Source organism: Schistocerca nitens, chromosome 2 (assembly GCF_023898315.1).
Source record: "Schistocerca nitens isolate TAMUIC-IGC-003100 chromosome 2, iqSchNite1.1, whole genome shotgun sequence".
Lineage (NCBI taxonomy): Eukaryota > Metazoa > Arthropoda > Insecta > Orthoptera > Acrididae > Schistocerca > Schistocerca nitens.
In genome coordinates this window covers 20374595-20446683 of record NC_064615.1, presented here as the reverse complement: position 1 = coordinate 20446683, position 72089 = coordinate 20374595, and positions in this window count along the sequence as shown.

The following is a 72089-nucleotide window of genomic DNA, read 5'->3' as shown; positions in this document are numbered from 1 at the left end:
GTGATAAAAACCCAGCTAGTGAGCAACCCAAAGATGCTGGGGCTGTTGATTTAAATGTTATATTACAAGCAATAGCTGCCAGTAATGCAAAAATGTCAGCCAGTAATGCAAAAATGGCAGCTGAATTAAAGTCTGAAATTGTGGCCAGCCAAACCAATTTTAATAAACGGTTTGAAGCAATGGACAATAAATTAGAATCCAATAAAGCTGAATTAGAAAATTCCTTCGAGGCTAGTTGCAATAAGTTGAAAGAGGATCTAGACAGTTTGAATTATAAAATTGATTACAACCATGAGGATATTAAGAAAAAGGTTGCTCAACAGTTTTCTGAAATGTATAAAACAGTAAAATCCGAAGTTGCTGAGGTTCGCAAAGACTTCCAAATGGAAGATGCGAAGCTGGAGCACAAGTTAACAGAAAAGATCGAGGCGGAATCTGAACTGTGCTCAGATAGGTTTAAAGATGTTAATATAAAAGTAAACATATGTCAAGCAGAAGTAGATGCAATCAAAACCGATACTACTCATATTGTACAAAGAGTAATGCAGGCAAGGAATCTATTAAAGAGTTTGCTAGGTCATGGATTTCACGTTTGTCACATTTGGACGAAAAGCTAAAACCTGAAATGATTATACTAGGTCTTGAAGCCAAACTGCCATGGTATTGGCAAACTAGAATTATATCTGCCCCTAGAGACAATCTGGATCGTTTCATTGCGTATTTGGAACGGGTAGAACGTGTTGCTGCCAATGAGGAGCAAGCACGTAATAACAGAAATGCTAATAACCATAGTAGTAATTTTAGGAACGAGCAAAATGGCAATGTAAACATCAGAACAGTAGGTGTTCGCCATCCTAAGAGAGGTAGGAATTGGGGAAATAATTATCAGAACCAACAATGGCATCCAAATGACAGTAATGTTGTTCCAAACAAAATTATGCAGGTAAACAACGGCGCGGAAAGCAATGCTATGCCAGTTAACTATAATGAAAATAAAGGAAACAGTAGTAGGCCGAGGCAGGAAAACTAGTTCCCGTCTATGAGGACACTGGCGCTCACCAGGCGGTTACTTTTCCTAAGCCAGTAATTACAATAATTGGTAAGACAGATCAGAATACTCAAACTGAACATGTAGATGAAGAGTCGTTAGCACCTAAGGATACAACAGAAATATTAGAGCACTCACAGTATATGATAGATACCGTGTTAGAGACGCTTTCTAAGTGGGAAGAGAAAGAGAAGGCGCAGCAATGTAATGGTAGGGAAGAGCTATAAAATACTGAATTGTCAGGTGAAGAAGCAGAAGAAATTCATGCTTATATTTACGATGAAGATGATGTGCTCTTATCTAAAGTGCCTGTGCAGGATTTTGATAATGTACTAATAGATTTAGGACGGGAGATAAGTGAGAATGTAGAGGGTAGGGGTGGGGGGTCGATGAACCCAGCAGCTGTGACCAGTTGTCACTTGAGAAGGAAACCGACGATAATGGTGAAAGTGGTTTAGCTGTAACTAGTGTTATGCCCGGTCTGGAGGCGCAGAATCGCTCAGACTACAGTAATTTGGGTTACGTTCAGCAAACTAAATGTAATGAAGTCGTGCGGTGTTTCGATTTGAAATTAATAGACCGACTGGAAAAGGCAGCTGAAAATGTAATTCAGGAAACCCCTACACATTGTGACCTAAATGTAATGAAGACAGATGTCGATCACTTTAGTTGGAGACAAATCCAAAAGGAACTATTGGATGAGTTTGAGGAACCACCTGTACAACCTAGAATAAGCCACCCTATAATAATAGTGAATATGTTGGGTATCAATGTACGTTGTCTCTTAGACAGTGGAAATGAGGTGAGTGCAATATCTCAGTCCTTCTATGATGCATTACCTGGTAAAGACAAGCTTACAGTAATGAAGGTATCAGGACTAAGAATAATTGGTGCTACTGGCAAGGTGTCAAAAACGGTAAAGCAAGAAGCTTTACTGCCCTTTAACATTAATGGTAATTTAATTGATCATCCATGTTTAATTGTAAACAATCTCAGTATTGAGGTTTTAATTGGCATAGATTTCTTGTCAAAATATCAGAGTGTTGTTGACTTTGAAAGCAGCCAGTTAAAAATGGTCTTGCCAATAACCGCAGTAATTATAGTGCCTTTTAGTGATAAACAGGTAGTAGCTAATGATGACACTTGGGAGCTGCCTATACGAGTTCTGAAAAATAGGAGCTATTGGGACGAAGATGTTAATCTTAGTACAAGTAAGCTAAACACAGAAGAAGAAGAAGCAATTATTTTGGACAAAATAGAAGCTAAATTGCAGGAAATCGATAAAATTTCCGCCAATCAGAAGGAAGAACTGAGACAGTTTCTAAAAATGCATCATAAAGTATTTTCAGATCGACGTGGCGTGGTCAAAGGTTATGAATGAATGCTGTAGGGAGGAGGTTGTTCTGCAACCTCTACACAGTGTGGCAGCTGTGCAGTCCCAGCTGTGTGAGATCTTCTTTCCTTTTCAGGTCTCACTCTTTCTTCATCTTTCCTATCCACAAAAATTTCGACCTCTTCTTTCCAACATTCAATTTTTCGTTATGACTATTAAGCCAACATTAAATTTTCCGAAAGCTAATGTATGCTGTAGGGAGGAGGTTGTTCTGTAACCTCTACACAGTGTGGCAGCTGTGCAGTCCCAGCTGTGTGAGATCTTCTTTCCATTTCAGGTCTCACTCATTCTTCATCTTTCCTATCCACCAAAATTTCGACCTCTTCTTTCCAACATAAAATTTTCCGAAAGCTAATGTATGCTGTAGGGAGGAGGTTGTTCTGCAACCTCTACACAGTGTGGCAGCTGTGCAGTCCCAGCTGTGTGAGATCTTCTTTCCTTTTCAGGTCTCACTCTTTCTTCATCTTTCCTATCCACAAAAATTTCGACCTCTTCTTTCCAACATTCAATTTTTCGTTATGACTATTAAGCCAACATTAAATTTTCCGAAAGCTAATGAATGCTGTAGGGAGGAGGTTGTTCTGTAACCTCTACACAGTGTGGCAGCTGTGCAGTCCCAGCTGTGTGAGATCTTCTTTCCTTTTCAGGTCTCACTCTTTCTTCATCTTTCCTATCCACAAAAATTTCGACCTCTTCTTTCCAACATTCAATTTTTCGTTATGACTATTAAGCCAACATTAAATTTTCCGAAAGCTAATGTATGCTGTAGGGAGGAGGTTGTTCTGTAACCTCTACACAGTGTGGCAGCTGTGCAGTCCCAGCTGTGTGAGATCTTCTTTCCATTTCAGGTCTCACTCATTCTTCATCTTTCCTATCCACCAAAATTTCGACCTCTTCTTTCCAACATAAAATTTTCCGAAAGCTAATGTATGCTGTAGGGAGGAGGTTGTTCTGCAACCTCTACACAGTGTGGCAGCTGTGCAGTCCCAGCTGTGTGAGATCTTCTTTCCATTTCAGGTCTCACTCATTCTTCATCTTTCCTATCCACCAAAATTTCGACCTCTTCTTTCCAACATAAAATTTTCCGAAAGCTAATGTATGCTGTAGGGAGGAGGTTGTTCTGCAACCTCTACACAGTGTGGCAGCTGTGCAGTCCCAGCTGTGTGAGATCTTCTTTCCTTTTCAGGTCTCACTCTTTCTTCATCTTTCCTATCCACAAAAATTTCGACCTCTTCTTTCCAACATTCAATTTTTCGTTATGACTATTAAGCCAACATTAAATTTTCCGAAAGCTAATGTATGCTGTAGGGAGGAGGTTGTTCTGTAACCTCTACACAGTGTGGCAGCTGTGCAGTCCCAGCTGTGTGAGATCTTCTTTCCATTTCAGGTCTCACTCATTCTTCATCTTTCCTATCCACCAAAATTTCGACCTCTTCTTTCCAACATAAAATTTTCCGAAAGCTAATGTATGCTGTAGGGAGGAGGTTGTTCTGCAACCTCTACACAGTGTGGCAGCTGTGCAGTCCCAGCTGTGTGAGATCTTCTTTCCTTTTCAGGTCTCACTCTTTCTTCATCTTTCCTATCCACAAAAATTTCGACCTCTTCTTTCCAACATTCAATTTTTCGTTATGACTATTAAGCCAACATTAAATTTTCCGAAAGCTAATGTATGCTGTAGGGAGGAGGTTGTTCTGTAACCTCTACACAGTGTGGCAGCTGTGCAGTCCCAGCTGTGTGAGATCTTCTTTCCTTTTCAGGTCTCACTCATTCTTCATCTTTCCTATCTACAAAAAAATTTCGACCCCTTCTTTCAATTACAAAAATTTTCTGAAACTAATGAATGCTGTAGGGAGGAGGTTGTTCTGTAACCTCTACACAGTGTGGCAGCTGTGCAGTCCCAGCTGTGTGAGATCTTCTTTCCTTTTCAGGTCTCACTCATTCTTCATCTTTCCTGTCCCCAAAAATTTTGACCTCTTCTTTCCAACACAAAATTTTCCGTCATGGCTATCAAGCCATGAGTTCTGTAACTATTCTATCCACCGATTAGTGGAGAGAAATACCTAATGTGACAAACCTAACAGTGACGTGAACAATAGAGAAGTATGACGTAATTAAGATATAAATGTATTTGAGTAACAAGTATGTATAGAACCCTGGTAATATTATAAGTACAAAGTGTTGTTTTATTGGAAATGGTCCCACAATAATATTTTAAAAAGATGTACAAATTCGAGTTCAAGCAGGATCTGAAGTGGCAGTGAAACCTAGTGTACGCATTAGAGCTAACTAATTAATAGTAAAAGAGATTGCTTAGTGTTATGAAAAAAATAGGCAGATAAATTGTGAGAATAAACTCACCTTGTGTAGCAAGGAATGGCAGTGTAATAGAATTGAGCAGTGTTTGTGGTTGAGACGTGAAGGACACGTCCCTGAAATATTTATAAGGTTGGAGCTGGCCGTTATTTGGTGTAGTGTGTGACAGGACACACCTATACGTATTGAGGTTATGAGTTGGAGGCGTGAATGCGACCATAGGTACCATTATGTTAGATGAGACAGAGCAGCTCATGGAGTCCTATAGGTTTAAGGAATTTAGCATTACGCTCGTCCATAATTACTTAATGCATTTTAGTGGTAGGTCGAGAGAGACTACCTGTGGTTTCAGCGTCCGATCGAGTGGAAATGGATTGCCACGTGAGCAAACTGATCAGCTGCAATACACTATGGATATGAAATAAATGTGCTATCCTATGCTTTAAATGTTAATAGAGTGAGTGTTAAATAAGTACATACACTAGCAACGTACTTGAATAACATAATGACAGACGTGAAACATTATTGATAGCTCAGCATAAATACACTTCAAAGTAAGTAAGTACCTAATTGCAAATGTGGAACTGACACAGCAGCAGTGGACCAATAAGTGGATTTAGTAGTCAACTAAACGTAGTGTGTTTTGAACACTCAGAACTGTACTATTACCAAAAGTTACTCACATGTACAAAGATGCTGAGAAAACAACTACTAATCAAATATACTCATACTATCTCTAAGATTAAGGTAATCAAAGATGAGTCAGCTAAATAAATAAAATACAAATTTATCAGGAATGTACCGAGCATTGGTTCAGTATTCCGGCCCAGAAATGATAAATTGAAATTAAATAGGATTCATGATTATATGCCTTGAGCATAAATTTTCTCTAGTACGTGATTAACGGCGTTTTTAGCCATTTGTTTACCGATTTTATGACAGTTAAGTAACCGTAAGAGTAAAACTGAAAAAGTTCTGTTAACTTTGTTCCAGAAAAATATTGAAGGATTAAATGTATATATCCCCATTTCATTGTGACCCACCCTTAGATATTAAGTGAACAGAGTCTGAGGCACTCTTTTTGTTTGTTCTACAGGACAAACCAGATAATGGCAGCCTGGTAGCTGCGTGAAAGCGTGGAGTGACTTGGACACAACTCACAGTGACCCCTCCCCTTTCCCCATGTAATTTAGAGTGAACGTGAAGGACGCACACCATAGCAACTTCCCCTCCTCTACCCTTGTGAATGGAAGTGTAGGACGCCAGCCAAAGCGGCTACAACCACGTGTGTAAAAATTATTTGTGAACTTTAGAAAAGACTGCTAAGAGATAATCATCTGTTTATGTATCTTGAATAACTTATCTTCTATGAATTTGTGTATGTAAAAATGTATTTAATGGATTTAAGATTTTCATAATTTTTCATATTTTATGTGTTTGTTTGTCTAAGGCAATATGTATGCCAAAGTGTTTCATGGACTTTGCTTAAATTTTGAGTAATAATGTTGCTTAAGAGGCAGTGAACATGCCCGCAATTTAAATAATTAATGTAGGTAATCAGTTTTCTTTTAATGTTTCTGCATGTTTACATTTCAATTTTAATTTTTCATAGTAAGTTACGCTGTACTCTTGCTTCCCTTTTTGTAATTAATTTTTTTTTCTTTCATTAACATTCATAAACAAAAAAATTTAAGTAGAGGGTGATGTAGGGAAGCAGGCTACTCACGCTGTAGTAAATTCACATCAGTCTTTCCATTGTGTGCCAGCCAGTCTGCTGTAACTAGCTCTGACGTCATAAATGTTGCGCAATAGTTTAAAAATTAAGCAAATAACCTAAAACTTTTCTAGCATGTCAAGAGTAATACTAAATTAATGTGTGTTGAATATCAGTTCGATAACTTAAACCATTTTCGAAATTTGGACGTTTTTATGTAAAAATCATTGGCGCAACAGAAAAGAGCTAGAGACTTCAAAATTTATATTTAGATTCATCTTTCATAATAATTTAATAACAACAGTACTTTGGATTTCACAAATTAAGATTTTAGTGGAAATTCATGATTTTCTGGTTTTCGTCTCAAAACTTAAGGAAGCAAGATAGATTAAGTAGGCTAATAAATAAGGCTAGGATGTTTAGATTTAAATTGGTTGGAGATCCGCTATAACTATGAAGATGTGAAAAGTTTCATTTGAATACCTATAAAATTATAGCGTTAGCGTATCTCCAAAGGGCCAGTTCAGAGCTCGTCTACTGCGTGCAGTGTAATTAAATTAATTCTCTCGCCCAAAATATTTAACTTAGCCACGTCAAAATTTTATTATCAATACTTACCTGCGTGCTGAATGCACGTTTAAATTAAGAGCTTCATCGGCCATCAGCAAGAGAAGCTATAATTGTATTATCAGATGAAGTGGGCAATAGGAATTCTAATTACAGGCTTCACGTTTTGCTAATCACTTTCTGGTTGCTAAAGGGTAATTAGAGAGCCAGTGTTTAGAACGGCGAAAGACAGCATAAATAACATTCTAAATAATAGGAACTGATTCAACATTCAAACATTTATACAGCAAACATATATTTTCCTAATAACCGCCGCCCCACAATGTCTACATATTTAACTCTAAACATAGGCACACTGGCGACGAACACTTTCCCCACAACGAGACACCAGTTTGTTGACACCGTCACTGCAGAATGTCTGACTTTGTCTGTGGAGCCAAAACCTCGCTTCTGCTTGTATTGCCTCATCACTGTCGAAGTCAAGTCCTCGGAGGTGTTCTTAAAGTTTTGGAAACAATCGAAAATCGAACTGGAACAAAGTCGGGACTGTGTGGAGGATGATCGATGACAATGAACCCAAGGTGTCGGATTGTTGCAGATGTCGCAGCGTTCGTGTGTGGTCCAGCATTGTCAAGCTGAAGCAGAGGGTGCTCCATGTGGTGAACGAACTCTTCTAATTCGAAACTCGATAACAGCACGCCGTTTTTCACGCACCGGTATAGTTACGTTACACGTCTGCATGTTATGTTCTATAATTTGGAGCTTCTTAGCGGTAGAGTGTTGAAAATATACATGGTGTTACAAAAAGGTACGGCCACACTTTCAGAAAACATTCGTCACACACAAATAAAGAAAAGATGTTATGTGGACATGTGTCCGGAAACGCTTAATTTCCATGTTAGAGCTCATTTTAGTTCGTCAATATGTACTGTACTTCCTCTATTCTGATGATCAAATTGAAAATTTTCACAATCAACATGTGTGGGCTGACGAGAATCCGCACGCAATTGTGCAATCACGTCATCAACACAGATTTTTTGTGAACGTTTGGGCAGGCATTGTTGGTGATGTCTTGATTGGGCCCCATGTTCTTCCACCTATGCTGAATGGAGCACGTTATCATGATTTCATACGGGATGCTCTACCTGTGCTGCTAGAACATGTGCCTTTACAAGTACGACACAACATGTGGTTCATGCACGATGGAGTTCCTGCACATTTCAGTCGAACTGTTCGTACGCTTCTCAACAACAGAGTCGGTGACCGATGGATTGGTAGAGGCGGACCAAGTCCATGGCCTCCACGCTCTCCTGACCTCAACCCTCTTGACTTTTATTTATGGGGGCATTTGAAAGCTCTTGTCTACGCAACCCCGGTACCAAATGTAGAGACTCTTCGTGCTCGTATTGTGGACGGCTGTGATACAATACGCCATTCTCCAGGGCTGCATCAGCGCATCAGGGATTCCATGCGACGGAGGGTGGATGCATGTATCCTCGCTAACGGAGTACATTTTGAACATTTCCTGTACCAAAGTGTTTGAAGTCACGCTGGTACGTTCTGTTACTGTGTGTTTCCATTCCATGATTAATGTGATTTGAAGAGAAGTAATAAAATGAGCTCCAACATGGAAAGTAAGCGTTTCCGGACACATGTCCACATAACATATTTTCTTTTTTTGTGTGTGAGGAATGTTTCCTGAAAGTTTGGCTGTACCTTTTTGTAACACCCTGTATAGACATGAAGAATAAAGACGTGGAATGTTAGTAACGTTTGTTTTATTTAAAACGTTTTAAGAGTATTGACATAAGAATTCACAGGTATTATCTTTCAGCATACCATCGTATTGGTTTTACGGGCACTTTTGATTAATGTGCTCGTCATGCGAAAAGAGACTGAATTGTCTGGCAGAAGGTAAGTTGACAAAAATGTTGTCAGGTGACACTGACAAGAATTTAAGCGCATTATACGTAGTATAGCACATGACAAGTAATGCTGTAACAAGGGTAACAAAAAAAATGATTCACCATGAAAATTGCAACAATGTAATTATAAAACCGGCAAACAAACTAAGTGACAGTCCCAAAACGCAGAAAGAAATGAAATAATGTCTATTGTCATTAATAGCCATGAGAAGTCATCATTATAAAATATGCCATTCCAGTCGGTTATTTATTTAGCCTAAGCCAACGAACTTGTCACGGGTGCACGATGTTAGAGGATTACCGCTCATACGCGTAATATTACTTTCTGTGTCAAAGCGCATATTATTTGCGTTCACTGAAATTAATTACAAAATCGGAATGTAATCAATTAGAGGCGAGAAAAAGGATTATATTAATTATCGCATCCATATTCAAATCATATTCGCTTAGAAGTGGCATATATTAATGTATACCCACTCTTCAGACGATTTTTTTTTCATTGTCAACAATTAAGAGTTCAATCTTTTGCGGATAATGGGTTTTACATCAACTGGTACATTTCGGTAGTCATGTGCAAACGTTTCTCCTCCATTCGCATTTTTTAAGCTCTGTGATTAATGTCACGTCCCAGTGCTCATTCAAAAAGTAGAAAAAATTGTTCCACATGGACATATATTCGTTTTTATTTTCCATTCCCTCATTTATGGAGCGAAAAAGACCAAATGTGTTGTTGAAATCTTTATTTAAATTTCTAAGCTATTGACAGCAGGAAAATAATTAACCTATCTCTTTTGTAATTTCTTAGACTTTCCTGGCGATTTTGTGACATCTCGTTGAATCGGGTGTACTTCTGGTGGTCTGCGTTTTTCTAACACAATATTTTGACGACGTACCTCGGCATCTTCATCAGATGCTTCCTGTGACTGAACGACGGGCTGACCTTGTCCCGTATTTATGTCTGGACGGTGTCTGGCGTTCCCTACGCCGTCCGCTCCCGCTGCGACCGTGTCGGTTGGTCGCCACATGTTCCGTCTTCCGTCCGCGCCCTCTTCCGCTGTTTTCCCCGGTGGCGGCCGTTTCATGGCGTTCCCTACTGGGTCGGCGACCAACCGACACGGTCGCAGCGGGAGCGGACGGTGTAGGGAACGCCAGACACCGTCCAGACATAAATACGGGACACAGTCAGCCTGTCGTTCAGTCACAGGAAGCACCTGATGAAGACGCCGAGGTACGACGTCGAAATATTGTGTTAGAAAAACGCAGACCACCGGCAGTACACCCGATTTAACGAGAAACCTATCACGGTTTCTTGAAGACTAGCAGTGACAAATAAAACAAATAATTGCCTTCTTCATTTATCGAGTAATTAATGAATAACTAAAATCGACATTTGCATACAGTTTTACATTGCTCTATGGTTAGTCCGAGATGTTCCCATACCTTTATGTCAAAATCATATATTTTACCTTGGGCTACCTATATACAAAAACTATGTGTGCAGCGGAGATTCATTCGTCCCTATGTCCACCTTGACATCTAGCGGAGCGTACCAGGAGTTTTGATCCACATGAGTTCCTCAGTACTTTTGTACAATTCTTCGTTAGCCTCATACCGACATTAAACCACGTGGGTTTTGATTATTCCCCATCCCGCTTTATCTTTCTTGGTAGCGTCTGGCCTTCGTACTGGCCATTTCGATGGCGTTGAAGATGTTGCTGAGCCACGTCCAGTCCAGAAGTATCGAAATTGATCAGCAGGAAAACCACGCACCTGAATATAGAAGTGTGCTGGAGCTCCGTCCGGCTGTAACCGCACATCATCCATGATTCCCTTGTCTTCGAGCTAAGGTATTAAACATACTTGAACAATGTCCATTTTCATCACTGTAATAATTATCATGCACGTACTCTCGTAAAACGTATGGTTCGAACAGGTATCGCGTTGAAATCCTGGTCCATGTCATAACATGAGGCGAGTATCTTCCCAACTTAATCATAAGTCTTCATTGAAAAATTGGAAATTATGGTAACAAAGCACTAGAGGCTACAACTCGCTGTTCCATGTCACTGGAGCGCATGTCCACCACATGGACTATAATGCTCATGTCATTCATTCGCAAAAATCGATCGCCCTTCAATTCCATATCTTTTTCAATGTGATGCATTGTTCAAGATACTTGAAGTTCAGCTGCTCTTTTGTGAATGGACTTCATTGAACGCTAAATTAATTGAGCTTGCCCACGGATTACATTTTATTAAAAATCCATACTCACAGACACATCACCCGAGGCGCTCATTCACAGAACACTGAATATTCAAGTAGCACAAATGTTTCAGAACGTTGATTCTTGAATATAAGTGCACTCCTTGGTATTGCAGCTGTTATATATCTTAACTGTGGTCGGGTAGTTGCCAACATACACTACGTTTTAATCTAGTAACACAAGAGGCACTGAACGTTGTAGATATTTCTGAGAAATTGTGACGTAATGCTTGACATTCGTACTGTGAAAGCTCTACATTCATACCATTTAGTTTACTCATTCTGAGCCGCAAGAGGTGACTGTGATAATACATTATAGAAGATAAGCTTCTTTGCAAACATCGCTAGTAATAACCTTTATTCTCGATAACTGGTTTCGGTAACCAATGTTGCCATTTGCATATTTCTTAAAATAGAAGCAAAAATACCCTTTCCCATGAACTGGCAGGTACGCAACAGACTAGAAGACTGATGCATTGGAATGTAAAAATTAAAACTATATATACAGATATATGTGGCAAAAAACTGTGTATGTCGTCGTTTTAATTTTGACATGCCAGTGCATCATCAGTCTTGTAGTCTGTTACATACGTGTCAATACATGAGAAACAGTACTTTTGCTGCTATTTTAAGAAATATACCACAACCTGTCTGTCAAGATTAGAAGATGGTAACATTGATTACCGAAACCGGTTATCGAAAATAAAGGTTGTTATTAGCTGTCTTGGCCAAAAGTTCTTCACTGTACTTTCACACCACTATGTTGGGAATTTAATGTTTACTATAATTCACGTTTCGATCGTACGTTACAGAGATTAAAAAATGCGAAATACTCACCCTAATTTCCTTGAAGAAGAATGGAAAGACTAGTAGAAGAAGATCTCGTGGAAGATCAACTTGGTTCCCGGAGAAATGCAGGGGCACTAGCTGATATACTGACTCTAAGACTTATCTTAAAAGATGGGTTCAGAAAAGGCAAATCTATGTTTATAGTATTTGAGGACGAAGATAAATTTTTGACAGTATTGACTGCAATGTTCTCCTTAAAATTCTGAAAGTACCGAGGATAAAATGTAAGGAGCAAAAGGGTATTTAACTTATAGAAATCAGACACAGTTTCAAGACTCGAGGGGGTATGAAAGAGAAGCAATAGTTGAGCAGGGAGTAGGGCAGTATTGTAGCCTATCCCAGATATTATTCAATCTGTATATTGACCAAGTAGTAAAGGAATGTGGAGAAAAATTTCGAGAAGTAATTCAAGTTCATGGAGAAAAAATAAAGACTTTCAGGTTTGCCGATTATATTGTAATTCTGTCAGAGACAACAAAGGACTTGGAACAGCAGTTGAACGGAATGGACAGTGCCTTGAAAGGAGCATATAAGATGAACTTCAGCAAAAGCAAAATAATGATAATGGAATGTAGTCGAATAAAATCAGATGATGCTGAGGTAATTACATTAGAAAACGAGGCACTTAGTAGTTGAGTTTTGCTATTTGGGCAGCAAACAACTGATGGTGGTCGAAGTAGAGAAGACATAAAATGCAGACTGGAAATGGCAAGAAAAGCGTTTCTGATGAATAGGAATTTGTAAACATCGAATATAGAATTAAAAATCTTCTCTGACAATGTTTGTATTTAGTGGTTCAAAAAATGGCTCTGAGCACTATGGGACTCAACTGCTGAGGTCATAAGTCCCCTAGAACTCAGAACTACTTAAACCTAACTAACCTAAGGACATCACACACATCCATGCCCGAGGCAGGATTCGAACCTGCGACCGTAGCAGTCGCGCGGCTCCGGACTGAGCGCCTAGAACCGCTAGACCACCGCGGCCGGCCTTTGTATTTAGTGTAGCCACGTATGAAGTGAAATATGGACAGTAAAGAGTTTAGACAAGAAGAGAATAGAAGCTTTTGAAATTGTGATGCTACAGAAGAATGCTGAAGATCAGGCGTGTAGATTACGTAACTGTCGAGGAGGTACTGAATAGAACCGTAGAGAAAAGAAATTTGTGGCACAACATTACTAGAAGAAAGAAATGATTGACAGTACATATTGTGTGACATAAAGGGATCATCAGATGAGTATTGGAGGGAGACCAATAGACGAAAACAGTAAGTAGATTCAGATGGATGTAGGTTGCAATAGTTATTCGGAGATGAAGAGGCCTGCACATAATAGAGTAGCATGGAGAGCTGCATCAAACACGTCTTCGGACTGGAGACATAACAACAACAGGTTAGCGTAACATAACTATAGTAGGCGAGGTATGCCATGGTAGCACACTGACGAGCGGTACTGATGGTAGTGATACCAGGAACTCGGTGTCCAGGAAAAAGAAGGAAATGAGTTTCCAAAAACGTATGGAATTTTAATAAGCAGTCATTTGTGTGAAAATTAAAAAAAAGTTAAAACATCCAGAAACTCATTAATAATGAGAAATGTATGGATTAATACTTAGTTTCGAATTTGACAGTCTCCTTTTTCGTTTTGGTCTGGCCGGATGCGGCATCTGACGTCTGCTGCTGTTGGCGCTTCATAAACTTCTCACTACGGTGTACACATCTCAACCCGCGTAACTGAAATAACAATAAAATGGGGAGGGGATCAATGTGTTCCTATTGGTTTAGAGAGCAACGGCAGGGGGCGGACAGGATTTTCCCGGCTTTCAAAGGCATCCTATTGTCCTGTATCAGTGGGGGAAGGGTGACCTCGTCTCAGATCATTATCAAGCTAGAATACACACTGTGGATGGATGACCTTCAGTTTCCCGCTATTTTAAGTCATGCGAGTGCCCGATAGACGTGGGCAGAAGGGTGCTGGAGACTTCTTAGGAAGCCTGGGCATGACCTTGAGATACGTTCGTTATTTGTCGTGAAACCCACAATTGACGGCTAGCGCCACTTTTTATGGAGTACAACGGACCTGTGTAATCCTCTGGTGGAACCGAGCTTGTAACCTCCCCATCACTTATCGACCTTAATGACAGTGAAAAATTAAACCGCGTGCACCTAATGGAAATTTGGGAAAAGCAATCGTCACCGAAGTTAATTTGTCGGTAAAGAGGGAGGAAAGGGTTACATCTAAATGATAGGAAAAATACAAATGAAATTGGTGGAAATTAATTTTGAGAAAAGGGTAAAATTAATAAAGAAAGCAAATGTGCGATCGTTACGTTAACAATTAATTGGCGTTAATTAGATATTTGAGATTTGGGGAAAATTACGGTCGCCAGTCCTATGGACAACTACTAAAATAACTGAAAATGAAAGATTAATGCACATATAATTAGCACTAAAAGCGTGGCAACTGAAGGTTGATACGTGTTGTGTGAAAACTGAATGTTTGTCAGAAGTAATAAATTTCGCTACACTCTGACTTAATTTAGCAAAAGAATTAATGAAACCGGAAAATTGAAAGTTAATTTAGTGACTGAAATTAATAGTGAACTTTGTTTCTGAAGCACTACGAAATTCAATAATAAGGTTAGTCTTGGGCTACCTCAACAATCATTTCAAAAGCTACTTGAATCTACGCAATTTAGAAATAAAAGATTTAACTTTGAACTTGAATTAAATGATTCTGAACAATTAATAATAGTAAAATTTAGTACGTACCAAGCTGAGCTGCAGTGACAGGTAAGCTAAAATATGGCAACAAAACTCGCACTCTTAATTTCTGCTTGTGTAATCTAAATACTGTAGCCAGCTATGAATACTTTAACTGAACTTTGAAATTAAAGCAGTGAAATGGAATGATATTACTTTAATGCTGGCGTATGAATTTCAACGACGCTCGGGTTCATTTCAGAAAAGGAAGGGACTCTGCTTGGTAATGCAATTGGGGCAATGAGCAACAAAGGTTCATGCTAAATTGCTGTATTTTTGTGATGCAACAGTTTGAAAATCTGAGGTCAGCCATACAGTTCTAAAACTTTACGTGCTTCCAGTCTTCCTTGTTGGTTTATTGAAGGTTTGAACTCGTCGATCGGGGAGGTGGCGACAGTCACTCATTGTCGGCCGTCGCTGTTGGAGAAACTGGATGTTGGCGCGCCTTCTTCTCGACACGGTCACCAGGCGAAACGGGCTCTTGATGTGCGCCAGCTAATGCTTCCCGTCCGCGACACCGTGTCAGAAACTATCATAGCAAGTCGAGCGCAATTACATGCTGCCAAACCCCGAAAGCGCGGCAACTCGCGGGAGCGTCACTCAACACACCTGCTCCACCGCCCTACCCCGGCCAGACTCCCTCTGCCCGCGCTCCATGCGGCAGAGTTAACACTACCAAAGATCCTCAGCACGTTGGTTCTCCACACGACCTATCGATGTAATCGTTCGATAGCATAGTTTTCCCTAGGCAAGACCCAGCGTAAAAATACAAATAATATTTACAAAACAAACCAATTATACATCGACATAAATGCATAAATATATATTTAAATAGTAAAAAAATTACAATATATAAAGAAACAGAAATGTCATATCCTTAGGTAACAAAATAATGAAAAAAATTATAGTACAATAGATGGGAATAGGAGGATATGCATTTCCGGCGTTACAAACTCTTGAGTTCAGAATCAGTGGACCCTTCTGCCGCCAACACTGTTTACGACAGGTGTAACTGCTGCTCCACGAGGACTGTTGACAGTGTACTCTTCGAAATGTGAATATTAGGGATAAGTTGAAGAGTACTTATTGATTAAACTCTCGCACGAGGACCAATACCAACTCGACAAATTCTATTTTATTTTGCTAATAATGCTTTGCCGAAAACCTTGGCAGCTGTCTGTCGCAATTTACGTACGTTTCTATAGAAAACGATAGTTTTCTTTAATTACGGATGTGGTATGCATGCGGAACTCTTCTCTGTCTGTTAATTTGACTTTCTGGGTATTACATCCTGCTGCATCGTACATGAAATGTACGTCTGCAATGTAGACAAAAAGCTATGAACTATAAGCGGTGTCACACAACAGCGTATAACATACACATCAGAGGCGATTATGCGTTGCTTTTCAAAGTAACGTCACAAGTGCCGTTATGGGAAGCAGCTGTTAGTTGTGAAACATAACTAGTTAACACACAAGGACGTCACACAATTCAAGATCTCATATCACCAGAATTATCTCCGAGCAACAGTTTCTTATCCCAGAATTGTGTAGGATTTTCTACCAGACGGATGATTTTGTCACTAAGGATTTGGGATATACTGTCTACGTCAATAGCAAGAGAAAAATGAGTGGGGTGTGAAGGCCCTGAAGTGACCTTCGCGGATCCTAGTAAAGGAAAACGCATCGTGTGCTTCTGCAATAACCTTTACACTCAGCCTAAAGGCTTATACCACTGCATAGATCTCAAAAACGTGTTCACGCAGTGTAACTCTTAATTCATCCCCGCCTTCCCACACCTCCCGATTCAAGATATCCTCCTCCGCAGATGGGGAGAGGAAACATTGGGTATCTCCAAGAAATTCATTCGACCATGGTTTAACACCCTGGAATATTTCAATAGGCTTGACATTTCTAGCCTTAAAATCTTACATTTTATACTTCACGCATTGTGCTAGAAATAGATCTGTTTGGTAGTCCGTTATTACATAACCCGCTTTGGGAAAATTCCCTGGATCAAATAAATCGGGAGATGTACAACGGGACATTTCGTTGCCAATGGAAAGTCAAACGACGTACTGATAATGAAAGAAATCGAAAATTTACAAACCAATTCTCAAGCCAACCTACAATTTATGCTCCGCTTCTTTCTGTAGCTCACGAAATACGAATGAGAACAAGATATAATAGCGCTAGCTGGTCACTATGAAAAATTTCGACTATCGAGAGAGTAGCGAAAACTGTGCTTTGGTCCCAAGTGCTAGTGTCAATTAGACACACGTCTTATCTGGCTGGAATTAGGAATGGAAAAGATTTCCTTTATTGGAGGATTTAATTTGAACAGTCTGAACGATTGTATTTGACACATGTAGCAGGTTCGCACATCGTCATAATGAAAATTGTTTCAGTAGCTACTATGAAATTCTGTCCTTCCAGATTTTTTTTTTTTTTTTTTTTTTGCTCATCAGTCTACTGACTGGTTTGATGCGACCCGCCACGAATTCCTTTCCTGTGCTAACCTCTTCATCTCAGAGTAGCACTTGCAACCTACGTCCTCAATTATTTGCTTGACGTATTCCAATCTCTGTCTTCCTCTACAGTTTTTGCTCTCTACAGCTCCCTCTAGTACCATGGAAGTCATTCCCTCATGTCTTAGCAGATGTCCTATCATCCTGTCCCTTCTCCTTATCAGTGTTTTCCACATATTCCTTTCCTCTCCGATTCTGCGTAGAACCTCCTCATTCCTTTCCTTATCAGTCCACCTAATTTTCAACATTCGTCTATAGCACCACACCTCAAATGCTTCGATTCTCTTCTGTTCCGGTTTTACCACAGTCCATGTTTCACTACCATACAATGCTGTACTCCAGACGTACATCCTCAGAAATTTTTTCTTCAAATTAAGGCCGGTATTTGATATTAGTTGACTTCTCTTGGCCAGAAATGCCTTTTTTGCCATAGCGAGTCTGCTTTTGATGTACTCCTGGCTCCGTCCGTCATTGGTTATTTTACTGCCTAGGTAGCAGAATTCCTTAACTTCAGTGACTTCGTGACCATCAATCCTGATGTTAAGTTTCTCGCTGTTCTCATTTCTACTACTTCTCATTATCTTCGTCTTTCTCCGATTTACTCTCAAACCATACTGTGCACTCATTAGACTGTTCATTCCGTTCAGCAGATCATTTAATTCTTCTTCACTTTCACTCAGCATAGCAATGTCATCAGCGAATCGTATCATTGATATCCTTTCACCTTGTACTTTAATTCCACTCCTGAACCTTTCTTTTATTTCCATCATTGCTTCCTCGATGTACAGATTGAAGAGTATGGCCGAAAGGCTACAGCCTTGTCTTACACCCTTATTAATACGAACACTTCGTTCTTCATCGTCTACTCTTATTATTCCCTCTTGGTTGTTGTACATATTATATATGACCCGTCTCTCCCTATAGCTTACCCCTACTTTTTTCAGAATCTCGAACAGCTTGCACCATTTTATATTGTCGAACGCTTTTTCCAGGTCGACAAATCCTATGAAAGTGTCTTGATTTTTCTTTAGCCTTGCTTCCATTATTAGCCGTAACGTCAGAATTGCCTCTCTCGTCCCTTTACTTTTCCTAAAGCCAAACTGATCGTCACCTAGCGTATTCTCAATTTTCTTTTCCATTCTTCTGTATATTATTCTTGTAAGCAGCTTCCATTCATGAGCTGTTAAGCTGATTGTGCGATAATTCTCGCACTTGTCAGCTCTTGCCGTCTTCGGAATTGTGTGGATGATGCTTTTCCGAAAGTCAGATGGTATATCGCCAGACTCATATATTCTACACACCAACGTGAATAGTCGTTTTGTTGCCACTCCCCCAATGACTTTAGAAATTCTGATGGAATGTTATCTATCCCTTCTGCCTTATTTGACCGTAAGTCCTCCAAAGCTCTTTTAAATTCCGATTCTAATACTGGATCCCATATCTCTTCTAAATCGACTCCTGTTTCTTCTTCTATCACATCAGACAAATCTTCACCCTCATGGAGGCTTTCAATGTATTCTTTCCGCCTATCTGCTCTCTCCTCTGCATTTAACAGTGGAATTCCCGTTGCACTCTTAATGTTACCACCGTTGCTTTTAATGTCACCAAAGGTTGTTTTGACTTTCCTGTATGCTGAGTCTGTCCTTCCGACAATAATATCTTTTTCGATGTCTTCACATTTTTCCTGCAGCCATTTCGTCTTAGCTTCCCTGCACTTCCTATTTATTTCATTCCTCAGCGACTTGTATTTCTGTATTCCTGATTTTCCCGGAACATGTTTGTACTTCCTCCTTTCATCAATCAGCTGAAGTATTTCTTCTGTTACCCATGGTTTCTTCGCAGCTACCTTCTTTGTACCTATGTTTTCCTTCCCAACTTCTGTGATGGCCCTTTTTAGAGATGTCCATTCCTCTTCAACTGTACTGCCTATTGCGCTATTCCTTAGTGCTGTATCTATAGCGTTAGAGAACTTCAAACGTATCTCGTCATTCCTTAGTACTTCCGTATCCCACTTCTTTGCGTATTGATTCTTCCTGACTAATGTCTTGAACTTCAGCCTACTCTTCATCACTACTATATTGTAATCTGAGTCTATATCTGCTCCTGCGTACGACTTGCAATCCAGTATCTGCTTTCGGAATCTCTGTCTGACCATGATGTAATCTAATTGAAATCTTCCCGTATCTCCCGGCCTTTTCCAAGTATACCTCCTCCTCTTGTGATTCTTGAACAGGGTATTCGATATTACTAGCTGAAACTTGTTACAGAACTCAATTAGGCTTTCTCCTCTTTCATTCCTTGTCCCAAGCCCATATTCTCCTGTAACCTTTTCTTCTACTCCTTCCCCTACAACTGCATTCCAGTCGTCCATGACTATTAGATTTTCGTCCCCCTTTACATACTGCATTACCCTTTCAATATCCTCATACACTTTCTCTATCTGTTCATCTTCAGCTTGCGACGTCGGCATGTATACCTGAACTATCGTTGTCGGTGTTGGTCTGCTGTCGATTCTGATTAGAACAACCAGGTCACTGAACTGTTCACAGTAACACACCCTCTGCCCTACCTTCCTATTCATAACGAATCATACACCTGTTATACCATTTTCTGCTGCTGTTGATATTACCCGATACTCATCTGACCAGAAATCCTTGTCTTCCTTCCACTTCACTGATCCCTACTATATCTAGATTGAGCCTTTGCATTTCCCTTTTCAGATTTTCTAGTTTCCCTACCACGTTCAAGCTTCTGACATTCCACGCCCCGACTCGTAGAACGTTATCCTTTCGTTGGTTATTCAATCTTTTTCTCATGGTAACCTCCCCCTTGGCAGTCCCCTCCCGGAGATCCGAATGGGGGACTATTCCGGAATCTGTTGCCAATGGAGAGATCATCATGACACTTCTTCAATTACAGGCCACATGTCCTGTGGATACACGTTACGTGTCTTTAATGCAGTGGTTTCCATTGCCTTCTGCATCCTCATGTCGTTGATCATTGCTGATTCTTCCGCCTTTAGGGGCAATTTCCCACCCCTAGGACAGGAGAGAGCCCTGAACCTCTAACCGCTCCTTCGCCCTCTTTGACAAGGCCGTTGGCAGAATGAGGCTGACTTCTTATGCCGGAAGTCTTCGGCCACCAATGCTGATTATTTATCAAAATTTAGGCAGTGGCGGGGATCGAACCCGTGACCGAAGGCGTTTTGATTATGAATAAAAGACGCAACTCCTAGACCACGGGTACAACCTTCTAGATAAGATCACGAAACTGCACATGAAATTAAAGTTGGAAACCCAACTCCGACTGTCCTTTTCTCTCTTAAGTGATTCACTGATGAAGATATATAAATAAGTCACACGTATGCTTAATAACAAATATCTGTCACTTTATGCACAGCACGTCATCTTAGAATGGGTTTCGCATAGCTACATTACAAAGATAAATCAAACTTTTGACTTGAAATAATTCTCAGGATATATGTTATGTGATCGATTCGATAACCTCTACAGCTGAAGAAAGGCCTAAGCAAAATCTATCTTGAAAATGAACTTTCACAGAAGTGAACTCTAAAGCAGAAGAGTGGCTTATAAAATTGCGGCTACCCGTTTTATATTTTCAAATAGTCATCGAGTAGAACGAAAATTACTGTAATGACGTTTGAATCATGCATGGAAACATCTCTGGAATGTAACTGACCAGCAGTCAAAGATATGAAAGAAACGAACTACTTCATACGTAAAATTCACATATAGGAGATTTAATGGAGTTGCTTGACTGAAAGGAAGACGTTGGTCGAAAACTACACAAAAATTTCAGTAATGGACCAAACAAAAGAGGGATGTAACGTCTGGTAACCGTACTTCTTGTGAGCTTGACCAGTAGAGGTACTTGACGTAGGTCTTCAAGCTAATATAAGATACGCTTGCTTGTACGTATCTGTCACCTATTGCCAACATGGCCCAACAAATCTCTAGGGCGGCTGCTTGTTCCTACTACAGGTAGGTCGTTCTGTGAACTGGTTTCCACCTCCGCTCTCTAAATTAGTGCCGATGTTGAGTAACAATCCACATTGTATTTTCACAGATTGTTGTTAGGAGTGGCGCAACTAAAGACGTGGGCCGATGGAGTATCTGAAACGTAAACTGCGTATCACAATGTGGTAATCGCTCAATGCCGTGTAATTAGTTAAAATTCTCGGATCTATTCTTCAATTGACTACAGGTTTGGGTTGTACAGTAAGCGAAAAAGAAATACTGAAAATTTGTAACAAATTCACGCCAAAGGCGAATCGGTGCCACGTAGAAATGCTACAGCTCTTCCACAAAAGGCTGAAAAATGAAAATGATAATACAATGGTAGTTAACATAAGTATGTGGACTACTATGGCTGCAGGCCATGACTTGCTTTGATCATAAATATTTGTTTCAGTGATGCTAAAGAAAAGTGTTATCTTCTCAATAACCTTCAAATCATGAGCTACACTCATAATTTTTACATTTCATATTAGTGAATTTACTCATGGCCCTTTTGTTGTCTATGCCTGCGGTCACTTTCAGAACTCAAATTGATAACCAAATTAATCAATGTAATGGGATTGAACCTTAAATTGCTGGTGTAACCATGTGGTTCAAATGGTTCTGAGCACTATGGGACTTAACATCTGAGGCCATCAGTCCCCTAGAACTTAGAACTACTTAAACCTAACTAACCTAAGGAAATCACACACATCCATGCCCGATGCAGGATTCGAACTTGCGACCGTAGCGGTCACGCGGTTCCAGACTGAAGCGCACAGAACCGCTCGGCTACAACGGCCAGCTGTAACCACGTGCCACCACAATAAAATAATAACCGTAAATATTTGAGAGAGTATGAATGAGAACAGTGGAATATTTAAATTTATAAAATAATGACAAGTTTTTATTAATCCTTTTATAACTACAACGAGCTGACAAACCTTACACAAAAAATTACAAACACAAATCAGAAAAGGAATGGCGTTTGATTGGCAGAGCATACATTGGGGTGGAAACTATACAAATTCTCCCATGAATTAATCCCTTTTACATCACAATCTGAAGTTGTTTACACGAATCTGCTGTGAGGCCCAACTCTTTTCAAATGGAACCAACTACAAGTATACCACAAACTATGACCCACCTGAGAACAGGGAGCTGAGAATTTCATTTAGCGAACCTACGCCGCTGCAGCAGAACTTTACCCTTTCACCTTCATTCAGGCAGCAGCAGAAAACGGTGAAATTTGGGGGGGGGGGGGGGGGCAGAGCACTATTGGAGCTGTAATGTTCTGACGCATCCACGAAAATTTGCAATGTACGAGGTCTGGCGTTCTGATTATCAGAACGTGGGAACTTCCCTATCAGGGCCCTGAACTACCACCAGATTTCAGTATGCGGTTCACCCCTTCACTGGTTTCACTGGTCTGGCCAAACCAGTTTGACTCACGGGCACGATGGTGCATGCTGGAGTTGTCAAACGTCAGACGGCCGACTCATGACGAATAAGTTTATCCTTGTGATGCACAATATGACGCAGATAATGTGTAGTGTCACAGTAGGTACAGATGGAAAGTCCCACCCACTAGAGAAAAACCTGAAGTACGCCACCAAGGGAGTACCAGAAGACGAAGCAAAGCAAAGAATCAGAATGAATTTCAACCAAGCCTCGGTGCAGGAGCTGAATTAGCAAAAACGAAACCGCCCCCACATTGTACAAACCGGTCGAACTATCCTCTACGTATTGAATCTCCCCTCTTGTTCTGTTGGTCTAGTAGCCAATCCAGACGCAGCAGTAGGGTTCCCAGACTGGGGGAGCAAGCCTTCACTTTGCGTATCCACGACCAAAAATCTCTCTTGGCTGAGAAAAGAAGATTTTAGACTAGGGAAGCGTCGTTCTCACGGTAAGTGTGGCACGTTTTTGGCCAAAGAAAAAAAAAAAAAAGGAATCTGCCATATGGGACCACAGTCCCTCATTTACAGAGAGATCTAATCTTTCCAGGCTGCCCATTCCCAATTTCTGAAAGACGGCTGTTACGCTGCTCAGACAGTTGTGCCTGTGAAATATATATGTTTTTGCTTGTCCTAAAAGAACCTGGCGACTTCCTGATGTCATGGGAGTTACAGGCTTACCTTCACTGAACATGTGCACCACCTACTATGTCCATATCGTCCCAGCTTCTAACTTGAGAATTCATGGAGTTTTATGGTCTTTCCACAATTTTCACAGTGGTTCAGGTTACACCAGTCTCTCTAAATGGATTCCTCCACCCACTTTCCACCAACTGTCTACCTTTGCGATGGACTGCTGCCTTGGCCAGGTAAAATGTTTTGCGAGCCGGCGCCCTCTTGTCTCACCCTAAGCGGAAGAAGCAGAGTGCTACAGGTAGATGTCCTTCTGCAGGTACGATACACTGAGTGCTCCTTCCGAGAATCACTCACACAGCCTGGTCGCTGCACTCATTACTTATGGCTCCCAATCCATCTCTCTGTTCTCCATTGTCTCCACTACGGCCCCTTGGGTACACTTATAAGAACATTCTGCCCACAATTTCCTCATGTAAAAAAGCCATAATCAACACATAGCAAATCTCGTGCTGGGGAACACCAAGATCATGACCTAAAATAAGAATATTTTTCCCTCTGAGTCTTTCTAATTGCTGTAATTTTTCTAGTCTTTCATGTAGAAATCGCATTAATTATACCACTTGTAATTATTATAAAAACATCAGATATTATAATCTCAACAGTACTAACAATATTCTTCATCCTGACAATGTCGTTAAAGTGACAGAGTAATGTGCTACCTTTCATGGCAATAAAGTATTTGAGCGTATTTTGATTGCTTGAGAATTAGCTTCATATGTTGGACGTTATTCAGAGCTACAGAGAGCATTGCTTATACGACAATATCAAACTGATAAAGGCGAACAGTCAGGCACCTCTTAACTGTCCTTGAAAGAAACTGAAGGCCATGCACTCATATATGTGCACAGATAGTGTAAATGTTAACATATGGGCTGTTTGGTCCAGAATCGTTACAACAAAACTATACACAAAAAATAATAATTTTTAGAAAGAGGTATTACAGTTCATATACAGCATGTGAAAAAAACGTATTACAATAGTTTGATAGGTGGTAGTATTGATCAAAAGAAGACAATGCACAATACAAATAATCTCTAAAATGTTGATAGGTATGAGCACTTGTTCATTTTCGCTACTTTGAAACATTTCTGCTGCAAGCTTGTAACACCATAGCTCTAATGCTCTACTGATTTATTTTGCCTTTGTTTCATTTAATGTTACGTCATTGAGCTTCTGTAAATGTGTTTGTTTGAATCGATAACATAAAATTGTATACTCCTTTCTTTGTACGAACTTTGATATCATGATTTGATTGTATGCTGTGTAACATATCTCTCGTTTAAATGCTTTGACCCATTTGGAGGGAACAAAGCTTAATGTATATGATTGTAATTTTGTGTGAATAATTTTTGGTAGAAATGTCAATATGTGCAAATGTTCTGTTTTGTTTAAAGTGATTGTTTACTGTTATGTAAACTGCTGATAGTCACTTAGGAATATTAGTAATTTTGTGTATAAAAGGTGTAGTGGTTCCCCTCGGGAACGGAACTGTGTAGCGCGCGCAAATTGTGGTTGGCCTAGGTGGAAAAGGTGGAACTGATAGTCAGTCGGGGACGAGCAGTGAGTCGGGGACGAGCCAGCAGTCGGAGATGAGCTGAGTCCGTGCACTGCCATGTAAAAGACGCATATGGTGCTGGTTGCGAGAGAGGCTTTTCCTGCTACTTTCTAAGGCCTCGGATGGATGGATAAATAGCCGGAACTATTCTGGAATTTGTATCTATCTTCGCCACCAAGAAATGACAGAGTCCAGCAATTCTGCCTGCAATTCCACCTACCAACATGCAGTTGCCACCACATTGCGCAATCATTGCAACGTAACACCATAATGATGTACAGTGAAGGATCAGCTTAATGGATGTGTTAGTGTGCTCAAATATAAGGTAAATTTTATCTGAATTTATGTACCTACCTTGATTTTTCTCCTCATCATAACACCTCTCAGGGTCCTCTCCGTTTGAACTAAAGTGATTACCGAGCGTCCTTACTGAAAGTACATTAAAACCCAGTTTTCTAATTGATGCCCTCTGAACATAGTAAAGAGAAAGTTAAAGTTAATGTGGCAAGAGAGTGAGTTAAAGTTAATGATGCTTGATGAAATAATTTTCCTAGTAAAACTGCTTATTAATGTGTTGTTGCCAACTTCAAATTAAAATCTCTCAAGACTGAGGCTTATAGAGTTTTGCTTAGTAAATGATCACATTACTGCCTGTTGTTAATCTCAGAAAGTGGGTCAGTATCTTACATTAATGTTAATTTTATGTCTCACGGTAGTAAAAGTAGAAAACTGCATAGTAGGAAATTATATGTTCATGATTACTAAGTGTCTGTCTCTCTTGTGTGCATATTAACAGTATAAAGACCACTCAGTTTGTGTAAGCCCTGAAAGTGATAGTGTTTTTCTGTACGTGTAATAATTTTGCAAATAATTTTTGAGCTGCTCCAGTTGTTAACTTCAATCTTAAAACATATGTGTGTCAGAGTTCATTGCACTCGCGTGTGGCGTCTAGGTTGTGTTTGTCCGTTATAGTTACTTATACCTACTTTCTTAAACGAGAATGTTAATCATTCTCTTGTCTAGTTAGGCTGGCGACCGTTTTGTTTATCCGTTGAACAGTGCAGATAGGCAAAATTTTGTTTGGTACTGTTGAAATATTTACGTAATTCTGACTTTCATTTCCGATAAGCCACATCCGTTAGGTACAACACGGTCAACTTAACAAAATTCCTCCCAGAGGGTAACACTGCTCTGCTGCTTTGTACCATAATTGCTTTTACAAAATAGTTTTATGTCACAACCTGTTTCTAGCATTAAGGTTATGGTATTGCAGTAGCGGACAGGGAGTGTTATAAGCTCTTTGCTACTGTGAATAACCAACAGAATGCAGCAGACAAATGGAGGCACATTCCTCTGTTACTGTACTCTGACACTGCATGCAGTGAACGCCTGTTAGTGGTGTTAATATGAAACGTATTGACAGTTATGGGTTAATTACAGCGCTTACATTAGTTCTAATGGAATCAGTTTGTGTTTTTATAGGTTTGCGAAATGCTGATAAGGGCAAAGATAGAAGTACAAAACATAAACATATCAAAATGCAAACTGGTTCCATTAGAATTAATGCATGCACTGCACTTAGCCAGAACCGTGAACACGATTTCTAGTTAACAACAGTAACTTCTTGCTGTATCCATGGTCAATAACAGACGAATGTATCTTTACTTGTTTACTGTGAGCTCAATTCTAAGCTGGAGAGAATGTTTAAATGTGTCTTTGCATAGAAATCCGTGCCGATGCATGACAGGAACGCCATACTGGCGAGGGACATTCAGGGTTGTTGGTACTGCTTGTGCTTGTGAATTTCGAGTGATTCTTTCATTGAACAACAAACTAAATACAGTGAACATCGCATAGTATCAGCAAACATTAATTTAATTTAGCCTGTTTAGCAGAACGATTTGACAACTTGCCGTGACCTATGGTAGCACCAGTGGGGTATTGTGTCGAGCCTTAGCATCTCGGAGTAGTCTCTCCAGTTTAGTTTATAGAGCTCACTGGTCCTCAGTAATAGCAAAGAGCTTTTAGCAGGTGTGTTTCATACCAGCGGAGATGGGCAAGCGCTCATACACTCCTGGAAATGGAAAAAAGAACACATTGACACCGGTGTGTCAGACCCACCATACTTGCTCCGGACACTGCGAGAGGGCTGTACAAGCAATGATCACACGCACGGCACAGCGGACACACCAGGAACCGCGGTGTTGGCCGTCGAATGGCGCTAGCTGCGCAGCATTTGTGCACCGCCGCCGTCAGTGTCAGCCAGTTTGCCGTGGCATACGGAGCTCCATCGCAGTCTTTAACACTGGTAGCATGCCGCGACAGCGTGGACGTGAACCGTATGTGCAGTTGACGGACTTTGAGCGAGGGCGTATAGTGGGCATGCGGGAGGCCGGGTGGACGTACCGCCGAATTGCTCAACACGTGGGGCGTGAGGTCTCCACAGTACATCGATGTTGTCGCCAGTGGTCGGCGGAAGGTGCACGTGCCCGTCGACCTGGGACCGGACCGCAGCGACGCACGGATGCACGCCAAGACCGTAGGATCCTACGCAGTGCCGTAGGGGACCGCACCGCCACTTCCCAGCAAATTAGGGACACTGTTGCTCCTGGGGTATCGGCGAGGACCATTCGCAACCGTCTCCATGATGCTGGGCTACGGTCCCGCACACCGTTAGGCCGTCTTCCGCTCACGCCCCAACATCGTGCAGCCCGCCTCCAGTGGTGTCGCGACAGGCGTGAATGGAGGGACGAATGGAGACGTGTCGTCTTCAGCGATGAGAGTCGCTTCTGCCTTGGTGCCAATGATGGTCGTATGCATGTTTGGCGCCGTGCAGGTGGGCACCACAATCAGGACTGCATACGACCGAGGCACACAGGGCCAACACCTGGCATCATGGTGTGGGGAGCGATCTCCTACACTGGCCGTACACCACTGGTGATCGTCGAGGGGACACTGAATAGTGCACGGTACATCCAAACCGTCATCGAACCCATCGTTCTACCATTCCTAGGCCGGCAAGGGAACTTGCTGTTCCAACAGGACAATGCACGTCCGCATGTATCCCGTGCCACCCAACGTGCTCTAGAAGGTGTAAGTCAACTACCCTGGCCAGCAAGATCTCCGGATCTGTCCCCCATTGAGCATGTTTGGGACTGGATGAAGCGTCGTCTCACGCGGTCTGCACGTCCAGCACGAACGCTGGTCCAACTGAGGCGCCAGGTGGAAATGGCATGGCAAGCCGTTCCACAGGACTACATCCAGCATCTCTACGATCGTCTCCATGGGAGAATAGCAGCTTGCATTGCTGCGAAAGGTGGATATACACTGTACTAGTGCCGACATTGTGCATGCTCTGTTGCCTGTGTCTATGTGCCTGTGGTTCTGTCAGTGTGATCATGTGATGTATCTGACCCCAGGAATGTGTCAATAAAGTTTCCCCTTCCTGGGACAATGAATTCACGGTGTTCTTATTTCAATTTCCAGGAGTGTAGCTCTTAAGGTATTCATTTTGGAGCCCATGTCTAGTAGACGTTTTTCTTACTTTGATCCATACTACCACCTCTCAAACTATGGAATACTTTTGACAACACGTTTATGTAACTTTGACGTTAATAATAGACAAAAACATTTGCCAAACAAGATAAATGAATTAGGAACTATCGATTAAAAATAAACTGTAAATTTGTAGTCTCACAAAGTTGTTGACTATCGTTCATACCCCTAGAATGGGCACAATTACGGGTAATGTTAAATTAAATGTGCTTTGTATTCCTGTTGGTACATATGGTGTTTGTAGGCCACTATAATGTTAATATCTTCAATTTTGCTTTTGTGAGAATGCGGAGCCTATGAGTGCCGCAGTTGACCGAAATTCGTCCGCTGTGACCCCGTAACTGGTAACTATGACCCTTCTCAAGCTCGCCGCAGACGTCAATATGATGAAATAATTGGATTGAATTTTTTGTCACAGCGATGAGAAAATCCGAATTAACTTTTTTTACGAGTTAGCAGCCTCTACGAATGGTGACCTTTAAGAACAGTTACTGAAGCTGCAGTTTTGAAAGTTATAGGAGAAAGCCACTGCAGATTCCGCAAGGGGCTTTCCTGTACACAGCAGGAAGTCATCCTGCATGTGAATAAGGGTTCTAAAGTTTACTTTTGATGCAGTTAGATCCACCAGAATTTCTAGACGTGCAATGGCATATTCAGTGGTAAGCAAGACTCCTCTCTCGATAAAGTAACGAAAATTAGGAAACAGGCAAATATGCACAAGCAATGTTGCATAAAACAGAGATTCACGCATAAAAATTGTTTAGAAATTTAAAAGCAAACGACAATGTGGTATTTGCCTCGACCTAAATGGAAATAATGAATCGCTGATTAAATTACATTGCTGAGGGTGCTACGAAGAAACTGTTCAAATGTCCAATATTAGCGACACATTTACATATATACAACGGATTGACATAATAACCTTGCGCCTCGAAGAATTACGCATCATTTCACCACATGTATAGGGCCTCTTCCCTGCAGTAATATTTTCGTTTTCACCCCTATTACATAAGGACAGAGTTATTAGCGGGAGCATCAGTTTATAGAATGAAACTTCCTGGCAGATTAAAACTGTGTGCCGGACCGAAACTCGAACTCGGGACCTTTGCCTTTCGCGGGCAAGTGCTCTACCGTCTGCCCTACCCATCACGCCCCGTCCTCACAGCTTTACTTCTGCCAGTACCTCGTCTCCTACCTTCCAAACTTAACAGAAACTCTCCTGCGAACCTTGCAAAACTAGCACTCCTGAAAGAAAGGATATTGCGGAGACATCGCTTAGCCACAGCCTGGGGGATGTTTCCAGAATGAGGTTCCACTCTGCAGCGGAGTGTGCGCTGATATGAAACTTCCTGGTAGATTAAAACTGTGTGCCGGACCGAGACTCGAACTCGGGACCTTTGCCTTTCGTGGGCAAGTGCTCTACCGTGCTACCCAAGCATGACTCACGCCCCGTAGTTTACAGAATGTGCACGACGACAGTACGAGAATACGAGAACGAGCTGTTTAAGGAGGAGGATTCAGCCACATATCAGTCAGTTACCACCTTGCAACGGGCGAAGAGCATGCCTCCGAAAATGGCTCTGAGCACTATGGGACTTAACTTCTGAGGTCATCAGTCCCCTAGAACTTAGAACTGCTTAAACCTAACTAAACTAAGGACATCACACACATCCATGCCCGAGGCAGGATTCGCGCGGTTCCAGACTGCAGCCCCTAGAACCGCTCGGCCACTCCGGCCGGCGCCTCCGAAAACTCGTGGGTTTTGACCACTTGACACCGCTGGAAGTTCGAGAAGATTTTATTCATGTGTTGTTAACGTTTTCCTGTATGAAAATTACCATTGCTTTGTCATGAGTGGGTTCCAGTTTGTCGTTGAGTAAGACGTTTCGAGTCAGCACTTTTGAAAATCTTCACCTGTACTCCACAAGCTATCTTATGGTGTATGGCCGAGGGTACTTCGTGTACCGCTGTCAGTATCCTTCTTCCCTGTTGCAGTCTGGAATGGTGCACGGAAGAACAACTGTTTGTAAGCCAATGGCGTTTAATCGAGTATCTGTTAAGTTGGGTTGCATAGTTCCAAATAACCAACATAAAATGCCTAAAAATGAACAACGTTATGAATGATACGCGAAAAAACAGTTGTCTTACGATGCATGCTTCTCTGAAAAATTCGTCTCTCCTTAAGAACAGAGAATCTGTCAGATTTATTGGAGTCAACGATGCTACGAGCGAGTCTTTCTCGTTGCGGGACACTGCTAGTGCCATTAGCGGCTCTTGACTCATAATAATTACCAGAAAATTCATTGTTCTCTTTGGGCGAGGGACAGACTGCTCCGCCTCGGACGTTGTCATTAGTATGATTATAGACACATTCTGGAGTTTCACTATTTCGCTAAAAGGCTCCTGAAAATTAGTTTTAGCAGAAGGTGCAGAATTGGGACAACCACTTGTGAGTGTTCTAACCTCACGTGTATAGTATCTGAATCTCAGTTCTCATGTAATTGCTTGCAAGCAATGGATACTGTGGTGTCACCGCCAGACACCACACTTGCTAGATGGTAGCCTTTAAATCGGCCGCGGTCCGTTAGTATACGTCGGACCCGCGTGTCGCCACTATCAGTGATTGCAGACCGAGCGCCGCCACACGGCAGGTCTAGAGAGACTTCCTAGCACTCGCCCCAGTTGTACAACCGACTTTGCTAGCGATGGTTCACTGACAAAATACGTTCTCATTTGCCGAGACGATAGTTAGCATAGTCTTCAGCTACGTCATTTGCTACGACCTAGCAAGGCGCCATTATTCAGTTACTATTGACATTGTAAATAATGTACAGACAAGAGCTACGTTCAACATTAATGGATTAAAGTTAAGTATTCCACCAGTTACCTCCTTTTTTTCTAAGTTCTAATATCCTTGTCCTGTTCCAGATCTCACGCCAACCTGCGTGAGCTAAACGGCTTCCTCCAAACTCCGTGGGTTGGCTCCTGCCAATCCACAACAGATACACTTTGCAAGACCTCTACAGCAATATGAGCGGAAACTGGTACGTACAGGAAAAAAACGTCTTGGAATTAAGTAGATTTGCAGCGATGAGGTACTCTGATACGAGGCATTCAACAACCATAGACTTCTTTTGCCGCAACAGTTTTTAGAATTTAGTTTCCCTGTCTTTGTCTCTCTGCAGATGTCAGTACCTCGGAAATTCTATACGGCACTTTAAAAAAACTGGTTGTGTTTATAACTGACTGTACAATATGTACAGTGGAATTTTAATAAGCTTAAATATAGATGACTAAAATTGAAATGCATACTGCTCTAATTTCAGTAATTGTGCTTGAGCATTTGTATTAGTTTGCACAGACGTAAGCTGACTTTACTTCTGATATTCTACAAGAGCCACTCTATTTTAGTACGCAACTTATCAGTTCTTGATTTGATATTCCATCTCGTATTGGTAACGTGAGGGACTTCTCTGTTTACTATGTCAGTTAGCACCGCTGCCCACAGCGAAGAAATATATATAAAATAGGGAGCTCAGTAAGGTGGGGGGAAAAATCTATTTCTGTATTGTGACTTATGGCTTCGGCTAAAATCAGATTCACTGTAAGGAAATAACAATGAACAAAACATGAATGTGTGCCTGAGCCGTTCGTGGCTCGTGTTCGTGGCGTTTATTGCTTGTCTTTGGAGTACTGCTGTCCTGTTTCTTATTAGATTTACTGGCGTCATAAGTTGCTGGCTTGCCTGCCCGTGAGTGGCAGTAGCAAAGCTTATCGATAAGAGCACTGTCGTACTATCTTTGGAGCAACTATTAGTATTTTTGGGTCGTCGTGCGTCGAGAGTTCAGTTGGGGATGGAGCAGCAGTGAGGTCAGACAGCCATGACTCGCCCGACCTTTGCCGGCACACATCACTTCAGTGGGGACGACCTTGTTTGGTCGTTCGGTCGGTCGTCTCATCGGACGACGTGTATTTGGTCGCCAACTGCTTCTGGGTTCTCCGTGTCTGTCGACATGTGATTTGTCCTCGTTGTTCCAGTGTCACTGGTTTTAGTATTGTTCGAGTTGTTTGTGGAAGTGTTTTCGTGGAATCGTGTGTAGCTTGTGTGGTTTTGAGTGAGAAGCTATTTTAATGCTGTCTACATGCTGCATGTGGTCAGTCGGTTGGAACAGAGCTGCGAGGAACTCTCCGCAGCGCGAAGCCATGCCCGGACCACTGGCAGCGTGCACGCGTTGTCGGATCGTGAGGCGCTAGCTGCGACAGCGACAAAGTACGTTGCCCACCGAACCTGGAACTATTGTCATATCTCTTCGTTCATTTGCAGGTCGTTGCTCCCTGGGCCGTTCGTGCTAGCAGCAACGTATGATGTGTTGGGGTCGGCGAAATCTTGCAGCCGTCTTCCTACAGGGTGTTTAAAAAATGACCGGTATATTTGAAACGGCAATAAAAACTAAACGAGCAGCGATAGAAATACACTGTTTGTTGCAATATGCTTGGGACAACAGTACTTTTTCAGGCGGACAAACTTTCGAAATTACAGTAGTTACAATTTTCAACAACAGATGGCGCTGCAAGTGATGTGAAAGATATAGAAGACAACGCAGTCTGTGGGTGCGCCATTCTGTACGTCGTCTTTCTGCTGTAAGCGTGTGCTGTTCACAACGTGCAAGTGTGCTGTAGACAAGATGGTTTATTGCTTAGAACAGAGGATTTTTCTGGTGTTGGAATTCCACCGCCTAGAACACAGTGTTGTTGCAACAAGACGAAGTTTTCAACGGAGGTTTAATGTAACCAAAGGACCGAAAAGCGATACAATAAAGGATCTGTTTGACAAATTTCAACGGACTGGGAACGTGACGGATGAACGTGCTGGAAAGGTAGGGCGACCGCGTACGGCAACCACAGAGGGCAACGCGCAGCTAGTGCAGCAGGTGATCCAACAGCGGCCTCGGGTTTCCGTTCGCCGTGTTGCAGCTGCTGTCCAAATGACGCCAACGTCCACGTATCGTCTCATGCGCCAGAGTTTACACCTCTATCCATACAAAATTCAAACGCGGCAAACCCTCAGCGCCGCTACCATTGCTGCACGAGAGACATTCGCTAACGATATAGTGCACAGGATTGATGACGGCGATATGCATGTGGGCAGCATTTGGTTTACTAACGAAGCTTATTTTTACCTGGACGGCTTCGTCAATAAACAGAACTGGCGCATATGGGGAACCGAAAAGCCCCATGTTGCAGTCCCATCGTCCCTGCATCCTCAAAAAGTACTGGTCTGGGCCGCCATGTCTTCCAAAGGAATCATTGGCCCATTTTTCAGATCCGAAACGATTACTGCATTTCGCTATCTGGACATTCTTCGTGAATTTGTGGCGGTACAAACTGCCTTAGACGACACTGCGAACACCTCGTGGTTTATGCAAGATGGTGCCCGGCCACATCGCACGGCCGACGTCTTTAATTTCCTGCATGAATATTTCGATGATCGTGTGATTGCTTTGGGCTATCCGAAACATACAGGAGGCGGCGTGGATTGGCCTCCCTATTCGCCAGAGATGAACCCCTGTGACTTCTTTCTGTGGGGACACGTGAAAGACCAGGTGTACCGCCAAAATCCAGAAACAATTGAACAGCTGAAGCAGTACATCTCATCTGCATGTGAAGCCATTCCGCCAGACACGGTGTCAAAGGTTTCGGGTAATTTCATTCAGAGACTACGCCATATTATTGCTACGCATGGTGGATATGTGGAAAATATCGTACTATAGAGTTTCCCAGACCGCAGCGCCATCTGTTGTTGACAATTGTAACTACTGTAATTTCGAAAGTTTGTCTGCCTGAAAATGTACTGTTGTCCCAAGCATATTGCAACAAACGGTGTATTTCTATCGCTGCTCGTTTAGTTTGTATTGCCGTTTCAAATATACCGGTCATTTTTGAAACACCCTGTATATTGTGATTAATTATTAACTTGACCGTTACTTACCAGTGAAGCGCACCAGTGGTATTCTCTGTCCTGTGGTCGTTAGCCCCCAGTTACCTGCCCTGGTCGATAGCGTACTTTTCCGGCAGTGTGCCTTTCCTCCTCATTTTGATGCTGTCTGGTACAGCGTGTAGTTCGACAGCTTTTTAAGTTGTTTGGTTCATATTTGCTTAGAGTGGTTATTGTTCCCTTGGCTGGTTTTAAACGTCAGTTTCTGAAGATGCAGTGCTGTTCGTACCCTCATCCTCGGCCGCTGTTTTCCATCATTGTGCCATTGATTGGGACAGAAGGGAATTGGTTAAATTGTTGGTTGGTCCTTGGGCTGTCTCTAGTTTGGGTTTCCATCCAATTATTTTACTTCAACTCTTGGCTGCCTGTCTCATCTCACCTTACGTTTGAGCTACCTTCTCAGGCCGACCCTTGGAACACTTCTGAGCACCACTTGTTCTGTTTGTTTTAGGCTGTGATTTTCATTTTAGTTGGAAGTATTGTGTGGGGCCTTCAGCCGTCTATTAATTCAGTCCTTTTTAAATTTTACATAAAGGTCTTCATCTTTGTTAAATTAAAATTTTGAAGACTAATTATATTTCAAAAAACAAAAAAAAATTCCTTAACATTGGTTCTATATTAAATTGTTTGTAATCCAGGCCCTAAACCGTTAGTTGTTCGATGCGATATGTGTGGCCTTCAGCCAAGGATTTACGTGAAACCCTTTTAATAAGGCGTCCAGACATGTGTATTCATTAAAGAAAAATTTTATAAGAAGGAAGGGGTTTATTTTAAATTGTAGAATGAAGGCTTTCACGACCGGGTGACATGGCTGTTGATATACTTTCCGGGATGTGAGGTCGTGGTCCAAGAACTTTTCTGCTCCTTACGTTTCATCCAGGACTGCGCTGGACTTCCTCAGAGGCGCTGCTCCGCTGAGTCTTGCCGACTGACTGGTCGGGTGTCTGAGAGCGACTTATATATTGTAAGAAAGGGGGGCGTGGTTCAGGTGACACGTGATGAGCAGTGATAATCCATAGCAAAGATGAGGTTGACTATCGATTACCACCTTGTCAAAGATAAAAATTGTTAGCGATTTTGTAGAGCCACTGTCCATATATCGCTAAGTTTCATAGCCTCCTCTTTCCTATTAAAATTATCGTGATGTTTATAAATTTCGATAGCTTCTCTATATAGCCGTAGATAGTAATTTAACGCTGTAGATAAAACTTCGGTATCCGAAAACTTCACTTGGTGGTTGCCTGGTTGAAGAGCATGTTCCGCTACAGCTGACTTTTCTATTTTTCCAAGTCGACAAAGACTTTTATGCTCTTTCAGTAGCGTGTTTACGCTTCTTTTGATAGTACCAATGTAAATTTTACCACAGGTACATGGAATTTTATACACACCACATGTCGTCAGGGGAGGGCGTTTATCCTTCACAGATTGACTTATTTTCTTTGTTGGTTTAAAGATCGGTTTTATGTCATGTTTTCGTAAAATCTTACCGATCCGATCTGTTACTTTTTTAATAAAAGGGAGAACTTCTGTATTTTTCTGTCGTTGTGGTTCATTCTTATCTTTTGGGTTTCTGTTCCTTGGACATAAAATTCTATTTATCTATTTTCTTGAATAGCCGTTTTTTTTCAAAAGCCTGCTTCAGATGTTTCACTTCAGCATCCAAATGTTCAGGTGTACATATCCGTTCCGCTCGATCGACAAGACTTTTTATGACACCTCTTTTATGTTGAGGATTTTTATCTTTGACAAGGTGGTAATCGATAGTCAACCTCATTTTTGCTATGGATTATCACTGCTCATCACGTGTCACCTGAACCACGCCCCCCTTTCTTACAATATATAAGTCGCTCTCAGACACCCGACCAGTCAGTCGGCAAGACTCAGTGGAGCAGCGCCTCTGAGGAAGTCCAGCGCAGTCCTGGACGAAACGTAAGGAGGAGAAAAGTTCTTGGACCACGACCTCACATCCCGGAAAGTATATCAACAGCCTTATTTTAAATTGTTTGTCTGACTTGTTGTTCAGGCCTTCAGCCGTTCTTTCAAATTTGTTTGTGGCCTTCAGCTGTGCAATAAGTTAATATTTCTTTGATTAGGCTTTTGGCCGTTCTGTTGTAAGTTCAAAAAGAAATTTCTTGGATAGAAAAATTGTTTAATAATGTGTTCTAATTATGGTTCAGCCACTAATTGTTTTGAATTGCATGTTTTTTTTTAAAAAAAGAAAAAAATTACCTTCTATTTTTAATTGCTTTTGATTTCTAAGCCAGACCTTCAGACGTTCTTGTTTTTGGTGTGGTTTTGGGCCTTCAGCCAAGAAAACATCTAAGCATCTCAAGTTCTTTAACTAGGCCTTCAGCCATATTGTTTGATTGTGATCTTTTAAAGCGATGTGTAAATAAGTGGTTCTTAGAAAAATAAAGTTGTGTGTTTGATTGTGCAACTCACAATAACTGTTTACCGCGCCATCCACAATCATAGCCTTATCCTGTGTGCTCTCTGAGTACCTACCAACCTGGTCTCAGTGCCAACACATGTTATAGAGGTGGTGTTGAGTGGTACTTAAGTAAATAAATTAGTGAAATCAAAGTGAACTAGAAATTAGGATATAAATGAAAAACTTGGTTTAGTTTAGGGAGTTACATACTCGCAAACAGCGGGCCGAACAGCAGAACAGAAAAAACAATGACCGTGGAGTCAGCGAGTTCCACATAAGCGGGCGCTGTCGATTCAGCCGCCAGGGCATCGCCCGAACGGCTCACGTGTTTCTCAGTTGTCGTATGTGAGCAAAGGCCCTCGCCTACATCTCAAGAGCCAATGACCGACGTAAAGAAGATTCTTCGAGAATCTATTCAACGTGACAGCAGAGGCAATGACCGGCTCACGTGTTTCTCAGTCGTCGCGTGTGAGCAAAGGCCCTCGCCTACATTCCAAGAGCCAATGACCGACGTTAAGAAGATTATTCGAGAAGGTTTTCAACGTGACAGACGAGGCAATGACCGTGAAGTCGTTCACCTCGAGTAAACTGAAGTGAATAAATACGCAAGACGCAGTGGGCCAGAGAGATGCAGACGAAGACGGAGTCGAAGACGGAGACGGAGACGAGAGACGAAGAAGACGAAGAAGCGTAGCAGTAGTTTTCAGTCAGTTTCGGTGCTGAAGACCGTCATGTAAGAAGAGTCTGCATCATGCACAGACGAACCAAGTCCGCCGCTGTAATGGAATAGCAACCAGAAGCCGCGGCGCCAGAAGACAGAAGTTAAAAGGTATTTGAAGTCTGATTTTTACATACCCGGGTGACTCGTGAGGACGGGAAGGAGACGGCCTCACATCAGCAGTCACCTGTGAGCTGGGATGAAGACCTGACAGCCGAAGACTGGCAAGCGGGAGTCCGTGGTTCGAGTCCGCCACACTGGCCTTCCCCCGCCGCGCCGCTCCGCTGGTCGACGCACAACACACGCGGCCGCTTAGAGAAGAGAAACACTGGGACGCCACACCCAAGGTATCATCCGATGCACGATTTCGCTCGCAATAATTAAACGGGCCACCTCGCGCTGCGCTTCTCCAGTCAACTGAGCGAGACAGCGACACGAGATACACACCGCTACGCGTAATCAGACGCCGCCACCGCCGCCGCCGCCGCCGCCGCCGCCGCTGCCGCAGCAGAATACTTCACAAACGACACAGCTGCCGCTCTCCGAACCAGAACATCCCGTAAGATACAGTTGTACAAATCTTCAATAAAAGTCATCTTATGTAAAAATGATGTTTCATTCGACCTCATACCCGAGCCAAGGAAGAACCCACCCTGCCCACATGTTGTTAAGAGAGAAACGTTAATTTATTTAATATTTTCACCCTGACAGAATGCTTTAGAATGCTCATCCTGACAATTGACTTGCATCAAAAGAGAAAACCCAGTTACATTTGATGTCAGAAGCCGTTACAGTTGTTACATTTGGTGTCAGAGAAAAAACCCTTGGCTCAATATGAGGTGTGAATGACAGTCAATAAAGGTCCACAGTTAGTATTGTTTAATGTGTGAAACGATAGAGGTTTGCATAGCAGTCGTAATATTTTCTTTATTTAGATGTGTATTCTCTCTCATAATTTTAAGGGTTTGTCGAAAATATTTAAACATCTTTTTTATTCAGTGTGGTAAGATTGTGTAACTAATAGTTGTAAAATGATGACACGAAATCGTACAAAGTCAGAGTCAGCACCACAAGCGGTTTCTACTGATGAAGCTATTCAGAGCTTAGTTAATCAAATAGCACAGCTTAAAAGTGATAATAATGCATTATTTAAACAGTTGAGTGAGGTTAGGCAAACCAGTTCAATCCCTCCCACCCTAGATTCCTCAGCAGCAGCCTTAGTAACTCCTTTTTCAGGTAAACCTGGCGAAGACATAACAGCCTTTTTTGATGATTTAGTAGCAGCTGCAAAGTTAGGATCATGGTCAGATGAACAGCTCTTACAAATGACAAAGTTAAGATTGACAGGAGAGGCTAAAGCACACGTCTTATACCATGAAGAATTACGGAATGCTCCAACATTTGAGGAATTGAAGAAAGGATTGCTTAAACGTTTTCAAAAACAGAACAGCTGTAGATTTTATAGGGAACAGTTAAACATTATCACTCAGAGGCAAAACGAGTCGTTAGAAAGTTTTGTAGATAGGATTAGAAAAGTTAATATTAACACCTATCAGTTGACAACTAGTGATGAAGCAAATAAAGTTATTTTACAAGAGGCAGAAAATAGAGCTCTGGATACATTTTTACGTGGGTTACCTCTTGAAACGTCCCGTCGTGTCAGGGCAGAGTTTCCTAAAAATTTAGCAGAAGCTGTATCTGTGGCGACAGCTTTTGAAGAAATTGACATTGCCACCAGATACAAGGAGAAGCGAAATGTATTTTCAGCAGGAGTACGATGTTTTAGGTGCGATCGACAGGGACATATAGCAAAAAACTGCAGACAACCTCAATGCACTAATTGTCAAAGAATAGGTCACACATTCAAGGAATGCAGGTCTAAGAAAGTGTTTGGAAACAGAAATCAGTTAAACTCAAACGGGAATGTCGGAGCCGCCGCCAGGCGTTCCCAATAAAATTTCATGCCATTAAGGCTAATGTGAAGGCGGAATGCTGGTTATCTGCTACCATACAGGATAAAGAGGCAAGGATACTAGTGGATACAGGTGCAAACGTATCAATAGTAAGTAATGAATGTATTGGAGAAAAGAAATATGACCCTCCAAGGTATAGATTGAGTGGAGTAGGAGGAGGTACAGTGCAGTCATTAGGATGTACATCACTGATTTTCTATATTCACGGTGTACAATTTAAGGAAGATGTAGAAGTGGTAACAAAGGTAACTGACGGGTACGACGCGATCCTAGGACTGGATTTCCTGAATAAACATCACGCTAAAATCGACCTCAGACAGCAAACTGTCGAACTTAGCGGAATAGTGTTTCAGCTAGGTGACACCGCTGCAAAGGGCCCTCTGCCGCAAGATTTCCCTAACCGGAAGGCGAAATCAACTATACTGCGTGCAACGTCCTTGAAGGTTGATTCGCGGGATCAGATACCGTCTGGCTCAGGAAAACTTTTCTGGTTGACCGTTGACCCCGAAGTACCTACAGATACAGTGTGTCTAATAGAGCCTTTAGAGGAAAATGAGGAATTAGATGTATCACATTGTTTTGTACGTAGAAGTGTTGTACGGGTTCAAGACGTTGAGGGAGAAAGAAAAGTACCGGTACATATTGACAATTTCGGAGTGGAGGACAAAGAGTTGCATAAGGGAATATTAGTAGCTACAGTCAGTACTTTTGAAGAAGAAGATTTCATTTGGTCAGATATTAATGATGGTCAGAAACCAGACGCCGATAAAACCGCATTACGCCAGAAGATTGAGCATTTGAAAGGAAATGATAGAGACACGATAGAAGCAGTTTTAGTTGAGTTCCAAGATTTATTTAATGCAGAAGGTCCACTGCCAGCAACAGATATCACACAGCATAGGATCCCAACAGGAAATAGCCCCCCAGTTTATAGGAAGCCTTATAGAGTTGCGCATCACTTACAGCCAGTACTGGATGAATTTATAGAACAGCATCTAAAAGATGGAATTATAGAATATTCTGATTCGCCTTATAATTCAAATATTGTAATTATTCCAAAGAAGTCTCCCGACGGTACGAAACGATATAGATTTTGTTGTGACTACAGACACCTTAACAAACAAACTATCTCAGATGTTTATCCTCTTCCAAACATTACAGACATCATTGACAGTTTGGGTAACAGTAAATACTTTTCAACAATCGATCTACGTAGCGGATATCATCAATTGGAAGTTGCACCTGAAGATAGGCATAAAACAGCATTTTCTACCCCTGGAGGCCACTGGCAATTTAAAAGAATGCCTTTCGGTTTGAAAAACGCACCAGCAACTTTTCAAAGACTACTCGATGGAGTATTGCGAGGACTCAAAACTCAGCAATGTTGTGTATATCTAGACGATATTATTGTATTCTCCAAAGACATTAATGAACATGCTGTGCGTCTGCGTAATGTTTTTCAGAGACTTAGAAAAGCTAAATTAACATTAAATATGGAAAAATGTACTTTTGCATTGACAGAGGTGACATACCTAGGCCATGTCATTAGTGAAAAAGGAATTAAAACAGATCCTCGATTAATTTCGGCAGTTAAGGACTTCCCAACACCACAACGCGTTAAGGAAGTACAAAGTTTCATTGGTCTCGCATCGTACTACCGGAAATATGTTCAAAATTTCGCTGAAATTGCCCGACCCTTAACCCAATTATTGAAAAAGGGTGCAAAATTTCATTGGTCTGAAGATTGTGAATCAGCATTTCAAACCCTTAAAGATAAGTTAACACACAGTCCAGTATTAGCCTACCCAGATTATAATAAAGAATTTATTTTATTCTGTGACGCAAGTGGTCATTCAGTAGGAGTTGTTTTGAGTCAGAATATTAATGGCACGGAACACCCCATAGCTTACGCTTCGAGACAACTAACAACAGCAGAAAGAAATTATTCCACAACGGAGAAAGAATTGTTAAGTGTTATTTATGGTATCAAATACTTTAAATGCTACTTGTATGGTAGGAAATTCAAGGTCATTACAGACCACGCAGCTTTAAAATGGTTGCTTGGATTAAAGGATCCGTCTAGTCGTCTCACCCGTTGGGCCCTATGTCTTTCCGAAATGGATTTCGAAGTTATTCATAAACCAGGCAAAAAACACACGAATGCAGATTGCCTAAGTCGGAAAATAGCACTTTTGGAAGCAACAGGCCGAGATACTGAGGACTGGAGAAAGGCACAAGATGAGGATACAGAATGCAAAAAATTCGCAACTCAAAAACAATTTTGCTTTGAAGATGGTGTGTTATGCCGTAAAACAAAACTTGGACCGCGAATTGTTGTTCCCCAACACCTTAGACAAGAAATAATGGCAGAGGCCCACGATCATATCCTTGCAGGACACGGTGGACAGCGGACAACCGAAAGACGTGTAGCAGAGCGATTTTGGTGGCAAACCAGAAAGCAGGATGTTGCGCAGTACGTTCGTAATTGCATTGCGTGCGCACAACGAGCTGAACTTTCTCGTTCAAAAATGCCCTTACAGAGGCTCCCTGAGGCTTCATGTCCATATCAAATCTGTGGAATCGATCTCTACGGGCCATTTCATAAAACACCTGCTGGTAATAAGTATGTCCTTACAATTATAGATCATTTTTCACGCTATCTAGCTATGGTGAGTCTCCCAGATCAGCAAGCAAATACAGTTGCCCAAGCTTTAGTTAACAACTGGATACTTAAATTTGGCGTACCTGAAGTTATTATCACAGATCAGGGATCTAATTTTATGTCTGAACTAATGAAACAGCTATGCCACTTACTAAAAATACGTAAATTACGCACAACTCCGTTACACCCTCAGTGCAACGGGCGCACAGAAAGAGTTCATCGGACAATTGGCAAGATGCTTAGTTATTATATTAACGAACAACATTCCAATTGGGATACGTATTTACCAATAATCGTGTCGGTATACAACGCCAAAACGCATGAAGCAACTGGCATGTCACCTTATGAAGTGGTCTATGGGAGAAAAATGCCGTCCCCTTTTGATGTAATCAGGCAGAAAAACGGAAAAGTCGGAGAAACAGTAAGAGATTTCAGCCGAATGATGAAGGATGTATGGAAAAAGGTTCAAAAATCTAATACAAAGGCTTTGGAACGACAGGAAAGATTAGGTAATACCCACGCTAAATATCCAAATTACAAAATCGGTCAGTGGGTTATGCTTTCAACTCCTTACGTTGCTAAAGGAAAAACGAAGAAATTTGTAACAAACTACAGAGGTCCTTATCAAATTATTGAGATCACGTCACCAGTCAACGTTAAATTGCAACTGCCCACCCGAACTACCATTGTCCATGCAAGTCGTTTAAAACCTTTTAAGGGCGCTCCAGATGTAATTCCTTCAACAATAGTGTCTGCTTTTCCGAAGGGTGGAGGAAGTTCCCGTAAAGAAAAAAGAGTGGCCACGCCAGCACAACATACAGACATGGCACCATACAATCTTCGACCAAGAGTACGAATGTCCTAGTTGAATCTTAGTAGACTGTAGTATACATATGTAAATAATTAATAAATGATAACGGTTTATTTTTTAAGAAAGAAAAGTTGAACGTAGAGACATGTAGATCTTGTAATTAACAATGTATTCCTTCTTTTCTTTGTTTTTGTTTTCACTAGGTTGATAGGTCCATAACCATGTTGTTTGCTTTTTCAGGTAACGCCTCTAGCATAATGGACAACTACATTGTGACTGTACTGCTCATCATAATTGCATTATTGACTAATACGAATAACGGACTACAGATCAATCAGTTGATGAGTGGTGTAATTTTTGTAAAACAGGGTACTGTAATTCTGACCAATCACAAGTGGACTATTTCATTAGAGTATAATTTATGGGCCTTACGTAATGAACTTAAGAACCTTGAATTTGAATTTGATACGCTACATGAAAGGACAAGTTCACCAGAGATTTTTGAAGAAATATCCAGTGAATTTAAAACATTACACTACTCATACGAACAGTTGAGAGGACAGTTGCGTCAGTTACAAGATATACTTCCGCAGACCGTTAAACGAGCTAAACGTGGATGGGTGGACGCAGGAGGTAAACTACTAAAGACCATTTTCGGTACAGCGGATAACGAAGATATTAATCAGTTAAATAATTCATTACAGAACATAGAGAGTACCGCGGAATTAAATAAAGGCACTATAGAATGGCACACGACAAGATTAAACGGATTGGAGCAAACAGTTTTTACTAATACCAAGGTCATCAGGAACCTCACCCAAGAATTAAACGATTATCTTCTAGGTACTACTGCTACGCTGAATAAAGACCTAAAGGTCATACAAACAAGGCTCGATATTGTGGATAAGAAACTTGCAGTAGCAAGATCGCTTAGGCTACTCACTGATCAAGTGGTAGATGCACGGCTAGCAGCGGAGGAATTAAAGGAAGCCATCCACTATGCAGTACAGGGACATTTGTCACCCACATTACTATCGCCGGTTAAATTCATCTCGTTATTAGTTAAAATTGAAAAACAATTGCCAGATTCACTAAAGTTAATATTTCCTGCAGATAAGAAACATTTACCACAGTATTACCACTTAGCTACAGTACTAGTTGACACAGATAATGCAAGAATACGAGTTCGTATATCTTTCCCGGTTACAGATAAAATGGGTATATATGACTGTTACAGAGTACACTCATTTCCGGTAAAGTGGGGCAAAATAAATAAATTTGTACAGTTCCGGACACACCAAGTATTTTTAATCTCCCAAACCACCAATACGAGCACGGTAATGACAACTTCTGAATTAAATAGTTGCACATTCGAACAAGTTATTATATGTCCATCTCGCGCAATCCAATTACATGCCAATAGTTGTGAATCTCAATTATTTTTCGAACAATCTGACGCCATCAATTGCCCACGCGATATATTAACTTCCACATCATGTTTTTTCGAGCAAGTAGAAAATCACTGGTTATATGCAGTCGGCAATCCAACTGATATTTTTGCACAATGTTACGAGAACGGTGTAGCTACACCATTACAACATTTTGAACTTCATGGAAGCGGGCTAATAATTAACGGCACGTTATGTTCCATCTCAGGAGCGAATTTTCATTTACCCGCAACAATCACTGGTACAACTAATGTTAATTCATCCTTCCCTCTAATTTATTGGCCAGAAAACGCCATGCAAGCATTTCCTACACAAAACCTGTCCTACCTCAATGACTCCCTTGACAGTTCCCTTCTGAAGTCATTAGATATGTTCATAAACTCACAGCAGGGCAAAATTGATGCCAATGTTATGATGCAACATGTTTTAAAATTAAAAGGTGAACACAAAACTAAAATTATAATGCTAGGAACGGGTATATCTGGAACCTTTGTGTTGGTGTTTCTACTTTGTACAGTTTTCTTTTATCTAAGACGAAAAAAGAAGCCAAATAATAATATACCACTTCATCAAATCCCTGTTAATTGGATACCACACTCTTAACTGGTGTACTTCAGTTGTTACTTTTGAGCATTAGTGTATTAATTTTGTTTATTGTACTTCATTCTTTACTACACAGTCTTATGTTAAAGTAAACAATTCTGTAGAATAAATATTCATGCATTCATATAGGTTTGATTAAACAGGTGTTGCTATGTAACTTTCTGAGTGAATAATTTTTTTTTTTGTTTATTCATTGTCACCAAGGTTGGTTACACTTATTATGACCATTTATTTGTGAACTATGTGATTCATGACCGTACAGTGCTTTTGTAAAGTGATAAAGTGTTTTCCACATACTTAATGTGAAGCGTGTGTAATATTCTAAGTCGAGAGTTTTCATTGTTTATGTTAGTGCTTTTGCCGTGTGAAGAGTGGAGGAATGTTGAGTGGTAAATTCGAGGGCGAATTTCTCCGAAGGGTGGAGGAATGTTGAGTGGTACTTAAGTAAATAAATTAGTGAAATCAAAGTGAACTAGAAATTAGGATATAAATGAAAAACTTGGTTTAGTTTAGGGAGTTACATACTCGCAAACAGCGGGCCGAACAGCAGAACAGAAAAAACAATGACCGTGGAGTCAGCGAGTTCCACATAAGCGGGCGCTGTCGATTCAGCCGCCAGGGCATCGCCCGAACGGCTCACGTGTTTCTCAGTTGTCGTATGTGAGCAAAGGCCCTCGCCTACATCTCAAGAGCCAATGACCGACGTAAAGAAGATTCTTCGAGAATCTATTCAACGTGACAGCAGAGGCAATGACCGGCTCACGTGTTTCTCAGTCGTCGCGTGTGAGCAAAGGCCCTCGCCTACATTCCAAGAGCCAATGACCGACGTTAAGAAGATTATTCGAGAAGGTTTTCAACGTGACAGACGAGGCAATGACCGTGAAGTCGTTCACCTCGAGTAAACTGAAGTGAATAAATACGCAAGACGCAGTGGGCCAGAGAGATGCAGACGAAGACGGAGTCGAAGACGGAGACGGAGACGAGAGACGAAGAAGACGAAGAAGCGTAGCAGTAGTTTTCAGTCAGTTTCGGTGCTGAAGACCGTCATGTAAGAAGAGTCTGCATCATGCACAGACGAACCAAGTCCGCCGCTGTAATGGAATAGCAACCAGAAGCCGCGGCGCCAGAAGACAGAAGTTAAAAGGTATTTGAAGTCTGATTTTTACATACCCGGGTGACTCGTGAGGACGGGAAGGAGACGGCCTCACATCAGCAGTCACCTGTGAGCTGGGATGAAGACCTGACAGCCGAAGACTGGCAAGCGGGAGTCCGTGGTTCGAGTCCGCCACACTGGCCTTCCCCCGCCGCGCCGCTCCGCTGGTCGACGCACAACACACGCGGCCGCTTAGAGAAGAGAAACACTGGGACGCCACACCCAAGGTATCATCCGATGCACGATTTCGCTCGCAATAATTAAACGGGCCACCTCGCGCTGCGCTTCTCCAGTCAACTGAGCGAGACAGCGACACGAGATACACACCGCTACGCGTAATCAGACGCCGCCACCGCCGCCGCCGCCGCCGCCGCCGCCGCTGCCGCAGCAGAATACTTCACAAACGACACAGCTGCCGCTCTCCGAACCAGAACATCCCGTAAGATACAGTTGTACAAATCTTCAATAAAAGTCATCTTATGTAAAAATGATGTTTCATTCGACCTCATACCCGAGCCAAGGAAGAACCCACCCTGCCCACATGTTGTTAAGAGAGAAACGTTAATTTATTTAATATTTTCACCCTGACAGAATGCTTTAGAATGCTCATCCTGACAATTGACTTGCATCAAAAGAGAAAACCCAGTTACATTTGATGTCAGAAGCCGTTATAGCAGTTACAGTGGAGCATTATGAATTCGAGAACTGTTCCAACATACTCGTGCCCTGTCAGTTCTGAGTTAATTCCATATAATCCAGGTAATTTTGTGTTTTTGTTTCTTTGAAAGCCTGTTTTAATTCTATAAAATCTATTAAACCTGTCCCTTGCTCGGCTTTTGCTTCTGTTGTCTCTTCAGCATCTGGAGTACTTCGTAATTCTTTATAGTGATCAAGTTACCTTCTATTAGGAATGTGGATGAACTCAATGACTGTGATATGATTTTCAAAACGATGGAGTACAGCAATCAGTCGTCCTTTCGTTTCAGATTTTATTAAAGCAAATCTAGATTTCGGGTAGTGCCTAGCCATTATCAATGCACTTTTTCATAGTTCCACACGTCCTAGTTATTCGGGCTTCTGTGACAGATCATTTAAGAGTAGTCTTGAACGAACTGTGACAGATGCCCAAACAACAGGGACAGACGGACTAGGATATGTATTGAAACTATGAAATAGTGCATTAATAAAGGCTACGCACTAGCTAAAATCTAGATTTGCTTTGATAAAACCTGGGAGGAAAGGACGCCTGATTACTGTGATATTTTTGAAAATCTTTATAATGATTCGTCCAGTCTTCTGAAGGAATCATTTTATACCTGCAGTATCTTCATCCGTTCGTTTTGTTGTATCATCAGTTTACATACTTTTTCCCATCTGTTGTAAATGTCATGCTCAGCTCTGCTTATAAAGATATCCCATGAAGATCTATGTGTACTTCTCACTGTTTTTTATTTCCATTTCTGATTTTATTATTTTTCTTTAGTTTCCTAAGTCTGCTTCTGCAAGAACCCAGTACACCGTTTATTTTTCTTTTCTAAGGCTTCGTCATTCTCATGTTTCTAATTTTAAGTCCCCTTCCTCGATTAGTTTTGGGATATTTGATTAGTATTTTGTTAACGACTCATATTATGATATTTTTAATGTATATACATTCTTAAGTTAGTCTTCACTTGATGGCATTTGTTGGAGTAGTTTAATTAACCTGCACTAATATAATTCCTTAAACTCTCTTCTTGGAGTAGATGTACCTCACAAGTTTTGTTTGGCTTTCCTTAATTTTTTCTCTTGTTCTGTTGATTCCATCTTTCCCACAGCTGGGCGGTTATAATTAATGTGCCACTGCTCATTGAAGTCAGAGAGAGCTGTAATTATTGTATGGCAGCGAAACTAGGTAGATATGTTAATGCGTTAATGCGGAGCCGATTTACGCTGGAAAAAAATTAGTTCCGATTTTGGCCACCAGGTTCAAATGTGGCGGTGCTCATGTTGAACAAACTGTGTAAGCAGCGGTTAATAAGAAAATCAACGTTAGACCTTCCTACATGTTTAACCTTTTCTGCCCATGTGCCATTCCTAACCCATTACATATAGAAACATTTGTATACGTGTTTCTTGTATTCACAGCATGAGATTTGCACCTGGTGGCCAAAACTGGAATTAATTTTTTTCCAGTGTAAATCGGTTCCACATTAACACTTTAGAATATCTACCAAGTTTTTTTGCCGTATGATAATCAGAGCCCACACTGTAACTCTGTGAGATGCTGCACTTTAATTATAACCACCTAGCTTTTGTGTGTCCATCACCCTTGACACTTGACTTTTGTTTACTATTATGTAATTACAAGAGTTGTTTAGGCTCATGCAGACCATATATACATATATGTAAAATCTTCCTTTAAAAATGCATTGGTTATTTTCATTTCGTTGAAGGCGACACTGTGTTTTATTCTGCTGTTGTTAATGGTATCTTTGTCCATTGTTGCCGATCAGCTGATCGGTGGATTCTTTATCTATTCTTGCATTCAAGTTACCTGCCAAGATGGTATGTTTCCTTTATGCAGGTGTATTTCTAATTCTTTGTAGTGCAGATTTGGTTTTTTCTTCCTTCCTTCCTCTGGTGTGTAGGCTCCTATAACAGTTAAATGCCCACTACCAAATTTCAGTCGCACTGTGGTAATCCTTTCGTTTCCAAGTACATAGTTCCGTATGTTATCTTCCCGTTTTCTGTCTATCATTACTCGATTGTGTATTGTATTCCGCAGTTCTGAACAGTTCCCTTGCCTGGTCGTCTTCTATGATTTCCAGTTTATATTCAAGACTTATTTTGAGCTTTCGAGTATGACGACTTTGACATGGGTGGGTTACTGGCCTTATCGCCTCACCCCCAACTTGAAGGATCTGTTTTATGGTTTTACTTCCCAAGGAAGGCTGGCTTCATAACGCCTGAGGAGGCCATCCTCCACCATAGAAGATGAAACTAGAGAATGAAAATGAAAAACACCCGCGGGAATATGTGAGTGGCAAAGGAGGAACCTCCACGATGTAAGCGTTCGTGTGACCTCAAATCTCTCTTAAGTGTACCTTCATTGCTTTTCACGAGATACACCCCTGGAAATTGAAATAAGAACACCGTGAATTCATTGTCCCAGGAAGGGGAAACTTTATTGACACATTCCTGGGGTCAGATACATCACATGATCACACTGACAGAACCACAGGCATATAGACACAGGCAACAGAGCATGCACAATGTCGGCACTAGTACAGTGTATATCCACCTTTCGCAGCAATGCAGGCTGCTATTCTCCCATGGAGACGATCGTAGAGATGCTGGATGTAGTCCTGTGGAACGGCTTGCCATGCCATTTCCACCTGGCGCCTCAGTTGGACCAGCGTTCGTGCTGGACGTGCAGACCGCGTGAGACGACGCTTCATCCAGTCCCAAACATGCTCAATGGGGGACAGATCCGGAGATCTTGCTGGCCAGGGTAGTTGACTTACACCTTCTAGAGCACGTTGGGTGGCACGGGATACATGCGGACGTGCATTGTCCTGTTGGAACAGCAAGTTCCCTTGCCGGTCTAGGAATGGTAGAACGATGGGTTCGATGACGGTTCGGATGTACCGTGCACTATTCAGTGTCCCCTCGACGATCACCAGTGGTGTACGGCCAGTGTAGGAGATCGCTCCCCACACCATGATGCCGGGTGTTGGCCCTGTGTGCCTCGGTCGTATGCAGTCCTGATTGTGGCGCTCACCTGCACGGCGCCAAACACGCATACGACCATCATTGGCACCAAGGCAGAAGCGACTCTCATCGCTGAAGACGACACGTCTCCATTCGTCCCTCCATTCACGCCTGTCGCGACACCACTGGAGGCGGGCTGCACGATGTTGGGGCGTGAGCGAAAGACGGCCTAACGGTGTAAGGGACCGTAACCCAGCTTCATGGAGACGGTTGTGAATGGTACTCGCCGATACCCCAGGAGCAACAGTGTCCCTAATTTGCTGGGAAGTGGCGGTGCGGTCCCCTACGGCACTGCGTAGGATCCTACGGTGTTGGCGTGCATCCGTGCGTCGCTGCGGTCCGCTCCCAGGTCGACGGGCACGTGCACCTTCCGCCGACCACTGGCGACAACATCGATGTACTGTGGAGACCTCACGCCCCACGTGTTGAGCAATTCGGCGGTACGTCCACCCGGCCTCCCGCATGCCCACTATACGCCCTCGCTCAAAGTCCGTCAACTGCACATACGGTTCACGTCCACGCTGTCGCGGCATGCTACCAGTGTTAAAGACTGCGATGGAGCTCCGTATGCCACGGCAAACTGGCTGACACTGACGGCGGCGGTGCACAAATGCTGCGCAGCTAGCGCCATTCGACGGCCAACACCGCGGTTCCTGGTGTGTCCGCTGTGCCGTGCGTGTGATCATTACTTATACAGCCCTCTCGCAGTGTCCGGAGCAAGTATGGTGGGTCTGACACACCGGTGTCATTGTGTTCTTTTTTCCATTTCCAGGAGTGTATGTGTAGGCGAAGGTAATATTTTGGTTGAACCTTTTTTAAAGAGCACTCTCTCGGAATTTTGACAGTAAATCAAACCACGATACCCAGTGGCCCTCTAGGCTGTGTGAAAGTAGAGTACATTAAGCCTCACAGCATACTTTTGAGCTTAATAAATTTATCTACGACGAAACGCGCTGCTATTTCGTGTTTCTTCAGTAACTCCTCCAGTATAAGGAACCCAGACGAAAAAGGAGTTCTCAGGTGTCAGTTTTGTAAGCTACCTCCTTAGTGGGTGAACTGAATTTCCTGAGGATTCTTCCAATGAAAATGTCTGGTATTTGCCTTTGCTACAATTAGATTTATGTGGTCGTTCCACTTTCGTCCCACACATTTACTTTCAGTTTGCACAGCTCCCTTAAAATCACTTTAGATACTGTATTGTCTGGATAACAGCGTAACAATCAAACACTCGTTGTATACAATGGAACCTCATGCGACGCAGCTGAAATGTTCCCGTGTGGCATTTGTGAATGACTCAGACACTACGAAATATGATTCGTGCTTACGTACACATTCATTTAGAAGAACACGGAAACGACCTCACCCATGAAACTGGCTGGTATTGTTTGTGAAGAGCGATATAGAAGAATTATAACCTCCTACATGCCCTCGTTTAGCAGGATGTTTTGCTACGCTTTAGTGATGCAGTACTTGCAATTAGCTACTTAGCACGGGGTTGTGTGCCATCGCAAATCGCAGTCGATAATCTCTGGTCATTGCTGCGTGTATGCTCTGGCAGTAAATACGCTGTCTTTACTGCACTGTTAACAGTGTAATGTTTTAGTCTTTGTTATCCAGTGTATTACTTCCATTCGCAGAAAGACAAGTCTAGAGACCCATTTTCCTTACGATAGGTATTATATACTGAAGAGTCAAAGAAACTGGTACACCTGCCTACTGTCGTGTAGGGCAGGGGCGGTTCTGGAAGTCGCTCAAGGGGGCGGGGGCTAATGGCAGGGGGAGGGGGGAGAGGGTTTGATGGAATGGAATATCGCTTAACAAAAGGAGAATTGGGGTCCTCCACCGACAAACGAAAATTTGGTGTTGCGTAGAGTAGTTTTTGGTAACTATTTTGGAGATCAGGGTAAAAACGTATATACAGAATGTGTGTGCCCGAGAAAATAATACGATTTGAACCAGGCGTCCGGCGATTTCGAAGTTTTTCTCTGGGGTCAGCAGTTTCAATGTTGGTCGGAATACCAGGCAAATTTAGTTTTCTTGATTATTGTAAGTGGTACTCGTACATTAATATAAATCCAGTGTGTAACAATAAATAATAAGACTCCCATTTTAAGTTAATGCCCCCATAGCCACCCCCCCCCCCTTGCCACCGCCCCTGGTCTAGGGTCCCAGGGGGCACACAGAAGTGCCGCAACACGACGTGGCATGGACTCGATTAACGTCTGAAGTACTGCTGGAGGGAACTGACACCACGAATCCAGCAGGGCTGTCCATAAATCGGGGTAAGAGTACGAGGGGTTGGCAAGTTGCAAGGCATCCCAGATACGCTCAATAATGTTCATGTCTGGTGCGTTTGGTGGCCAGCGGAAGTGTTTAAACTCAGAACAGTGTTCCTGGAGCCACTCTGTAGCAATTCTGAAAGTGTGGGGTGTCGCATTATCCTGCTGGAATTGCCCAAGCCCGTCGCAATGCACAATGGACGTGAATGAATGCAGGTGATCAGACCGGATGCTTATGTAGTACCTGTCACCTGTCAGAGTCGTATCTAGACATATCAGGGGGCCCATATCACTCGAAACGCCCCGCACAATTACAAAGCCTCCACCATCTCGAACAGTCCCCCACTGACATGCAGGGTCCATGGATACATGAGGTTGTCTCCGTACCCGTACACGTCCATCCGCTCGATACAGTTTGAAACGAGACTTCCCCTACTAGGTAACATGTTTCCAGGCATCAACAGTCCAATGTCGGTGTTGACAGGCCCAGACGAGGCGTAAAGCTTTGTGTCGTGCAGTCATCAAGGATACACGAATGGGTCTTCGGCTCCGACGATGTTTCGTTGAATGGCTCGCACGCTAACACTTGTTGATGGCCCATCATTGAAATCTGCAGCAATTTGCGGAAGGGTTGCACTTATGTCACGTCGAACGATTCTCTCGAGTTCTGGTTGGTCCCGATCTTGCAAGATCTTTTTACCGCTTCAGCAATATCGGAGATTCGATGTTTTACCGGATTTACGATATTCACGGTAAACTTGTAAAATGGTCGTATGGGAAAATAGTCACTTCATCGCTCCCTCGAAGATGCTGTTTCCATAGCCCGTGCGCCGACTATAACATCAAGTTCAAAGTTACTTAAATCTTCATAACTTGCCATTGTTCCAGCAGTAAGCGATTCAACAACTGCGCCAGACACTTGTGTTATATAGTCGTTGCCGACCGGGGTACCGTATTCTGCCTGGTCACATATCTCTGTATTTGAATAGGCATTCCTATAGCAGTTACATTGGCGCTTCAGTGTAAGTAATAGTACCACAATAAATCTCCTCGGAGCTGTACGTTATGAGGAACCGTCCCGTCGATTACGAATAGGAATTGAGCACCTCTAACGACGTCAAGCAAATAAGAAGGGGACGTGAGTTGTGGTTTTAAGTACTTTGGCCATTGAATTGTGAAGGCCTTAGTATTAGTTTTACACATGGTTTTGTTAGTTGCAGAAACAATGCGATTTGGGGTACTGTTTAGAGTTTGTACTGTTATACTACATTAAGAGCGCTGTGGTTTTAAATACGCTTTCAGTGTCGCAAATTTTACGGACTGTACAAATTGTGAACAAAAAATACAGTTTGCGAGCTAATAAGATGCAATAAAAATAAAAAAATATCAGAACGTTTCTTATGTGTTACCTTTTCGAGTTTTTATACAGGTATAAAGATAGAAGAAATTATTTGAAGTCATGCAGGAAAAAACTACAACGAAATTGTTCTTCATTTGAAAGATGTGCTGTTGAGACTCCCTCTTCTAGCGGTAGTTAATCAAAACGTGTTGACGTAGTAGCTATCGCGCTGTTTGATATTTAATGACAGGTGTGACCTTGCTACCACTCAAAAGTAATGGGCAATTCGGTTTTACGCCAGACCGAGTCAACCCAGTTGAAATTTGCGAAAACCGAGTTAAGCCGAATTGGGCCGAAAAAACTTCTGATAATATTCAATGCTATTCTCTGTTCCTCGTCTGCGCAGAATACGATTTATTTCATTTAACCAATCCGAGCTTCGTGGTTCCCCAGTAGGTGATTATATGTGTATAGTCAATTCATGGGGAGCAATTTGTCTTGAAATTTTGAAGATAGCTTTCGAAGAACCCAATACATGCGTTATAGATTTTGACGGCTGTCGGGTGATCCTAAGGTAGTCAAATGGCTGTTCACGATTGCGTATGAATACCGCGCTACAGGCCGCAATTTTGGGTCTTTTGTTTTGAAATTTGGAAAATAGCACCGTGAATTATCCGAAACTTGCTATACGGATTGTATCAGTTTCCAGGTAGTCAAATTACGAACTAGCGCGAAAGAAACGGTAACACAGCGCCGCTCGCCGTGCAACGCATTCAACTCAAGTTAGTAATAACTTCAACCTAAGGTAATCCGTTTGATAAACCGAGCTGACACTAAGCTTGTTCAAACAGAATTGGGATGAAAAGCTAAATTAACGTTCGATGTCATTTGCCACGTTCACGAATGTTCGGGTTGCAACTTCTTTCAGATGCGGTAACCAAACAGAGTTGATAGAGAAATTCTAGTCGCATTCATTTCTCTTGTTGGCGTCTGCCACAGTATATTCTGTATTTCTTTCTTGTACCGAATTTGATAAATAATTTATTAATGAATTTTACATAAGTCTGTTAAGTTCCACACTACTTAACTAAGGGTTTTGGATGCGATCCGCAGTTGGCCCTACGATTCCTTCTGTTACTTGTCGCTTGTTTCATCTCTTACAACGAGAAAAATGCTAAGTCCAGTTGCACCACGTTTCGGAGTACATGTTGAACTGGGCGTCCCCCTCCAACTGGCTGTATAAGTCGGAGTCGGTTCTCAGGTGGGAGAAAGAGGCTTCACCACTATGCCTAGTAAAGCACTGCAGTGTTCGAACCAATCTTTGGTTTCGATTGCTTTACAGTGCAAGAAATGGAACACAAATGAAGGACTTAGTATTTACAGTAGCCTAGTTCAAGTGGTTCTACACTCGCCGGTACTTCCCCCCCCCCTCCTGCTAACACGTGGAAGTACCTACCTACACTAATCAGCCAGAACATCAGGCCAACCTATATATTACTGGGCGATCGTGCAGTGGCAGAGCGTTGTGTGATCTGATGACTCCCGGTACCCTCTTCATCAGGCCAGTGGGAGAACACGAATCCGTCGCCTTCCAGGGGAACAACTCCTTTTTATTTGACGATCTGCAGGTCACTTTGCAGGGTTTAACTGTCAGTGCAATATGGCAATCTGTACAAAATAGTTTTCCCACTGAAAGTCTCATCTGCATACAGAAAAAGGTAGACAGTGCTTCCACACTGGCAGCATCAGTAATTTGGCGGGTAAATTCAGTAAGAGTCAATTAAAATGCTCCGTTATTCACCAGACATCCTTTGTGCTGGAATGTAGGAGCCTCTACATGCTGGTGAGAACGTTTGCATTTTGGAGACATATGTTGAAAGCATGACATAACAATTTCTAGGAAGGGTAACACGTGATGGACATGGGGTTGCCACATTAGGATCGTCAGGAGGAATGCATTCTGCGTTATTCTGGGCTATTTTCGTAAACAGCTCTTGTTAGGGCAAGAATTTCCATGCAGATAAGCTGATACATCACGAAAGCTCCTACAAAAGCGACCATTGACAATTTATGGGACACTTTACGATTTCCGGTGAGGGGCTGATATGTAATGGACGGGCTCTGCCGTTAGGAGCATCAGGAAGAATGCATTTGGTGTTATTCTGGACTATTTTCATGAGCAGGTCCTGTTGGGACAAGAATTTCCGTTCAGACAAGCTGAGATGTCACAAAAGCTACAACAAAAGCGACGGTTAATTATTTCTGTGACACTTTAGCAATTCCAAACAGGGACTGATAAGTAAAGGACGGGCTGTCCCATTAGGATCACGAGGGAGAAAGTTGTCGATGCTATTCTGGGAAGCACTGGACCAGCTTTCTATAGAGTGACCTGTGACATCAGTATCCATAGGTAGAGAGGTTTCGCACCAGAAATGGTAAACACATGTGCGCAGCCCAGAGGGTGACTTGGCGCTTGTTTACATAGACATGTGACATCAGTATAACACTCAAAGAACTCTAACTGTATCCCTGAAAACAGATGCGACTTTCACCTGCTGGCTGCCGTTTGCAGCAGCATGAGAGCGATGGCTCACACTCTGGCGCTGGCTTGGGTCCGACTGGCCCTAAAAAGCGTGTGTTGGCATTGGAGCAGTTCGCTGATACATTACGTTTTTTATGTGCACTGGGTGTTTGTGCACTGCATTAGTTTTGGCTGTTTAAGTGTTGTGAGAGAGTTTGCATAGCGTTACACACGTATTATTTTTTGACAATTTACGAGTTTTTTTTTCATGTCTGTATGCTGTGCAGTGCATTATTTCGACAGTTTATAGTTAGCGAGTGTGTCTGCAGAGCGGTTTATTTTGGCAACTTACTAGTTGTTTGCGTGTCTGTACATCAGTGTACCGCATTATTTTGGAGATTTACGAGTAGTTTGCGTGACTGTATGCTGTGTACTGCATCATTTCGGTAATTTACGAGTTGTCTGTGGGTCTGTATATCAGTGTACTGCATTATTTCGACAGTTTACCAGTAGTTTGAAGATCTGCTGACTATTTAATGTGACCCCAAGCATATCAGGGCGAGTGTTTTGTGTCAGTGTTATAAATAAACTGAGTGAAATTCGTCCCAAAATAAATTGTTCCAAAAATGAATAAAGTACGCTCCTTTCTCTCTCCAGCAGCCCAGTGCAGGCTGAGTACTTTTCCTGCCATTCCCCCCCCCCCCCTAGACCGCCATCTTAGATTACATCATGGGAGGGATGACGGCACCCTCTGGTGGTGGTACTGTGTACTAGGTTAGTTGGACTCTGGACCTCGTGGTGAACACATTAGATTATGGTACTGCCTCTAATTGTTTAAATAAAGACTGCCTGCAAAATAAAGACTTATGTCCGTCCTATCCAGCACAGTCTGAGTCCTTTTCCCGCCAATTCCTAGGGAGAGGTGGTGGTTGGATGACTTACGTTAGTGGAGATAGCCCAAGTGACCTATTTTCCCGCCATTTTCTTAGGTTAGTGGGGGTAGCTGTGGTGTGCTGCATTGTCCTGTTGGAATTTGAACCTCCCGCCATTTTCTGGGGGAGGGGCGGGGGAGGGGAGGGGGTTAGGTTAGTGGAGGTAGCCCAATTGATGTATCTACCCACCAAGATTTGAACTTCCTGTTATTACATCATTGTGATATTGCCATATCCATCGCTGCCATCTTGGATCCGCCATCTGGAATAAATTTGGCAAAAATGCAATGTGGAATGGTGCTCTTTTTGTCCCACTACTAATCTCTTTAGATATTCTTCCAGTTTTGGGACAAAGTTTATTTGTGGAAACTATTATAATATTTAAGTCTGCTCTAAATTTCGAGCTCAACTGCTACCTATTCTATTTCTTCGAATTCATCCCACATCTCGTTTACACTTAATTTGTTAATTTGGAAGAAGTCGAGATTGCCTCTCAGGAAGGCGTCAAGGGAACTTTTGTCTGCTTTTTTGAATAGGTTATTTTCGGTTATTTTTGGAGGATTTGGGTGTTCTAATATTCAGTCTCGCTACTACAACCCTGTGTTCACTAACCACTGCATCCGTTTCGATGCTCGTTATTAACTCAGGATTATTTGTTGCTAAGAGGTCAAGTGTGTTTTCACAACCATTTACTACTCATGTGGGCTCATGTACTAACTGCTGGAAATAATGTTCAGATAATGTGTTTAGCACAATTTCGGATTATTATGCATACTTCCGGAATTAAACATATTTTTTCGCCAACATATCGAGGGTAAAATACAGTCACCACCAACTACAGTCATATGAAACGGCTATGTGTTTGAAAACAAACTCAGGTTTTCTTTGAACTTTTCAGCAATTGTGTTATCTGAATTTGGAGGTCGGTAAAAGGATCCAATTATTATTTTATTCCGCTTGCCAACAACGACCTCTGCCCATACTAACTCACATGAACTATCTACTTCAATTTCGCGAGATGATAAACTATTTCTAACAGCTGCCAACAGTGTCTGGCCTGACCATTTCGAAGCACAGTTACGTTCTTCGCAAAAATTTCGGCTTAACTTATCTCTGGTTTTAGCCGACTTTCAGCGCCTATAACGATTTGAGCATCAGCGCTTGGTGCTCTGGCACTTTCCCAACACAGCTACGACAATTTACAACCGTTATACCGATGGTTCATGTATCTATGATATTCCTGCATTCGGCCTGCAGCCTTTGCGACTGAAGGCCTTTTTGTGTTTTCCAAGACCCTCTAACCTAAAAAACCGACCAATCCACGCCACACAGCCCCTGCTACCTATGTAGCCGCCTGCTGCTTGTAGTGGACTCCTGGCCTGTTCAGTGGAACCCGAAACCCAACCACCCTTTGGAGCAGGTCGGGGAATCTGCAGCCTACATATACACAGAACCATCTGAGCCTCTGATTCAGACCCTCCACTCGGCTCTGTACCAGAGGTCCACAGTGGCTCTGTCGACTATGCTGAAACTGTTGGGCTCTGCTTTCATCTCGCAAGCAAGACTGGCAGCCTTTAAAACTTTTGTTGGCTGCTCGCAACCAGAGAGAATCCCTTCTGACCCTATGTGACACACATCATAGGCACCGTTGTGAGCCACCACCTGCGGTTGGCTGTACCCTGTGCTCTTCATGGCATTCGGGAGGACCCGTTCCATGTCTGGAATAACTCCACGCAGTATGCACACTGAGTGCAACTATCAATAATCCTACCCTCCGTGATTGTCTGAATGTTGCAGGCTGAGAGGTTTCCTCTGAAACAGGACAGGCGACAGCATCTGGCTGAGTGAGATTGGAACCTGTTTGTCAGAGTACCGGGAAGACCTTACTTGTGGCCCCCTGGAAAATCTTTTGCCGCCTGCTACACCCTGGGGTTACCTCCCACCCGACCACAGGTGAGGGGTCAAACTCAGTGCGAGCAGTAACTGGGCTGGTCACTGGTGAGGACCGATCGGAGGACTCGGACGTGGTGGAAGTCCGTTGGACCCCCCACGGCCGTCCCACAACAGTGGTTCCCGTCCACTGGAGCCTCGAGCTGTGTAACCGAAGCCATCACAGCCTGCAGCTGAGAGTGAAGTGTCACCAACTCGGCCCGCATCCGCACACAACAGTCACTATCCATACTAAAGACCGTGGAAAACTGAACTACCCATATAAACGGACTATTGGGACTTGCTGCGGAACTCTGCTGTAGACACTGACGAAAACGCAGGAACTGTGTCTAATAAATTAGATTAATACGCAGATTCAAATACCTAACTACCGAAGCACTCAGGTGAAACTAAATAATTCGCCCCTGATTAGGAACTTATGTCACAAAATCGGTTTACTTTCGACACAAACGAAAACACGAGTTCTGTGGCTATTAGATATTAAATGGAAATGCAGAAACTCAAGAATCTAAACTATTAAAGCACACAGATGAAGTTACAAAATTCGCTCCTTGTTAGGGACTCGTAAAAGTTCCAAAATCGATTACTTCCCTGGAAGTGTGCCATCTCAGGAGTGAATAAAACGGCTTTATGACACCCTTCGCAACTGAATCAGTCCGTGTGTAAGGCCAGAGGTTGTGCATTGGCATACTGACAAGGGAGCTCATAGTGGGAAATACTTTTAAATTTGTCTCTAGTTTGTAATCACTGAATTCTGTAATCACATATTGTCTCAACCCATAAAGTTTCTCTTCGTTTACTCCTCCCATTTGTCAGGCAGTGTAGTTATACGAGGGAATAGGTTGTAGAAACTTCTTACCAATTCTCAGATCAATTTTTCTAACAGATACGGTCAGCCTTTAGTCTACAACCGAACGATAGATCGGCAGTAGAATATGATATATGTTTTGGAAATTAAATTGTTGAGTTAACCTTGGGAAATTCTCAAATGTGTCAATGTCCAAAGAATGGGCATCTGTTTTGAAAACAGACTTTCCACAGCTACACTATTTTTATTTCATTTATCTACGTTCCGCTCTCTGTCAGCAATTTTGTAGAAAAAATGGTAGATAATAATTGAATCGCATCACAGTTTTTTTCAGCTAGGTTTTAACAGCATAGTACTGTCATCAATTTATGTAATAGAAATTCGTAGGTAAATTTCTACAAAGTAGTGGACAAGGAGGTACGTTCTCTGCGAGCAAATAGCTCTACTTTGTCAGAAGAATAAAGTAGGTATGATGCACTTAAATGGAGTGAAACTGCCAAGAAGGAGTAATATAAAGCATAGAATTTAAAAAAGTATGTATGTTCAGAGCAGAATTTATATCATGGACATCACTCTGATGCAATTGAATAAATCGTAGAATGTATCTTATGTTCGTGGTTAACCTCAAGCATAAGAAGCGTCAGTATGGAAAGCGGCATGGTCAGTGCATTACGGAGTGTAGCATTCTGGCGTATAACGTACTGAGAACGAGATTCCTATGCGGAACCAAACTGCCAAACATCGAACTATGTGCAAAGAGCATTAAAACTATGTGACTCAGTGCATCATGCATGGATTATTGGTCGTAACAGCCTGACGTTCTGTACGGAATTCTATAGTGATGTGCCACCTTGTTTGCCCGTATTTCATTCAGCTCAAGCATGCAAGCGGACGACCGCCTGCGTCGTCTACGGACTGTACAAAAGAACCGACTATCGCCTTGTTTTATTTCTCCCATATCGTTGTCTCTTTTACAGGCATGGTGAATAGTAACATTGACATCACAGTTCCCTGAATAACGCACAACGGAACTTTCGCTTTTGGCAGTTCCTTTCCATTATACACTAGAAAGCATGGAGTCCATTATCTGTAGGGTCCCAGACCTGGTCAACGAATAAGCAAATCTGTGCTTCCGGAATGCAAGCAATTCCTTTAGAGGGATTACATATTGTTTAGCAGGATACCGTTCCCATGCACTTAAATATTCCATAATTCAGAAGGTTTAGAGTGATAAAACGCTGAAATGTTAATAAAACATAAACCTGTTACTTATCTGTGGTGACTACAGTACTGTTCCAAATCTTTCACGTACAGGAGTCTTGGAATTATGCACACAAGTCTCTGGCGCTATGTAGCCGTTCAATCCTCATCCTCCATTTGCGAATGCGGTTTCTGAGGTAGTAAGTAATATTTTTTTAATACTCATTTAAGTCGTCTAAAGGATAGTTAATACACTTTTTCACACAATTTTTGTGAATGAATTTAGCAGGTTTATTACGTAAAGTATGTAACCGTCCCCCCCATGAACCATGGACCTTGCCGTTGGTGGGGAGGCTTGCGTGCCTCATCGATACAGATAGCCGTACCGTAGGTACAACCACAACGGAGGGGTATCTGTTGAGAGGCCAGACAAACGTGTGGTTCCTGAAGAGGGGCAGCAGCCTTTTCAGTAGTTGCAAGGGCAACAGTCTGGATGATTGACTGATCTGGCCTTGTAACAATAACCAAAACGGCCTTGCTGTGCTGGTACTGCGAACGGCTGAAAGCAAGGGGAAACTACGGCCGTAATTTTTCCCGAGGGCATGCAGCTTTACTGTATGATTAAATGATGGTGGCGTCCTCTTGGGTAAAATATTCCGGAGGTAAAATAGTCCCCCATTCGGATCTCCGGGCGGGGACTACTCAAGAGGATGTCGTTATCAGGAGAAAGAAAACTGGCGTTCTACGGATCGGAGCGTGGAATGTCAGGTCCCTTAATCGGGCAGGTAGGTTAGAAAATTTGAAAAGGGAAATGGATAGGTTAAAGTTAGATATAGTGGGAATTAGTGAAGTTCGGTGGCAGGAGGAACAAGACTTGTGGTCAGGTGACTACAGGGTTATAAACACAAAGTCAAATAGGGGTAATGCAGGAGTAGGTTTAATAATGAATAGGAAAATAGGAACGCGGGTAAGCTACTACAAACAGCTTAGTGAACGCATTATTGTGGCCAAGATAGATACGAAGCCCACACCTACTACAGTAGTACAAGTTTATATGCCAACTAGCTCTGCAGATGACGAAGAAATTGAAGAAATGTATGATGAAATAAAAGAAATTATTCAGATTGTGAAGGGAGACGAAAATTTAATAGTTATGGGTGACTGGAATTCGAGTGTAGGAAAAGGGAGAGAAGGAAACGTAGTAGGTGAATATGGATTGGGGCTAAGAAATGAAAGAGGAAGCCGCCTGGTAGAATTTTGCACAGAGCACAATTTAATCATAGCTAACACTTGGTTTAAGAATCATGATAGAAGGTTGTATACATGGAAGAACCCTGGAGATACTAAAAGGTATCAGATTGATTATATAATGGTAAGACAGAGATTTAGGAACCAGGTTTTAAATTGTAAGACATTTCCAGGGGCAGATGTGGACTCTGACCACAATCTATTGGTTATGACCTGTAGATTAAAACTGAAGAAACTGCAAAAAGGTGGGAATTTAAGGAGATGGGACCTGGATAAACTGAAAGAACCAGAGGTTGTACAGAGTTTCAGGGAGAGCATAAGGGAACAATTGACAGGAATGGGGGAAATAAATACAGTAGAAGAAGAATGGGTAGCTTTGAGGGATGAAGTAGTGAAGGCAGCAGAGGATCAAGTAGGTAAAAAGACGAGGGCTAGTAGAAATCCTTGGGTAACAGAAGAAATATTGAATTTAATTGATGAAAGGAGAAAATATAAAAATGCAGTAAATGAAGCAGGCAAAAAGGAATACAAACGTCTCAAAAATGAGATCAACAGGAAGTGCAAAATGGCTAAGCAGGGATGGCTAGAGGACAAATGTAAGGATGTAGAGGCTTATCTTACTAGGGGTAAGATAGATACTGCCTACAGGAAAATTAAAGAGACCTTTGGAGATAAGAGAACCACTTGTATGAACATCAAGAGCTCAGATGGAAACCCAGTTCTAAGCAAAGAAGGGAAAGCAGAAAGGTGGAAGGAGTATATAGAGGGTCTATACAAGGGCGATGTACTTGAGGACAATATTATGGAAATGGAAGAGGATGTAGATGAAGATGAAATGGGAGATACGATACTGCGTGAAGAGTTTGACAGAGCACTGAAAGACCTGAGTCGAAACAAGGCCCCCGGAGTAGACAACATTCCATTGGAACTACTGACGGCCTTGGGAGAGCCAGTCCTGACAAACCTCTACCATCTGGTGAGCAAGATGTATGAAACAGGCGAAATACCCTCAGACTTCAAGAAGAATATAATAATTCCAATCCCAAAGAAAGCAGGTGTTGACAGATGTGAGAATTACCGAACAATCAGTTTAATAAGCCACAGCTGCAAAATACTAACACGAATTCTTTACAGACGAATGGAAAAACTAGTAGAAGCCGACCTCGGGGAAGATCAGTTTGGATTCCGTAGAAATACTGGGACACGTGAGGCAATACTGACCTTACGACTTATCTTAGAAGAAAGATTAAGGAAAGGCAAACCTACGTTTCTAGCATTTGTAGACTTAGAGAAAGCTTTTGACAATGTTGATTGGAATACTCTCTTTCAAATTCTAAAGGTGGCAGGGATAAAATACAGGGAGCGAAAGGCTATTTACAATTTGTACAGAAACCAGATGGCAGTTATAAGAGTCGAGGGACATGAAAGGGAAGCAGTGGTTGGGGAGGGAGTAAGACAGGGTTGTAGCCTCTCCCCGATGTTATTCAATCTGTATATTGAGCAAGCAGTAAAGGAAACAAAAGAAAAATTCGGAGTAGGTATTAAAATTCATGGAGAAGAAATAAAAACTTTGAGGTTCGCCGATGACATTGTAATTCTGTCAGAGACAGCAAAGGACTTGGAAGAGCAGTTGAATGGAATGGATGGTGTCTTGAAGGGAGGATATAAGATGAACATCAACAAAAGCAAAACGAGGATAATGGAATGTAGTCGAATTAAGTCGGGTGATGTTGAGGGTATTAGATTAGGAAATGAGACACTTAAAGTAGTAAAGGAGTTTTGCTATTTGGGGAGCAAAATAAATGATGATGGTCGAAGTAGAGAGGATATAAAATGTAGACTGGCAATGGCAAGGAAAGCGTTTCTGAAGAACAGAAATTTGTTAACATCGAGTATAGATTTAAGTGTCAGGAAGTCATTTCTGAAAGTATTTGTGTGGAGTGTAGCCATGTATGGAAGTGAAACATGGACGATAAATAGTTTGGACAAGAAGAGAATAGAAGCTTTCGAAATGTGGTGCTACAGAAGAATGCTGAAGATTAGATGGGTAGATCACATAACTAATGAGGAGGTACTGAACAGGATTGGGGAGAAGAGGTGTTTGTGGCACAACTTGACCAGAAGAAGGGATCGGTTGGTAGGACATGTTCTGAGGCATCAAGGGATCACCAATTTAGTATTGGAGGGCAGCGTGGAGGGTAAAAATCGTAGGGGGAGACCAAGAGATGCATACACTAAGCAGATTCAGAAGGATGTAGGTTGCAGTAGGTACTGGGAGATGAAGAAGCTTGCACAGGATAGAGTAGCATGGAGAGCTGCATCAAACCAGTCTCAGGACTGAAGACCACAACAACAACAACATGTAACCGTGTCACAATCTTTTGCAGTCTTCTGTGTTTAATAGTCTGTTGTAAGAACAGTCGCGCACGCATATAATTGTAACATCGTCCGGCTAGGAAACACTGAGGAGATCAAATGCTACCTTGTGTGCACTGCACGGTGATTTAGGTTGGTACCAGCCGATCTGGATTGGCCGGGCTGCCCTGTCTATGTATGTATAACTCCTCTGAGCATGAAGGGAGGTTTCTCTGTGGAACTGACAGGCTTTGAAAGGAGGAAGGTCGGTGGTTGTGGAGAAGGACGACGGACACAGGAAGAGGGAAGACACAGGGGCGTGGGTGGAAATCGAGGCGCCAAGCGAGTGCGCCGGTGTTTACATGATGGAAGCGAAGTTGGCAACAGCGGTTAGCAAGAACTAAGAGGCTCGGTGACTGAAGGCAGACAGCGGTGCATGGCCAGATACGTGAAATGTTAATGCAGCCACTGGGCTCATGGAAAGTTTGCAAAAGGTACTGTTAGTCGCTGATATTATAGACTCATCATTTTAGTCTAAAATTAACTGATGGTGCGTCGGTATCACATTGCTCATTCTTCAGGATAAAGCCTTGTCTTCTGTGGGTTGTGCAGCCTTGACTTCGAGATTAACTACGATATTGCAATGCCTGTGTTATTCTGATTACAATGAAAAGTTCCTTTCGCATGGTTGACGACATGAAAGTTTCGGGCTGGCCGTGAATCGTGCAAGGATAGCAAAATGGCAAGGCGGCAGCTCGAGATAAACGAGAAATTCGGGTTCGAGTCCCGGTCGGGCCCAAATTTTCATTATCGTTATTCCATTCTACAGCCGCTGTTAGTCCTTATTCGCAATTGAAAATCATTTGATGTGTAGAGATTGACTGGTTGCTTGATCGTGTTGTGATAAAGACATTCATAAAGTGGGAGTTGTCACTAATTACGGAAGTAGTTTATGTTCACTTATGTCTGGTTTTTTATTAATCACTCTGGTGAAAGCCACAAGCGGGGACTGTACCGTCAAGTGGCTGCAGCTGAGATATTTGCCTTCTAAAAATTGTTATTTCTGATCTCTGATACAAAACTGTTTCGGGTGTAAGAGGTGATACGGTCTTCTATTTATCTGGACTGAGGTAGACGGATGGGGCATATCTTAGGACAAGGTGTGTGATGGAGCAGCGGCCGTGACACAGCGAGACGTTACTAAAAAAGGGAAGGAATGTCCCAATTGTAATTGTATCAAAATTAATGTTAGTGAGCATCACGATCATTTAGTTGCCATTGGTCTTCCGTAAATCCTAAACAAAACTTGTGTATTTCCTTATATATTCACTAGTACATTCTAGTAAGTTTGAAGAGTTTATTATTGATTTTGTTATACTTACTGTGCCTCGTGAATAAGTGTGGAAAAGAGGCAGTTGATTATTGGTTTAAATAAGAGTAAGGCAACTGAGTTTTCTAAGGAAGAACAATAACTGAAAGACTTGCATAAAAGGTTCAGTGTTTAAGATGTTAAATTACAAATTTTATTGCTATGGTTGAATACGTTTTATTAAATACTGATTTCCTTAAGGGGTTCCGTTTTTAAGATGTTTAATTCTAAATTTTATTGGTATGGTTGTATACGTGTTATTAAATATTGGATTCCTTAAGGAAATAATTTCATGGAAAGTGTTTAAACTGTTTGGATGATTGTAATGAGTATTGCCGTTCGGGTATCGGTGAGCAAGTTGGTGCGATTTTGTAATTTTAAAATACATGTTTAAAGTGTTAATGTTGTTCCTACCCACTCAATCGCTCCGCCCTTTCCCACGCCCGGGTTCCCGGGTTCGATTCCCGGCGGGGTCAGGGATTTTCTCTGCCTCGTGATGGCTGGGTGTTGTGTGATGTCCTTAGGTTAGTTAGGTTTAAGTAGTTCTAAGTTGTAGGGGACTGATGACCATAGATGTTAAGTCCCATAGTGCTCAGAGCCATTTTTTTGCTCCGCCCTTTACCACTGTGGTCCAGTTACCTGCAACAAGCTCTGACTCCTAATAACGGATACGAATTCGTACTACCTGCCGCAGTAAGCAGAGGACACATGCGTGATACATATGAGTGCGGCGCATTCTGTGTTAGTACATAAACCTGAGCAGAATCACACCATTACGAGTACAAAGTGATCGTCACTATACAAGGAAAGTAAATTGAATGAGGACTTGAGTATCTAGAACATTGTTTATCATACTAAATTTAAGGTGCTCTGCTTTCAAATACACCTATCACGCTTACGTAACGAGTGTTTGTACTGACTGAACGAAAGAAGGCATTTTGTCAAGTAAAAATGAAAATAAAACAAAAATAAATACAAACAACCTTCACGAGTTTATTAAAGGCCCAAGGACGGATAAAATTTCCCGAAAGGTATGTGCAGTCTATAAAACACCACTGCAGCAAGCACTCTGTGGGAATTGTTACACTTCGCAATTCACTGCGTCCCGGCGGACCGTCGGTCTTTAAAGAGGACTCTCTTGCCACTGTAATCCGCGATTAGTACTAAAAGATTTTTTCCGTGAATTTAACAGTACTTTTTACTTGAGTAACTTCTCATATAATAACGTTGGCAGGAGGTCCTAGTTTTTACCTTATGAATTTTTTCCATGCTAAAGAGCTTTTGCTATCGCAATCTGGCTTGCTTTTAATATATTCCCTTAAAAGGGAGTATTTACGCCCTATACCTGTAGTGTTAATATTGGAATTTTGATGACTCATTAGAGAAAGATCTCAATTTTTTAGAATGTGTTGTACGGTAGGCAGAGGTTTTCTTAATCATGGGACTATGTGGATGTGTTGTTGTGGTCTTCAGTCCTGAGACTGGTTTGATGCAGCTCTCCATGCCACTCTATCCTGTGCAAGCCTCTTCATCTCCCAGTTCCTACTGCAACCTACATCCTTCTGAATCTGCTTAGTGTACTGATCTCTTGGTCTCCCTCTACGATTTTTACCCTCCACGCTGCCCTCCAATGCTAAATTTGTGATCCCTTGATGCCTCAAAACATGTCCTACCAACCGATCCCTTCTTCTAGTCAAGTTGTGCCACAAACTTCTCTTCTCCCCAATCCTATTCAATACCTCCTCATTAGTTACGTGATCTACCCACCTTATCTTCAGCATTCTTCTGTAGCACCACATTTCGAAAGCTTGTATTCTCTTCTTGTCCAAACTATTTGTCGTCCATGTATCACTTCCATACATGGCTACACTCCATACAAATACTTTCAGAAACGACTTCCTGACACTTAAATCTATACTCGATGTTAACAAATTTCTGTTCTTCAGAAACGCTTTCCTTGCCATTGCCAGTCTACATTTTATATCCTCTCTACTTCGACCATCATCAGTTATTTTGCTCTCCAAATAGCAAAGCTCCTTTACTACTTTAAGTGTGTCTCATTTCCTAATCTAATTCCCTCAGCATCACCCGACTTAATTAGACTACATTCCATTATCCTCGTTTTGCTTTTGTTGATGTTCATCTTATATCCTCCTTTCAAGACACTGTCCATTCCGTTCAACTGCTCTTCCAAGTCCTTTGCTGTCTCTGACAGAATTACAATGTCATCGGCGAACCTCAAAGTTTTTACTTCTTCTCCATGAATTTTAATACCTACTCCGAATTTTTCTTTTGTTTCCTTTACTGCTTGCTCAATATACAGATTGAATAACATCGGGGATAGGCTACAACCCTGTCTCACTCCTTTCCCAACCACTGTTTACCTTTCATGCCCCTCGACTCTTATAACTGCCATCTGGTTTCTGTACAAATTGTAAATAGCCTTTCGCTCCCTGTATTTTACCCCTGCCACCTTCAGAATTTGAAAAAGAGTATTCCAGTTAACGTTGTCAAAAGCTTTCTCTAAGTCTACAAATGCTAGAAACGTAGGTTTGCCTTTTCTTAATCTTTATTCTAAGATAAGTCGTAAGGTTAGTATTGCCTCACGTGTTCCAACATTTCTATGGAATCCAAACTGATCTTCCCCGAGGTCCGCTTCTACCAGTTTTTCCATTCGCCTGTAAAGAATTCGCGTTAGTATTTTGCAGCTGTGACTTATTAAACAGTTCGGTAATTTTCACATCTGTCAACACCTGCTTTCTTTGGGATTGGAATTATTATATTCTTCTTGAAGTCTGTGGGTATTTCGCCTGTCTCATACATCTTGCTCACCAGATGGTAGAGTTTTGTCATGACTGGCTCTCCCAAGGCCATCAGTAGTTCTAATGGAATGTTGTCTACTCCCGGGGCCTTGTTTCGACTCGGGTCTTTCAGTGCTCTGTCAAACTCTTCACGCAGTATCTTATCTCCCATTTCATCTTCATCTACATCCTCTTCCATTTCCATAATATTGTCCTCAAGTACATCGCCCTTGTATAAACCCTCTATATACTCCTTCCACCTTTCTGCCTTCCCTTCTTTGCTTAGAACTGGGTTGCCATCTGAGCTCTTGATGTTCATACAAGTGGTTCTCTTCTCTCCAAAGGTCCCTTTAATTTTCCTGTAGGCAGTATCTATCTTACCCCTAGTGAGACAAGCCTCTACATCCTTACATTTGTCCTCTAGCCATGCCTGCTTAGCCATTTTGCACTTCCTGTCGATCTCATTTTTGAGACGTTTGTATTCCTTTCTACCTGCTTCATTTACTGCATTTTTATATTTTCTCCTTTCATCAATTAAATTCAATATTTCTTCTGTTACCCAGGGATTTCTATTAGCCCTCGTCTTTTTACCTACTTGATCCTCTGCTGCCTTCACTACTTCATCCCTCAGAGCTACCCATTCTTCTTCTACTGTATTTCTTTCCACCATTCCTGTCAATTGTTCCCTTATGCTCTCCCTGAAACTCTGTACAACCTCTGGTTTAGTCAGTTTATCCAGGTCCCATCTCCTTTAATTCCCACCTTTTTGCAGTTTCTTCAGTTTCAATCTGCAGTTCATAACCAATAGATTGTGGTCAGAATCCACATCTGCCCCTGGAAATGTCTTACAATTTAAAACCTGGTTCCTAAATCTGTCTTACCATTACATAATCTATCTGATACCTATTAGTATCTCCAGGATTCTTCCAGGTATACAACCTTCTTTTATGATTCTTGAACCAAGTGTTAGCTATGATTAAGTTATGCTCTGTGCAAAATTCTACAAGGCGGCTTCCTCTTTCATTTCTTCCCCCCAGTCCATATTCACCTACTATGTTTCCTTCTCTCCCTTTTCCTACTGACGAATTCTAGTCACCCATGACTATTAAATTTTCGTCTCCCTTCACTACCTGAATAATTTCTTTTATCTCGTCATACATTTCATCAATATCATCATCTGCAGAGCTAGTTGGCATATAAACCTGTACTACTGTAGTAGGCATGGGCTTTGTGTCTATCTTGGCCACAATAATGCGTTCACTAAGCTGTTTGTAGTAGCTTACCCGCGTTCCTATTTTCCTATTCATTATTAAACCTACTCCTGCATTACCCCTATTTGACTTTGTGTTTATAACCCTGTAGTCACCTGACCAGAAGTCTTGTTCCTCCTGCCACCGAACTTCACTAATTCCCACTATATCTAACTTTAACCTATCCATTTCCCTTTTTAAATTTTCTAACCTACCTGCCCGATTAAGGGATTTGACATTCCACGCTCCGATCCGTAGAATGCCAGTTTTCTTTCTCCTGATAACGACGTCCTCTTGAGTAGTGCCCGCCCGGAGATCCGAATGGGGGACTATTTTACCTCCGGAATATTTTACCCAAGAGGACGCCATCATTTAATCATAAAGTAAAGCTGCATGTCCTCGGGAAAAATTACGGCTGTTGTTTCCCCTTGCTTTCAGCCGTTCGCAGTACCAGCACAGCAAGGCCGTTTTGGTTAATGTTACAAGGCCAGATCAGTGAATCATCCAGACTGTTGCCCCTGCAACTACTGAAAAGGCTGCTGCCCCTCTTCAGGAACCACATGTTTGTCTGGCCTCTTAACAGATACCCCTCCGTTGTGGTTGCACCTACGGTAGGGCCATCTGTATCGCTGAGACACGCAAGCCTCCCCACCAACGGCAAGGTCCATGGTTCATGGGGGAAGACTATGTGGATAGAAATAAGAAAATATTCTACTACTCAACCCCTGAGCGCAGCTCGGACGCCATCATTTTACAGGGCTGTTGCTGAACGATTCGACCACAAACGGGAAGAAGTTTCTTCGGAGTGTATTTAACCCAGACAGTAATTATCCAGAAGGAAATAGAAGAGGTAAGACGGCATTGCTTATAACAATCCGCTATGTAATATTACGTATATTTCAAGTAGTACTGTTGAAATAAATGATCTCTAGTTACAAATCTTTCCGCTACTAATTGTGTACAAATCACCTGCTCAGTCAACAGAGCAACTAGCCGCTTATGCTACAAATTTAAGGAACTGTTTGCATTTAAAGACAACAAGGGGTTTGGGTTATGTGAATCAGTTTTAGTGGGGATTTCTGAATCGGAATACAATATGCGTTACAAAATTTGTTTGGTAAAATTTTCGATGTCCCCCGGAGACGTGAAGATAATGTAGGAAATGCTGTGAAGGCATTTGAGTGCAACTGAACTTCCCTTTCGGTACCAATGAAATACTACCACAAAAATTCCTTCCTTCGACCATCCTCCTGAATGGCGGGTTCCACTCTCTGTTAAGACAAATTCAGAAGTAAATCCAGGCCCTGAAACTTCTAATTGTTCAAGAAGTTAGGAAAGTTAGGGCTCAGCAACATACTATCATCATAATCACCACCACCTTTTTCTTCTGGTTTGCGAACTCTAAAGAAAACCACTGGTACCACACATGCAAGGCGACAGAGAAATTCACCTTGTCATTCGAATTCAGCAGTTCATCTCAGACTTACAAGAGAGAAGAGGAAACTGCATTTTGAAAAGTCCCAAAGAGAGAAGGTGAAGGATATCATTTTGAAATACGCTGTATGTTCCAGAGAAACCTTAAAGCCCAAAAAAGTATTCATCTTCATCATGATGTCTGCAGACCTGTGAAGGAAGGGGAATCGAACAGATGTGATACATGCAAGGTGTAGTCTCACGAAATGTATGTGAGGGCTGCTAGTCTTAACCAATTCCGTTGTATAAAATTCATGTAAGAACTGCTGGAACAGTTTGAAAGTATAATCTTCCATACTGGGTATAATTTTCTAACAGTTTACAATGATTCACGTAGACCCATTTATGATTCAAATAGCCACACAAATTTTTATTTTTATGTTGT